The following is a 60948-nucleotide window of genomic DNA, read 5'->3' as shown; positions in this document are numbered from 1 at the left end:
ATAGATGTTGCGTCTTAGCTGTCTAGATATACAAGACGGAGCAGTACGATACGGTGAGCATGGTGTTGCCCATCCAGCAGACACCCCCTCTCCATGCATGTAGTGAACCCAAAAGAACGGCAGGGTCTGATACAGTTAGGCGCAGTCAAACGGAATCCAGCGGAGTCACAGGATTTGCCAGTCATCGTTGAAATCAACCTCTGGTTGCCTTAGAGACTCCAGCTCCAGATTTTTCCCTCTGGTTTTACTCCCAAAGCCTTTCCCCAAGAGTGGATATTGCCGCGAGACAGCTGAGGTTTGAAATCAGACCTTTCCTTCTCCTAGACGAACCGCCAACCACGACTGACGAACCCCATCTGCCCGAAGAGACTGATTTTAGGCCGCCTGTACCCCTTCTCCTGTCAGTGGAAACGGTTCCGCCAGACTTAGTAGCTGAACCACACGTGAAGGTCGGAGATGAACTTGGTTGACAGAGTGTTTTTCAGACGCACATCATTGGGAGCATTTAATAGGCAGTGGGAGCTTGATCTCATTATCACCCCCGTTATACCAAACTTTTGTGTATAATTATACAGAAGGAAAGAATAAATTATAGATAAATAAAACAACATTTTACAACAAAAACGCAATTAGAACAGAAAAAGTCAATTTACGTATGTGTAAAGAGTTCAAAGTGGACAAGTTGTTTTCAGTACATACAAGTCCCAACTGGAGAGTGTGCGATACTTGATCCGCTATTAGGGAATGAGACGTGACAGGTACAGAAGTTTGTGTAAGGGAACACTTTGCATCTAGTGATCATAGCGCCATTAGTTTCAAAGTAAATATGCAAAAAGAGATAGGCCTGTTTCGCGGAGAAAGGCCAAATTTGATGGTAACAGAAAGGATCTGACAAGTGTGGATTGGGACAGGCTGTCTTCTGGCAAAAGTGTACTTGGTAAGCGGAAGGCCTTCAAAAGAGAGATTTTGGGGAGTGCAAAGCTTGTATGTGCCTGTCAGAATAAAAGGAAAAGATAACAGGTTTAGGGAACATTAGTTATCAAGAGATATTGAAGCCCGGTTTAAGAAAAAAATTGAGTTGCATTGTAAGTATAGGCAGGTAAGAACAAATCAGGTGCTTGCGGAGGGAAAGCAAGAGAACACTTAAGAAAGAAATCAGGAGGGCTAAAAGAAGGCATGAGGCTGCCCTAGCAAACAAGGTGGAAAAGAATCCTAAGGGACTTTACAGATATGCTAAGAGCAAAAGGATTCTAAGGGACAAGAATTGATCCTCTGGAAGATCAGATTGGTAATCCGTGCGTGGAGCCAATAGAGATGGGGAAGGAGTAAGGCAAAACTTCATGAGCTCTATGCAGATTACAGAGGAGGAGGTGCTGTCTTGCGACAAATTAGTGGATGAATCCCCCCCCCCCCCCCAGACCACGTGGGAGGCAAGTGCAGAAATTGCGGGGGCCTTAGCAGAGATATTTAAAACCTCCTTAGTGAAAAATAATATGCCGGACCATTGGAAGATTGCGAATGCTTTTCAGCTGTTTGAGACAGGGTCTAAAAATAAACCAGGAAATTACAGGCCGTGAGCCTGACACCAGTAGCGGGGAAGTCATTGAAAAGCATTCTAAGGGACCGGGTGTTGTCTACATAGACTTTAGCAAGGCATTTGACAAGGTCCCGCATTGGAGGCTGGTCCAGAAGATTCAGTCGTCTGCATTCATGATGTGGTAGTAAATTGGATTAGATATTTGCTTTATGAAAGAAGCCAGAGAATGTAGTATATGGCTGCCTTTCTGAATGGAAGCCTGTGACTAGTGGAGTGCCGCAGGGATTTGCTGCTGGTTCCGTTTCTTTTTGCCATCTATATCAATGATCTGGATGGTAATGTGGTTAGCTGGATCCGCAAGTTTTGCGCAGATTTGATAGCACACAAAATGATGAGGGGTATAGATGGGGTAAATGCAAGCAGGGTTTTTTTTCACTGAGGTTGAGTGGGACTACAGCCAGAAGTCATGAGTTAAGAATGAAAGGTAAAAAGTTTAAGGGGAACATGAGGGGAAACAATTTCAGTCAGAGGGTCATGAGAGTGTGGAACGTGCTGCCAGCGTACGTGGTGCATGCGAGCATGGGTAAGGGTATAGAGCTCTATGGTCCCTGTGTAGGTCGATGGAAATAAGCAGCTTAAATTGAAACACAGAAAAATAGAAAACCTTCAGTACAATACAGGCCCTTCGGCCCACAATCCTGTGCCGAATATGTACTTAACTTTAGAAATTACCTCGGGTTACCCACAGAACTCTATTTTTCTAAGCTGCATGTACCTATCCAGGAGCCTCTTAAAAGACCCTATTGTCTCCGCCTCCACCACCATCGCTGGCAACCCATTCCACTCTCTGCGTAAAATACTTAGCCCTGACATCTCCTTGCTACATATTTCCAAGCACCTTAAAACTGTGCCCTCTCGTGTTACCCATTTCAGTCCTGGGAAAAAGCCTCTGACTATCCACACGATCAATGCCTCTCATCACCTTATACACCTCTGTCAGGTCACCTCTCATCCTCTGACGCTCCAAGGAGAAAAGGCCAAGTTCACTCAATCTGATAAGGCATATTCCCCAATCCAGACAACATCCTTGTAAATCTCCTCTGCACCCTTTTGATAGTTTCCACATCCTTCCTGCAGTGAGGTGACCAGAAATGAGCACAGTACTCCAAGTGGGGTCTGACCAGGGTCCTATATAGCTGTAACATTACCTCCCGGCTCTTGAACTCAGTCCCACGGTTGATGAAGGCCAAGAAGTCAACCTGCGCAGCAGCTTTGAGTGTCCTATGGATTGCTCGGCACGGACTAGATGGGTCGAATGGCCTGTTTCCGTGCAATACTTTTCTATAACACTACGACTCTAAAGAAAGTGGCGGGTGCCTGGAAAGCGCGGCCAGGAGTGGTGATGGAGACGTACAAAACAGAGGTGTTAAAAATGCTGCTAGATAGTACGCGGGTGCGCAAAGAATGCAGGAATGTGTAAATTTAAGATACTAGGTGCCATTAGTTTAGTTCCACTGACACTGGGTCCTCTTCCTGTACTGTAGTGCTCCATGATCGATGTTGCCTGTTATTATATAGCATCTGTCCAAGAAATCACATCCGTGATCATCAGTCTAAGGGACACGCTGACAAACCCTAATGTTACAACTGCCACGTCCTCTTGAAATAGTCTCTTAGATGCTCCGCAACCAACTTCGGGTTCCAACTTGTTACAGAGATACGACATCTCTTTATAGAAAATACCTCACACATTGGTACGTCATCAATTTGCCAATAAATTAGCCGCTCTTGAGATGTTAAACACTACACGCACCCGAGATCAATGATACTTAAATTCCGCCGAACTACAGGGAAAGTTATCACAGACCAGATTACGGGGAAATGTATTACATGATGGAATATAAATCATTGATGAGCAAATTCATCATTGAGATGGATTCATGTAAAATTTATTTAACTCTTTTCTGAAGTGAATTATCGATGTCCTGATTTGTCTCCTTTTTCCTCCCCTGTCGCTCTTTCCGCCATGTCCGGGGATGGAACCCGTTTATAGCATTTCCAACATTGTCTCAGCGAACTTCCTTTCAGTGAAACTCCTTCTGCCCCAGCTTCACATTTTATGAATTCTCCCTACAAGTGAGAAGAATGCTTCCATTTTTGGGGGTGGGGGTTAAATATCCGGAGAAGTAAATTCACATCATTGGTCAATTGAGAAAATCTGCGATGCTTCCTGAGCCCCCCCCCCCCCCCCATTAGAGTACGTAGAGACCCCACCTGCACTCAATAATAGGGAGATTTATGGTCGGTTGAATCGGTCGGAGATCGTCGGTCAGGAGGAGACTGGGTCACGGGATGACTGTATCTCATGTTGCAAAATTACATGGAAGGCTTTTCATTACTGTGTAACGATCACCGCTATCCCTGCGTAATAGTGTCTCGGGGGGGGGGGGCTGAACTGCTCCCTCCAGTTCCGTCCTGCCCCACGGCTGAGCCCGTTCCAGCCTTTGTCGCAGATGTGTGTTAATTCCCATCGGCGATCTCCATGCCCCACCCCTCTCCATCCCCCGTGACACAGCCTCCGGCCGCCCTCCTCCCTCCTCTTACAGGCGCTCAGTCACTCCACCCCCCGCCCCCCCAACGCCCACCCCACACCGCCTCCTGTTAAGCGGCTTCCGCGCGCCGCCAGTGCTTCCAATCCAATTAACGATTGAGAGACGCAGAGCAATGGAGAGTGTTAGAGGAAGATAGATAAAAGCAGGCAGAGAAAAACACAAGAGGTCAGGGGAGAGCGATAGAGACAGAAGTACAACGTGCTCCACATACCAACCGCTTTCTGTGCTTTGTGAGGGAAGATTGAGCAAGCTGGGACTTTTTCCTGTGCAGCTACGAAGGATTCGGGTCTACTTGAAAGAGGCGTATAAGGTTATACAAGACATTGATAGAGTGGGCATTCAGCACTTTTTTTTCCCCAAGGGCGGCAATGACCAAAATCAGAAAACATCAGTTTAAGATTGGATTGGAGGACAGTTTAGCAGAAATGTCCGAGGAAGTTGTTTTATTACACGGTATTTTAGGTGCTTGGGTCACACTGCTGGTGATGGTGGCAGAGGCAGGTACATTAGGGACATTTAAGATCGGCACATGCATGTAAGAAAAAAAATCTGAGGGTTTTTGGTTGCATAGGAGGGAAAGGTCAGATAGATCATGAAGTAGGTTTGTATAAGTCAGTGCATCTTCCAGGGTTGAAAGACCCGCACTGTTCAAAGTTCAAAGTTGAAAGTAAATTTATTACCATGGTGAGTATATGGTCACCATATACAACCCCGAGATTCATTTTCTTGCGAGCAGACTCAATAAATCATTAATAGAATAAAACGATGATGGAATGAATGGAAGGTCACTCCAAACTGGGTGTTCAACCAGCATGCAAACAACAACAAACTGGGCAAATAGAGACAGAGGAGATGTCAGGGGTATATTTTTTACACAGAGTGTTAAGTGCATGGAATGGGCTGCCGGCAACGGTGGTGGAGGCAGAAACAATAGGGTCTTTTAAGAGACTCCTGGATGAATACATGGAGCTTAGAAAAATAGAGGGCTATGGGTAAGCTTTGGTAATTCTAAGGTAAGGACATGTTCAGCACAGCTTTGTGGGCCAAAGGGCCTGTAATGTGCTGTAGGTTTTCTGTTTTTATGTCATGCCAAATCTTCACAAACTCCAGAGGAAGTAGAGGCGCTGCATGGTTTCTTTGTAATTGCACTCACATGCTGGGCCCAGGACAGGTCTTCCAAAATAATAACACCGAGGAATTTGAAATTGCTGACTTTTTCCACCTCTAATTCTCTGATGAAGTGTGATTCATGGACCGCTGTTTTCCTCCTCTTGAAGTTAATAACAGCCCCTTGGTCTTGTTCACATTGATAAGAGGTTGTTGTTATGGCACCACTCAGCAAGATTTTCAATCTTCCTCCTAAATGCTGTTTTGTCACCACCTTTGATTCAGCATACAACAGCTGTAGTCAGCAAACTTGAATATAGATAAGCCACAGTCAGTAGTGTGAAGTGAGTAGAGCAGAGGGCTAAGCACACACCCTTGTGATGCGCCTGTGTTGTTTGATGTTTTAAAATAAATATAATCCCTAGGTCCCTTTTAAAACTCTTTCCTCTCACGTTATTCCCTCTTGTTGTCAATACCCCCCTATCATGGGAAATTAACTGACCATCTACTCCCTCTATGCCTCTCAAAATCTTGCTCCCACAGAGAGGGAAGAGTAGAGAGAGAGAGAGAGAGAAAGAAAATTGTGGCGTTGGAAAGAGTGCAGAGATGAATCCCCGGGATGCTGCCTGGAGTTGGAGAACTTTGGTCACAGAGTCAGACTTAGTCAGCCCAGACTGTTTACCCTGGAATGAAGGAAGCTGAGAGCTGTCCCAACAATGTGTAAGAATATGAGAGACATTGAGAGAGTGGATGGTCAGTCAATTTCCCATTATAGGTGTTTCAGCAACAAGAGGGAATAAGATGAGAGTACATGGTTTTAAAGGGGACTTGAGGGCTATATTTCTTTTAGAACATAAATCAGCACAGGTGCTTAAACACTGTTTTACACATGCTTGTGTGGCTAAGTGCAACTCCATTGCCATATTCAAGTTGCTGATGTAGGCCAAATCAAAGGTGGTAACAAATCAGCATATAGCAGGGAGATAAAATATCTGGCTGAGTGGTGCCATAACAACCTCTTACTCAATGTCAGGAAGACCAAGGAGCTGATTATTGTCATCAGGAGGAGGAAACGATAGGTCTATGGGCCAGTGTTCATCAGAGGATCAAAGGTGGAGAGGGCCAGCAACTTTAAACTTCTGTGATATTATTTCAGAGAACCCATCAGGACCCAGCACGCAATAAGAAAGTGCATGTAGTATTCCCAAGTGCAGCCTAGCATTGTATGAAGATAGCAATGTACCCAACTCTTCTATTCTATGCTTCTACATAGGACGGTAACAATGCCATACACCTTCTTCACGGGTCTTTCAAAACACACGTTCCCACTTTCATGGGACTATGGAGTTGTACCTCTAGATTAGTCAGAATCAGTTTTATCACCAGTGAATGTGTTGTGATATTTCTTTCATAGCAGCCGTGCAGTTCAATGCATAAAACTGGTGATAAAGTTAAACAGATAGACTATCAATAGCAGGGTGTTGCCTTATGAGAATAGGTTGAGTGAATTTGGCCCTTTTGCCTTGGAGCAACAGAGAATGAGCGGTGTATAAGATGATGAGGGACATTGATCGTGTGGATAGCCAGAGGCTTTTTCCTGGGACTTGAGGTGCATGAGTGGCGGGTGCATGGAATGAACTGCCAGCGAAGGTGGTGAAGGCGGATACAATAGTCTTTTAAGAGACTTTTAGATAGGTACATGGAGCATGGAGCTCAGAATAAAAAAGCGATAGGGAAATTCTAGGCAGTTTCTCACAACTTTTGTGGGCCAATGGGCCTGTAGAAGTGTTGTAGATTCCTGTGTTTCTATGAATGGCGAATAAACTCTTCTTGGGCTTTGAGTCAGGTACAGGTATCGATTATAACCAATGCCCCGATTACAAACTCCAGCTTCATCAGGGATGACACCTGACATGTCAAGTCCAGTGGTATTTATAACCCCATAGTCCGTCTCTCCTGATTGGTTAGTCCTCCTCCAATAAAGTTTCCATTCTCTCACCTTGTTTACAAACAAATTCCAGTTCCTACTTTGAGTGAGAGCTTCTTTGTTAAAATTCTTTTCCTCTAGTTTTATTTCAATGGCTTCCTTTTCTAGAGTCTCAAAAACCATAAGCGTGGCACAGTAATTTTGTGCTGAAGTCAATCCTATGGCCATTGCAAATGTTACGTTCTGCTGCAGCTGATTTCTCCAGGTAACCCAAATGGATACACCTCCTGTGATCCATGATGCAGGTTTCTACTGTGCTGATATTCGCTGGTCCTCATTCACAGGGAATCCTGTAATGAGCCTTCCTGAGTCCCAAGTCATCTTTGACCCACGTAAGCTGTGATTTGAGATTCCTTACGGGTTTATGGAAGGTTAATCAGACATTTTTTCAGGATCCTGGCGATCCTTCCAGAAGGATATACAAAAGACAGGCATTAGCAACAGGTTCCTCCTTGTTGTTTGGTGACCTAGTTTTTTCATCGACCCTTTTAAGGGCTCGATTGATTTCCTTCAGCTTGTAGCCATTCTATAGGAACATCGTGTGTAGTTATCTTATTTCGACCGGGATACTCTCCAGGTCTGAATTCGTTTTCACACTATTAATCAAAGTAGAAAGAACTGCTCTATGTTGGGGGCATGATGGTGGCTGTCATTGTTGAGGTACAAGTCTGTGTGAGTGGGTTTCCGATAGACACTGTATCCGAGGCTACCGTCTGCTTTTCGTCATATAAGAATGTCCAGGTATGGGAAGTTTCTTGTACTTTGATTAACCATGCAAAAACTATTTCTGATCCGGAGTGCCTCCCCGAGGAAATACTACAATTACGCATGATGTAGATCACCTGGACCTCAGGTTGGCCGTATTACAGGATTCCCTGTGAACGCGGGGCAGCATATATCTGCCAAACGGGACGCATGGTGGAAACCCGCACCAAGGAGCACAAGAGGTGTATCTGTTTGGGTTACCCGGAGAATTTGGTGATAGGAAAATATTGCATTCACAGGGAGAATCAGAGCTGAAAGGCCTGTCTCCATGCCATGTGACATCCTGTGGGATCTTGTGCTTAGTAATTAAAGGTGCAACAACAAACATTGCATTGGAAGAACTCAACAGGTCGAGCAGCATCTGCAGGAAGAAACCATCACAGTTTCCAGGCGAAACCCTGTATCACAAGCTCCTCGGAGTTCCACCAATGCATCATTTTCAGCTTCGGATCTGAGCTTCTGCTGTCTCTGGTGAGCGCCTTCAAGGCCTTTCTCACTCTCTGTGCTGGCGTGGCTGGCTGCACTGCACAAGAGGACGGTTCAGGGCCGTGGATGGAAGTCAGGACCCAGAGGCTCTTTGTGTGGGTGCATGCCAGTGGCCTGACTCGCTCCAACCAACAGGAGGCCACAAGCTGGTGGAGGAGAGAGACATGGCAAAGACTAAACAGGTTTAGTCACACGTTTATTCAAACCTTGGTATATACACAGTGTCATTCACTAAGTAGGAAGGAGGGATAGTGCCACAGGGGAGGGCAGGAGGGAGGGAAATGGGGAGCAAGAGGGCAAGGTGAGGGGGGACAGAATGAGAGACAGGAAAGAGGAGGTAGATGGGAGGGAGGGGAAGAAAGTCCATAAGTGAGGGTAAAAAAAGAGGTGCAGGTAGAGGGCATCAGAGGTGAGGGAGGGAAAGGAACAGATTTTAGGGAGCATAGGCTAGAGAATGGAAGGGTTCAGAGGAAAGAGGGAGAAGTAGTCAGAGGGAGGGAAGAAACAGGGAATAAGATAGTGGGGAGGGAAGGAAGCAGACAGAGAAGAGGGAACAGAGGAGGTAGGGAGGGTATTTTGGAATGAAGGAACAGAAGAGGGGATGTCACAGAAGGACTAAACCTCCCACCCTTCAAGATGATCCCACTCCCTCCTTCTCAGCTTACTTCCTATGTTCCTGATATTCCCAGCCACCCAGCTCCTCCTCTTCCGCCTCTCCCTCCCCCCTCCTCAGCCACTGGCTCCAGGTTTCCTGAACCCTTCAAGACGATCCCACCCTCTCATTCCCAGCGTACTTCCTATGTTCCTGATATTCCCAGACCCCGGAAATTTGGAGTGGGAGTGATGGGATGTGGGAGGCTTTAGACATTCCCCACCCCCAAGCCCAGAGTCAGCTGTGCATTTCCCAGCCACCCAGCTCCTCCTACCCTCCCCTGCCACTGGCTCCACATCTCCTGAACAGTGCTGCATTCTCCTGGCATCCAGCTCCTGCTGCTCCCCCTCAACTGCCAGCTCCAGGATGTCCAGATAATGCTGCTGACTCTGAGAGGCCACGACTCAGCGGTGCATTCTTCGGGCACCTGGCTCCTCCGCTTCCTCCTGCTCCTCAGCCATTGGCTCTGGGCCGCCTGGACCATCCGGCGCTCTCCGGGCACCTGGCTCTGACACTTTCTCGTCCCCCTTCCCAGCTGTCCGATCTGAGAAGCCTGAAGCAGGCTCTAACTGGCGGGAGGCAGGTGCAGTGCGGAAGAGGACCGGCGTGAGGCTTAGCTTCGGGTTGGTCTCCTGTAGACTGCTGATCCAGCGGGTTAGCAAAGCTGGGTCACCTGATCCAGCCTGGCACAGCGCGAACACTGGGCCCTCCTCAACTATTGGGAGGCAGAGGCAAGATGGGATAAGGTGGGGGGGGGGGGAATAGAGGGGATTGGGGTGGGGTTGGAGAGAGGGAGAGAGACAGTGAGTGGATGCATCGCCACAGAATTCCCAGCCCCAACCATTCACAGCCCATTCAGCCAACCACTACCCCAGCAGAAAGGCATCACACTCCACTTTCCCCTCAGCACCCCCAGCAACAAAACTCCCATGTATTCCCTTGGAGGCAGGCAGAGGCTTGAGTGGCTATTTGGTCTTCATTTTGAAGGACAGATGGGCAAAAAAGGAAAGGGGAGGTGACGGGGTGCGAGAACAGAGGGAGGGGAGAGATGAAGCCCAGAAACACCGGAGGGGGCTGGTTTGCCCTGTTGCCCCATGAAGGATTACCTTCCTCAACCTCCAGCTCATCATCCTCGCCAAGATCCCGCTCCAGCTCTAGGTCCAACTCCATGGGGTAGAACAGGTTTCGTTCAAGATCCAATGGCTTGGTCACCTGGTGGGGAAGGGAGTTACAGTGTCACATTGAGTAAATGATTCAGAGAATACCTGTATTTAACTTCCTCCTGCATCAGAACATGTGCCTGCAGTTACTTCCCAATGCGTCAATACCTCTGAACCAGTAGACCTCTCCCAATGCATCAGAACCCCTGGACCTGCACTTCTCTCCCAATGCATCGTATCTCTGGACCTGTAGATTCCTCTCTCTGCATCAGTACCTCTGTACCTGTTGTTTGCTCCCTCTGTGTCAAGCAGCAGAGGTGAAAACCTCAACTTTGTTAAAAGTTTAAGGAGGTGTGGTTTGTCACAAAACAGTGCAATAACCTTCTGCACATGTCGCGTTCAAAATGCCCTGACTGGTTGTATCACAGTTTAGTGCAGCAAATCAAACTCCAGTACATTGTCTGCACCATGTTTGTGTCAAGCTGGTTCCATATTTAAACTGATCCCTTCTCCCTATGCGTGATCGTAAACCTCCATTTCCTGCACATTCATGGGCCTCTTAAACACCTCTATTAGACGATAAGACATGGGAGCAGAGTTCAGCCATTCGGCCCATTTAGTCTTACCTGCCATTCCATCATGACAGATTTATTTTCCCTCTCAAACCCATTCACCTGCCTTCTCCCCATAACCTTTGATGCCCTGACTAATCAGGAACCTATCAACCTCCGCTTTAAATGTACTCAATGACCGCCTCCAAAGCCCTCTGTGGCAATGGATTTCACAGATTCACCACCCTCTAACTAAAGAAATTCCTCCTCTCTGTACTAAATGAATGTCCTCTCAAGATGAATGTTACGAGGGGAGATTGATAAGTCCATGGCCTGAGGTAGAAGGAGTCAATTTTAGAAAACCTAGCACATTTATTTTTCAACATAGTCCCCTCCTACATTTACACACTTAGTCCAGCGGTCATGGAGCATACGGATCTTGGACCTCCAGAAAGTGTCCACAGCAAGGGTGATTGATAAGTTTGTGGCCTACGTTAGAAGGAGATGAGTTATACAGCTCTCGTTACATGCACATGCAGGTCAACTCTTTGAGTGATCATGCAGAAAATTTGAAGTTAATAACTCATCTCCTTCTATCTTGGGTCACAAACTTATCAATCATCCCTTACACCTTCTTACTTACTGCCATTACACAACTGGCATTCAGGAGAGCAATGAAGGTCCTTCATCTCAGAACATAATAACACTGGATGGCAGAGCAGGCTCAACGGGTCAGATGGCCTACTCCAGCTCCTACTTCTTATAAGATCATTGTTGATCTGGCTATGGACTCATCACCTACCTGCCTTTTCCCCATAACCCTTAATTTCCCAACTATGCAAAACCTCTGGTGGCATTCAGGGCTTCCTTCATCATATCAGTCGCTTCCTTTCGGTTTTCACTATAGTCAACTGCACAAGTCTCAGGTGGAGACACAGGAATACTGTCACACTCGGATGAAGACACAGACATTGCTTTTTCCGTAACAACTTTGTTTTGCCATTTAGGGTTATCGGCCCTGAGCTGAACCCCAAACCTGGAGAACTGGTGGACCACTTAGTCTGTTCTCTACCCTTTGACTAGTTTGGTGACCCTACCAAGAGCCAAAGTATAAATCCCTGACTACAGCCAACATAGCTCTCTGTTCATTGAGGCATGCAAGGCTCCAAACCCAACGACAAAGTTGTGGTCCTCTTGGAAGTATGCCTTCCTAACCACCCTATCAACTTACACAACAATGTTGAGGGATCTGTAAATGTAGAACCAAGATCCCTCTTTTCCTTCACAGTGCAAAGATTGAGCAATCTAGAGCTTTACTTCTCTGGAGCGAAGAAGGATGAGAGGTGACTTGACAGAGATGTACAAGATGAAACGAGCCATAGACAGAATGGGCTACCATAGACTTTTCCCAGCATGAAAATGGCTAATACAAGAGGAGATCATTTTAAGATAAACAAGGGAATGTCAGAGGTATGTCAAAGAAACAAGGAAACAGGCATTGTCAGCCTTGGCTGGTGGTTCAATGATTTGCATTCTGAGTCATACAGCATGGAAGCAGGCCATCGGTCCCACTCTGTCCACACCAGTCCTAAAGCACCCTTTCATATTAAACACAATGCACATCTAACATTTATCACTGCTACCCTAAAGAAACCAGGGTAATCAAAAACCCCACTGACCCCAGACGTTCTCTCTTCTCCCCTCTTCCATCAGGTAGAAGCCTGAAAGCACGTCCTACCAGACTCAGGGACGGATTCTATCCCTAGGGTTAGAAATGAGTCTAACCCTAGGCGGAGTTTTATTATGCTGCAACGTAGCTACCTGACTCTATAACTCAGTTCCTTGACTCCTAAAGGCAGGCCTGACTTTAAGCCCACTTTTACCACCCTGTAGATTTGTGCAATCACTTTGAAGGTTACAGGACTCTTGCTCTCACCTCGTCATGACACTTCTACCTTATAGTTTACCTGCACTGCACTTTCCCTCTAACACTTCTCGTCCTCCTTCTCTCCAGAGAGACCTTGTGCAGGTTTCCCTGAAGTTTCATTTTCAGGTTGACCATTGGTGATAAGGATGTTAGCGTTCATTTCAAGACAGCTCAACTATAAAAGCAAAGATCCTGCTTAGGTGTCAGGTCTGTCAGTGGGAGAGTATTTTGGAGATAGTGATCACAATTCTGTCCCCTTTACCATTGCATTGGAGAGGGATAGGAACAGACAAGTTAGGAAAGCATTATTTGGAGTAAGGGGAAATACGAAGCTATCAAACAGGAACTGGGAAGCATAAATTGGGAACAAATGTTCTCAGGCAAATGTACAGCAGAAATGTGGCAAGTATTCAGGGGATATTTGCATAGCGTTCTGCATAGGCACGTTCCAATGAGACAGGGAAAGGATGGTAGGGTACAGGAAACATGGTGTACAAAGGCTGTTGAAAACCTAGTCAAGAAAAAAAGCTTGAGCATATGGACATTAAGAAGATGTGATGGTGCTTTTGGAAAGCATCAAGTTTGATAAGTCTCTGGGACAGGATGAGATGTACCCCAGGCTACTGTGGGAGTCGAGGAAGGAGATTGCTGAGCCTCTGGCAATGATCTTTGCATCATCAATGAGGACGAGAGGGGTTCCAGAGGATTGGAGGGTTGCGGATGTTGTTTCCTTATTCAAGAAAGGGAGTAGAGATAGCCCAGGAAATTATTGGCCAGTGGATCTTACTTCAGTGGTTGGTAAGTTGATGGAAAAGATCCTGAGAGGCAGGATTTAAGAACATTTCAAGAGACATAATATGATTAGGAATAGTCAGCATGGCTTTGTCTAAAGCAGGTCATGCCTTATAAGCCTGACTGAATTTTTTGAGGATGTGACTAAACACATTGATGAAGGCAGAGCAGTGTAGTGTATATGGATTTCAGCAAGGTATTTGATAAGGTAATGCAATGCTTATTGAGAAAGTAAGGAGGCACAGGATCCAAGGGACTGTTACTCTGTTGATCCAGAACTGGCTTGCACACAGAAGGCAAAGAGTGGTTGTAGACAGGTCATATTCTGTATGGAGGTCAGTGACCAGTGGTGTGCCTCACGTATCTGTTCTGGGACCCCTTCACCTCATGATTTTTATAAATGACCTGGATGAGGAAGTGGAGGGATGGGTTAGTAAATTTGCTGATAACACAAAGTTTGGGGGTATTGTAGATAGTGTAGATAGACAGAATGTACAGCAGGACATCAATCAGATGCAAAACTGGGCTGAGAAGTGGCAGATGGAGTTCAACCCAGAAAAATGTGAAGTGGTTCATTTTGGTAGGTCAAATGTGATAGCAGAACGTAGTATTAATGGTAAGACTCTTGGCAGTGTGGAGGATCAGAGGGATCTTGGGGTCTGAGTCCATAGGACACTCAAAGCTGCTGTGAAGGTTGACTGTGTGGTTAAGAAGGCATGCGGTGTATTTGCCTTCATCAACCGTGGGATTGAGTTCAAGAGCTGAGAGCTATATAGGACCCGGTCAGACCCCACATGGAATACTGTGCTCAGTTCTGGTCACTTCACTACAGGAAGGATGTGGAAAGGGTGCAGAGAAGATTTCCAAGGATGCTGCCTGGATTGGCGAGTTTGCCTTATGAGTGAACTTGGCCTTTTCTCCTTGGAGTGACGTAGGATGAGAGGTGACCTGATAGAGGTGTATAAGGTGATGAGAGGTATTCATCATGTGGATAGTCAGAGGCTTTTTCCCAGGGCTGAAATGGCTAACATGAGAGGAAACAGTTTTAAGGTGTTCGTAAGTCGGTGCAGAGGAGATGTCAGGAGTAAGCTTTTTTTATGCAGAAAGTGATGAGTGCATGGAATGGTCTGCTGGCAACAGTGGTGGAGGCAGATATGATAGGGTCTTTTAAGAGGGTCCTGGATAGGTACATGGAGCTTAGAAATATAAAAGGCAATGTGTAACCCGAGGTAATTTCTAAAGTAAGTACGCTTGCACAGCATTGTGGGCTGAAGGTGCTGTAGGTTTTCTATGGTTCTATGTCTCTATATAAAGATGTAACTCTATTTTGAAACTTTATAAAACACTGGTGAGGCCTCACTTGGAGCAGTTCTGTGCCCCTTAGAAAGGATGTGCTGAAACTGGAAAGGGTTCAAAGGAGGTTTATGAAGATAATTCCAGGGTGGAACAACTTGTCATTTGAAAAGCGTTTGATGACTCTGGGCCTGTATTCACTAACATTCAGAAGACTAAGGGGTGACCTAATTGAAACTTATCAAGTGGTGAAGGCTCTTGAGAGAGTTGATGTGAAGAGGATAATTCCTGTGACGATAAGAGTCTAGGACAAGGGGGTACAGCCTCAGAATAGAGGGGCCTTCCTTTGGAATTGAGATGAGGAGGAATTTCTTTAGCCAGGGATTGGTGAATGTGGAATTCTTTGCCAAAGGCAGCTGCATATTTAAGGGCAGAGGTTGATAGATTCTTAATTGGTTACCCTGAAGGGACAAAGGCAGGAGATTTGAGGCTGGGATGGAAATGGATCAGCCAAGATGAAATGTCAGAGTAGATTTGATGGGCCAAATGGCCTAATTCTACTCCGATATCTTATGGTAAGCAGTAGAAGATAGAAGGTGGTAGGTGAAGGAAGCGGGTGAAGCCAGAATAAAAAGGTGGGGTGGAGGCGAAGGAGTACAAGCTGGAACGCGATAGGTGAGATGGAAGGTCATGGAGGGATAAAGGGAGAAGACGGGAGATTGGGGCTGAGACATAAAAAGGATCAGCCATGATGAAATGGTGGAGCAGACTCGATGGGCCAAATGGCCTAATTCTGCTCCTATATCTTATGGTTTAATTTGACAACAATGAGTCTAACCTAAGCAGTTTTATAATGCTACAATGTAGCTACCTGACTCTACAACTCAAAGCCTTGACTAATAAAGGCAAGCATGCCCATAAGCCCACTTTTACCACCCTGTGGGCTTGTACAGTCACTTTCAGGGAACCACAGACTCAGACTACAAGATCCCCGTGTATCTCGTCAAAGGCCGCTCACCCTCTCCCCCTGGCGCGACCCGCTCCTTTTTGAGTTAGGCCTCCCCACAGATCGCGCAAGGATCATGTTGTTCCCTCCTCCCACCTGCTACAACTCTCACCTTGAGCTCAGGGGGCAGGGGGTCAGAGCGCAGCAAGTAGTAGTGGAGGCAGGTGCGGCGGAGCCAGAGGGGGAAGGGTCCCTCTACAAAGACGGGCCGGTGGGGGTCATGCTGTGCCAGGAGTTCCCGCTGCTCCGGACTCTGGAGACCTGCGACAGAGAGTGGCAGGAGAGGCAGTGAGCGGTGGAAATAATTTGTGCCTGGTTTGATTATTTCTCAATTATTTGTTCATTAATAATAATTATTCTTACATTTAAAATTATATATATTTGTTTCATTTTATTCAATACTATAAAATGTATTCAATACAGTGGATTTCAGTTAATTGGCCATCAGTTAATCCAGGCAGCCACTTATTTGGATCAACTCAAAGAACAAAAACTGATCGAAAAGATGGCGGGGACCCCCTTCGTTTATTTGGGACGCCATGTTGCTTAATTGGGGCAAGAGATGGTTGGCAAACCAGCATCAGTCACGTGTACTTGCGTGGCCACCAGACAGTACACCGTCCTGAGAGCAAACAGTTTTTAAAATAGCATCAGTTGTGTGTATTTGTTTTCAAGTAGTGATTTTTGTCATTAGCAAAATACACAAAATGCTGGGGGAACTCAGGAGGTCAGACAGCATCTATGGAAATAAATAAACAGTTGATGTTTCAGGTCAAGACCCTGGGTCCTCTGCCCTGAAGAAGGGTCTCAGCACAAAATGCCGAATGTTTGTTCATTTCCATGGATGCTTTGTTTATGTTGCTTTGGATTTCCAACATCTGCACAATCTCTTGTGTTTATGATTTTTGTCACGGATAGCTGGTGAGAAATAAGCAGTAAGACAGTTCTGAACAGTTTTGCTCACTACAGTTTCAAGCATTCAGGCTTGGAGATGGTGAAATGGCTAAGCGTGAAAATGAAACAATTCTACAACTTTGGCAAGTGAGGAACAAACAAATTTTAAGGTATTGACAATCAACTTGAATGTTATAATGAAAACGATGATTGGGAGGATGCAATCATCAAAAGCATTGTATCAAAGCAGCCCATTGTCTACACTTGGTGTCTGCGCTGATTTTGTTCATTCATAGTCAATCAAAAGAACACGGCAGCTTACAGCATTCCTCTGTCAATAAATATTAGGAACCAGCACACAGTTTTATTTTAGTGTAGTAGTATTGGTAACATTCTAATTTGTTATATATTTCATTTAAATACATAATTCTTTATTCAGCCAAACAGTAGTTTGCCTTTTTCATACCTTTTTAATTGCTTCCACGAAACATTGGCAAACTGGAGCCGCCACTTAATTGGGCAGAAAATACTGGTCCTGATGTGTCCCAATTAACTGGAATCTACTGTATTTTGTTAATTATATTTTTATAACATTGTTATAACAGTATTTATAATAGTAAATAGAAGAATATGGTGTTGAATAGAATTGTACAAAGAATTTTGATTTTAAATTATTTACATTTAATTTATTAATTATGGTAACTTAATATATTTGCAACTTAATCTAACATGTAGACAATTTCTACTTAGAATTATTATCTACAGTTAACATATATTCCAATATAAAATATTATTTAGTTTTATGAAATATATAATATACACCTCCACACCATCTGCCACAAGCAGGACCTTCCAGTGGCCAAACATTGTAATTCTGATTCCCATTCCGACATGTCAGTCCATGGCCTCCTCTTGTGCCAATTATATTTGGTAACATAGTTTTTATATTTAATATTTGTATGGAATCACAAACTATGATAAATGATACATGTTTACTATAAACAAGAGAAAGCCTGCAGGTGCTGGAAATCCAAAGCAGCACACAGAAAGTGCAGGAGAAACTCAGCAGGGCAGGCAGCATCTATGGAAATGAGTAGAGAGTCGACGTTTCAGGCCGAGACCCTTCTTCAGCACTGAGAAGGAAGGGGGAAGATGCCAGAATAAAATGGTGGAGGGAGGCGAAGGAGGCTAGCTGGAAGGTGACAGGTGAAGCCAGTTGGGTGGTAAAAGTCAAGGGCTGGAGAAGAAAGAATCTGATAGGAGAGGAGAGAGTACTACAGGAGAAAGGGAAGGAGAAGGGTCACACAGGGGGTAGTAGTAGGCAGGTGAGAAGAAGTAAAAGGTCAGAATACAGGAAGGGGAGGGTAGGGGGAATTTGTTTACCGGAAGGAGAAATCAATTTTCATGCCATCAGCTTGGAGAGCACCCCAGATAGAATATAAAGTACTGCTTCTCCACCCTGAGGCTGGCCTAGTCTTGGCATAAGAGGAGGCCATGGATCAACATGTCGGAACAGGAATGGGAATTGAAATGACTGGCCACCAGGAATTCCTGCTTGTGGCAGGAGATTGGGTTGTCTTGGATTCCCTTTATATTTATGCCTTCCTGCTTATTTTGTTTTTTTATGCAGCATCAGATCCAGAGTAACAATTGTTTCATTCGCCTTTACAGTGCACTGATCAATAATAAGGAATATTAAATCTCTTGAACTGCAGCGTTCAAAAGACACTTGGACAGGTACATGATGAGGGGATCAGTGGGATATGGGCCAAACTGGGGTAAATGGGACCAGGTTATAAAGACACGTCTGTTGGCACGGATGAGTTGGGGCGAAGGGCCATTTCTGTGCTAGAGTCGGGCACACATGTGCACAAACAGACAGACAAATATGTGCTCAAACACAAGCCTGTGCACACATCCATTCCTCCAGCGAAGCAAGACCTCCCCACCCAAAATATTCCCCGCACATCCGAGATACCACTCACCCACGAGGTGTGGGACGCAGACTGTCCGTCCATCTGGTCCTTCCTCTTCCTGGGGATGCTACAGAGTGAGAGAGAGAGAGAAAGTGAGAGCATGAGGGGAAGGAGGGAAGGAGAGACGGGGGGGGGAAGGGAGATGGGAGGCAAGGAGGGGGCAGGGAAGGGGGTCGACAAGGGAGATGGGGGTTGGGGGAGACAGGGGAAGGCAGATAGAGATGAAGAGTATAGGTTGACAGGAAGGGAGAGACAGAGTGTCAGTGAGGGGAGACGGGGGGAGAGGGGAAGACAGGGAAGGAGAGAGAGAGGCAGGTGGGGGGAGACAGAGGGAGGCAGAGAGAGAGTGGGGGGAGACAGAGGGAGGGAGGGACAGAGAGAGAAAGAGACATGAGGAGGGGAGAGGGTGAGAGAAAGGGAGAGAGGGAGGTAGAGTGAGGGGAGAGTGTGAAGGGGGGAGAGAGGCAGATATGGAGAGGGTGAGAGGGAGATGGGTAGGGTGAGAGGGAGGGAGGGAGATAGAGTGAGGGGAGAGTGGGAAGTGGAAGGAAGAGAGGCCCAAAGGGTGGGACAGCAAACTTGAAATCAGTGATGGGCCTATTGCTGGAGGGGTTTGTTGGAACAGGATCTACCAACAGTTGGTCAGACAGGATGTGATCTGGGACACAGCATACCCAGGAGTGCACATCACTAACAGCTTGCCCTGGTCCAACCACGCTGGCATCACTGCCGAGAGAAAACTCACCAACACCTCTACTTCCTCAGGAGGCTAAACAAATATGACATGTCCCCATCGACCAACTATTTTTAAATCGACGCACTACAGAAAGCATCCTAACTGGATGCATCATGGCTTGGTACAGCAGTTGCTCTGCCTGTGACTGCAAAAAAACAGAGATTTGAAGATACAGCTCAGCACAGCATGGAAATAAGCCTCCCCTCCATGGCCTCTATCCACAATTCCCACTGCCTCGGTAAAGCAGTAAAATCAAAGACACCCACTCTCACAGGACATTCTTTCTTCTCCCCCTCCTATCAGGCATAAGATACAAAAGTCTGAAAGCATGTCCCACCAGGCTCAGGGACAGCCTGTAACCTGTTGTGATAAGACTATTGAACGGTTCCCTGGTATGATAAGAGCCTTGACCTCAGAATTTACCTCGTTTTGACCTTGCACCATATTGTTTACTTGCACTGCACTTTGTCCATAGCTGTTACACTTTATTCTGCATCTTGTAGTTGTTTTTCCTTGATCTACCTCAATACACCGTGCAATGATCGGATCTGTATGGACGGTGTGCACGACAAGCTTTGCACTGTACTTGTACATATGGCAATAATAAACCAATTCCTGTCAGTGTAGCTTTGTGTCTGGGAAATCATGTCTGACACTCTTGGAAGTAATTGAGGTGGATGAGAGTAGCACAAGTGCGAACAATGAAACTGAGTATGACGTTCTCCTAAGGGGTTGTCTATTGGTGCTTCTTCAGGTGATTGAAGACGATGATCTGAGATCCATATATCCAGCATGTTCAGGATTCCCTTAAATGGGGAATACATGTGCGTGACTTTATTTAACATGGGGTGAGGCTGGTGCACGAGCTCAGTGGCACGGAATGCAAGACGACTGGGTCCCTGCACTGCCGCAGCCTCCTTCCGCCTTCACTGTAGTTGTGATGTGACATCATCTTCCACCAGCTCCACCAATGGGGTCTTGATCTTTGCCTGGAACCTGCCCCTTTAACTCGTTGCCATCATGGGTGACCCTAACAGGAGCTAAGCACCAGATCACTAAACTCCAGGCAAGGTCGCTCTCAGGAGCTCCCAAGCCTTTCCACCACAACAGGTGACGATCCTCAGAGAACAACCAGGAGGGTAGACGAAAGGAGGGTAGTAGATGTCATCTACCTGGACTTTGGCAACGCATTCGAGACAAAGTCTGATATTAATAGTCTGGATAATGAGAGTAAGTTGATTTTTGTATAGAATCAGAATCAGAGGTCCTTTTTACTGACATGGGTCGACAATTTTTTGTTTTGTGGCAGCAGTGCAATGCACTGCACTGCATATAAAGGTATAGATTGCAATAAAATAAATAGTGCAAAAGAAGAATAACAAAGTCGTGTTCATGGACCATTCAGAAATCTGATGACAGAGAGGAAGAAGCTGTTCGTAAAACTTTCAGTGGGTGTCTTCAGGCTCCTGTACCTCCTCCATGCTGAGAAGGCTTGACCCGGGTAATAAGGGTCCGAAATGAAAGATGCTGCTTTTTTGAGATATCACCTTTTAAGATGTAGTGTTGAGAAGAGAGCATGTTTTGAATAGTGAGAGTCCTTAATGATGGCACCACCTTCTTGAGGCAACCGCCTTATACATGCAAAGACTGTAATTGGAAATGCAGAGTATGTACTCAATATGTACATATGTACATATATCGATATGTACACAAATCAACAATTCACAACTGAGTTTCATACTGGTTCAGTAACAAAGAGTTGTTCTTGTACACAAGTAAATAAATGAGAAATGAGAGCAAGTCTTCAGAGTCCTGTTAACCAGGGAAAACAGCAGAGTACAGGCTGTCCTTGAGCTTGATGGGAAGTACTTTCAAGCTGTTGTATCTTCTGTTGACGTGCACTGTTTTTGATAGAGGCAGCAAGAAACAGAAAAAGGCAGAAAGAGAGACGGAAAGAGACCTCTGACAGATGGTGACAGAGAGAGAGAATGAGAAACATGGAAACACAGAGAGAGAAACATGGTGAGAGAATGACAGAAAGAGAGAGAAGAAGGAAAGAAAGAGGGAGAGATGGAGTAAAAGACGGGGTGAGAGATGGGGAAAGACAGTGGGGGGTGTAGGGAGGTGAGGACGGAGGGGGGCATAAGGAGGAGGAAAGGCAGAGGGGTGGCATGCTGAGATAGGGTGCAGCATGCACAAACAGACAGACAGACATACTTTATTGATCCCGAGGGAAATTGGGTTTCATTACAGTCGCATCAACCAAGAATAGTGTAGAAATATAGCAATATAAAACCATAAATAATTAACTAAGTAAATTATGCCAAGTGGAAATAAGTCCAGGACCAGCCTATTGGTTCAGGTGTCTGACACTGCGAGGGAGCGTCATAGGAACTTTACAACTTTACAACTTTGATGGCCACAGGCAGGAATGACCTCCTATGACACTCAGTGTAGCATCTCGGTGGAATGAGTCTCTGCTGAACGTACTCCTGTGCCTAACCAGTACATTATGGAGTGGATGGGAGACATTGTCCAAGATGGCGTGCAACTTGGACAGCATCCTCTTTTCTGACACCACCATCAGAGAGTCCAGTTCCACCCCCACAACATCACTGGCCTTACAAATGAGTACGAGAGAGAGGAAGACAAAGATACACACACAACAATATGCAGAGTACATGTAGAAGAGGAGTCAAGCGGACGGGATTCTGCAGAAGATCAGGTGGGCTCGGACTAAATGTGTGGGAGGATCTGCTCCTGTGCCATAGTGCTCAACGTCTGCCCCCTTACCTGGTAGACGGTGACCTCACTATCGAGATCAGGGGCGATGCGGAGAAGGGCGAGGCGGGCCAGTTCAACAGGGTCTTGCGGCAAGGGTTCAGCCACAGGGAAGGGATTGGCATGTCGGAAGCGAGGGAACCAGTACAGCATCCGCTGATACTTGCGCATCGGATGGCTCTTGTGGCCAAAGATCTGCACCAGCAGCACCTTGGTGTTCACATCCGGCAGGACCCCTGTGGGGACGGGGAGGAGAAGAGGGATGGGATGGGAGGAAGGAAGTGTGTGTGGAGAGTGGGAAAGGGAGAGGAAGGTCCAAACGACCAGGGGAAGGTGGTCGGGAAGGGAGGGTTGAAGAGGAGTGGATGGGACAACAGGGAAGGGGTGGGATAGATGGGGAAGGGTGGATGAGACAGGGAGTGGAGGGGGTAGGCAGGCAGAAGAGGAGGTGAAGTGAGGCGGAGGGGAAGAGGTGGAGAGGAGGTGGTGAGGGAGGAGAAGAATGATAGTGGATTTAGACACAAAAGTACAACAGGCTCCGTTGACTGCGTTTCATTCTGTTGGGACGCCTGAGTCCGTATGAGCCTGAACATTCAGTGGCAGAGTGGGCTCACTTGGGAAAGAGAGGGATTGATTCCAATGGGACCTCTGTCTATCGGAGAGGGATGCAATCTCTCTCTCCCCCTCTCTATCTCAGGGAGGGTGGCATCTGTTTGTCCCAGTGGGACGTCTTGCCCTCAGGAAGAGTAGAACAGTCTCTACCCTCCCATGGGGGGGGGGGGGGGGAAATACTCCCAGTGGGACTTCTCATTCTCTGGGACAGTGGGACTGATCATAGTGTAAACTCTCCCTTTTGACAGAGGCTACATCGTTCCCGATGGGATCTTTATCCCTCTCACAGAGTCCGGGGCTGTTTCCACTGGAACGTTCCTCCCTCAGGGGGTGTTGGTACCTGTCCCAGTAGAAACATCCCCCACTTCCAGTGACGAGTGGGATCATGTCAGTGGGACGCTGCTCCCTCAAGGATGGTGGTGTGTCCACAAGGATCTCCCGTCTCTCTAGGATGGTGGAACCCAGATTCCCCAAACCCCCCCCCCGCCCCACAAGAAGGTGGGATCATTCCTCGTGGGACCTCTGACACTCAGGGAGTGTGGGAGTGTCTCCACTGGGACTTCCGTCTGTCCCTCGGGACTTTCCATCGGGATGCCTCCCTCTTAGGGATTGCGGGACCATTTCTGATAGGACCTCTCCTCATGCTGTAGGGTGGGATCACTCTCAGTGGAACCTCGATAACTCCCATGAGCGGTCGGATCTGTCCTCATGGGAACCTCTCCCTCAGGACAGATCTGGGAGGGTGAGATCGATCCTATTTTAGATGTTCCTCTCCTAGCTGGATGGTGGCACTGCTCCTACTGGGGCTTCTCGCCCTCCAGAGATGGTGGGGCCATTTCCATTGGGATCGCTCCCCATCTCGAGGAAGGCAGGATGATTTCTGATGGAACCTTTCCCTTTGGGAGGGTGGGACTGATCTCACTGTGACCTCCTGTGGTGGATGGTCAGATCTCTCCTTGTGGAACCTCCCTCCTTCAAGGCAGGTGGGATCATTTCCATCTGGTAATCCCTCCCTAACGGGAAAGTGTAACGGTTTCCTATGGGACATCTCCACCAGGCGGAGGGTAGGGATAGATCACTCTCTCAGCCACAAGCTCCACCCTCTACCCTCCTTCACTATCTCCCAGCCCCGACGCCACACCACCCCCTCACCCCAGACCTCTCCGCACGCCCCTCTGAACCTCACCTGAACCCTGTCCCTTGCCTCAACCCTTTCTCAACCGTCCACCCCTCCTCTAACGCCAACCACTTCCCCCTCCAACCCCTTATCTTGCCTCCTCACTTCCCCACCTCCCTGCCATCCCCTTCCCCTCACACTCCACACTCCCGGCCGCCACTTCCCCAAACCTTCCACCGTGTCCCTCTTCACCACATCTCTATCCCATCCATCCCCCGCCTCGTCCTCAGAACCATACCCCTACCCCCACACCAACATTTCCCTGTTTCCTTGCCTCCCGGGCTGTTTACCATAATTCTCCATCTGCTCCAGCACTTGCACGGCGCACTCCTGCTGCCGCGGGAAGTGGTTGAACATACGCTGGATGAAGTTGCGCGGGACAAACACCTCCTTGGGGAAAACGTCAAGGAGCCGGTTGTAGACGGTCAGCTCCCGCTCCACTCTGAACTCGGGCATCCGGCGCAGGGCGGCGTAGATGAACTCCACGTGGCCGCGCCGGCGGGCCTCCTGTCGGCAGTATGTGGACAGCACCCTCTCGAAGGTGGCCTGGTCCCACTGGGCCGAGGAGGCCTCCCGGGAGAAGACGTCGTCGGCAGCTGAGAGCGGGGCAGGGCGCTCCTCCGTTCGAGCTGCCCCACCCACATCAGGGAGTGGCGCTGAGGGCTCTTTCTCCAGGCGGGGGCCAGAGTGGAAGCTTGGTCGGAGCCCTGGAGAATCCTGCGGGGGTGTGGGAGATTGAGAGAGAGCAGGAGGGGATTGTTAGTGAACCGGTGTAGGAACACTCAATGTTTGCATCTTTCCACATCACCCCAACAGACACAGGGCGAGGCTCCCTCCACACCATCCCATCACACACTCCCAGGGTCAGACACAGAGTGAAGCTCCCTCCACACCGTCCCATCACACACTCCTGGGGTCAGACACAGAGTGATGCTCCCTCCACACCATCCTATCACACACTCCCGGGATCAGACACAGTGAATCTCCCTCTACACCATCCCATCACACACTCCCACGGTGAGAGACAAAGCGAGACTCCTTCCACACCATCCCATACACCCTCCCAGCATCAGACACAAAGTGAGGCTCCCTCCACACCATCCCATCACACACTCCCTGTGCCAGACAGAAGCCATGCTGTATCCTGACGTCTGTCGCCGTCCGCTCTCGTATATGTGTGTGCACACATGCCCCTCTACCTGACTATGCATTACCTGAGACAGAGAGTGTCTGTGAGAGGGAGAGAGAGACAAACAGACCACGTGTGAGAGAGGAGAGGTGATGAGGTGGGGGAGGTGGGGAGAACATAGGGAGGGAGAGGGTGAGAGGGTGGGGAACCTGAAGTCCCATACCACCAGGCTCAGGAACAGCAGCCCTTCAACCATTCTGCTCTTGAACAAATCACTACCTCAGTACAGCAACACTGTGATCACTTGGCTTTCTTTTTGTTCTAATTAAGTTCTTCCTTCCAAAAGCTGAAAACTATTTTTGTTGTGAATCTTCTGCTCTGGGCCTGTGATGCTGCTGCAAGTAAGTTTTTCACTGCTCCTGTGCAGACATGGACTTGTCTCTCCTACACCCTATTGGGTGAGTCCCTGTCATCCACTATGGGTCCCTAAGCTGTCAGGGACAAGGCATCCACAAGAGTTGGGCGCTGAGAATCCAGGAAGGATCTCTCACGCAGAGGAGGGAGGAGAGGGGAAGAACTTTGCGGGGGAGGGATTGTGACACGGGAGAGGATGCTAAGAGGAAGATTAGAGTCATAGAGATCTACAGCACAGAAGGCCCTTCAGCCCATCTGGCCCATACCAACCCGGTTTTCTGCCCAGACCATATTCCCCCTCCCACAAGATATCCCCTCTCACCACTCACACTAATTACCTCCAAACATCTCCCATCCATGACCCTTCCCAAATTTCTCACATGTTGCAAGTGGAGCCCACTTCTGCTGGCAGCTCATTCCATACTTACACCATCCACTGAGTGAAGAAGTTTCTAAACACTTTTCACTGGAGTTTGGATGAATGAAGTGGGGGGGGGGGGGAAACTATCTCATTGAAACCTATCAAAATGTTGAAAGGCCTTGATAGAGTGGACATGGAGAGAATGTTTCTCTATAGTGGAGGAGTCTAGGACCAGAGGGCACAGCCTCAGTATAGAGGGACGTCCATTTAGAATAGAGATGAGGAGGAATTTCTTCAAACAGATGGTGGTGAATCTTTGGAATACATTACCACAGACAGCTGTGGAGGCCAGCTCAATTGAGTATATTCATAGCAGAGGTCTAATTAGTCTTGATTAGTGAGGATGTCAAAGGTTACAGGAGAATAGGGTTTCCCCTCATCAACCTATAACCTCCTACGGTTCCCCTCCTCCTTCCCTTTCTCCCATGGTCCACTCTCCTCCCATATCAGATTCCTTCTTCTCCAGCCTTTTCCACCTATCGCCTCCCAGTTCTTGCATCAATCCCCTCCCCCACCCACCTGGCTTCACCTATCACCTTCTAGCTTGTAATCCTCCACCTCCTCCCAACTTCCTGCTCTGGCTTCTTCCCCCTTCCTTTCCAGTCCTGATGAACAGTCTCAACCAGTTATTGAGTTCCTGAGTTCCTCCAGCATCTTGTGTGAGTGACTTTTTGGCTCCTGTAATGAAAGCCCGTTTGACGAAAGCAGGTATGCCTTCTTTACAAACCTCGAAAGTGGTTGCAAACATACAAGACCCAATGGGAGAAAAAAAAAGTACAAAGATTCCCCTCGATCGCACGAAGGGAGCACCTCTGGTTCAAGGTGGGATGAACAGTGAGGAGATGAAATGTCCACTAACAAAAGTCCATTTATGTTGCAGCTTTATAAAACTCTAGTTAGCCAACATCTGGAGTACTGCATACAGTTCTGGTTGCCCCATTACAGAAAGGATGCCGAGGCTTTGAACAGGGTGCAGAAGAGGCTCATCAGCCCTGAATTAAAAGACGTGCTGTAAGGAAAGATCGGACAAACTTGGGCTGTTTTCTCTGAAGCAGTGGAGGCTAAGGAGAGATCTCATAGAGGCAAAATAGAGTGGACAGCTGGTAACTTTCTGTCCCGGAGTGGCAATCTCCATTACCAGGGGGAATGACTTATGGTGAAAGGGGGTCATTTCAAAGGAAATGCGAGAGGCAAGTTTTTCTTAAAACACAGAGAGAGTAGAGTGTCTGGAATGTGCTGCCTGCGCTGGTAGTATTAGAGACTTTTAAGACATGTTTAAATAGGCACATGAATGTGAGGAAAATGGAAGGATGTGGACATTGTGTAGGCAAAGGGAATTAGATTAGTTGGCCAGGTTATGACTAATATATTTGGTTCAGTACGACATGTTGGACGGAGGGCCAGCTCCTGTGCCATAGTGTTCTGTGTTCTTAACTCACCTGCAGTGAAGTGGCTCTCCAAGCTGCAGAGACCGGCAGTCTACAGAGAGGAGCGGGCCAGGGGGTAAAGACGTGGCTCCGGAGTGCCCGGAAACACCTGGCACAGCTCATCCCGAGGGCAGCGTGAGCCTCTGCACAGACAGAGAGTCCAAGGTCAACAGCAGGGGGGAGGCGGTGGAGAGAAGGAACCTCAGATGGTCAAGGCCGAGGGTCTTTCCAGTCAACAAGAGGAAATAGCCGAACGTGTGGATCCACCTGCAAAATTGTACATTAATTTAGATCATCGACCTTCAAAATTCAAAAGATCCACAGATGGACAACGTGAAAGAGAAATCAGCTCAGTAAATAAACTGACTGATTACCCAGAGCGATTTGAATAACATTATCATCTCTCAGTTACTATTCTCTCTCCTTAGTCTACAGACCTGTCCCACTCAGAGATCTGTATAGGGCCCATGAAGTCATTGAGCGAATTGGAACTGAGGACAATTATATGTGCTCTGTCTGAGTGGGTCAGGTCTGTGGGACCAAGCAGAGGGAACAGAGACTGAGGCACAATTATAAATGATATCTCTGAGTGGTTCAGGTCTGTGGGACTAAGATGAGGGAACAGGGACAATTGTAGCTGATATAATACCATTAGTTTCCTCACCTATAGACACTTTGTTCATCTCCTGAGTAAATAGAGATGTGACCCTGAGGTTCGACCAGCACAAGTTTGTCTAGGGGAAGACAGCCTCTGGCCCAGCCAAAATGAGAAATCTCGTTTGTGTGGATGCTGCATGATGTGTTGCCCGGTTGCAAATCCGAACCGCAAAATATCAGACAGTACACCATATGCAATTAAACGATTGAACTTTATAAATCCTCATCTGAAAGAGGGCCCATTTTAATGCAGCAGTCTAACATGCACGTCGGAGCTCACAGATTCGTCCATTCATCCCATGACAACCTCCTCCGAGTGTCGCTGACCTTCGCACCCTCGCTCCTAGTGCACTCCATCCAGTGGTCTAACAACCCTCTCTATTTGCGTCTTCCCTCAACTCTCACCAAAAAAAGACGACAAAATCCCTGCGCCCAGACCCACAAGAAAGAACAACATGCCCCTCATTGGCTAGCACACATTCCAAAGCCTCCGTTATCTCTAGTCATAACCCAAACATTGCTGCTTCAGAGCAACATTACATTAGCAGTGAAACCTTACAGAGGCCATTACATCAGCAGTGAAACCTTACAGCATGTTACACAGACACAGACAAAAAAAAATTAAGATCAACCCCATCGCTTTTGGCTCCACACATGAATTACCATTCTGATCTTCCAAAGGACTACAGCCACAAAGTTGGTCCTCTGGTTCTCAGAATCCCTTACGATTCTCCTTCACCTTGTCTACAACATCATGCATTCTTTCAGTTCGCCTGATTTATTTTTTAAGTGCTCTCTTGCATTTTTATACTCCATAAGCACCTCATTTGGTCCTACCTTCCCTATACCTACTGTGCACCTCTCTTTTTTTTTAAAACAGGGCCCCAATATCTCTAAAAACCAAGGTTCCCTACAGCTGTTATCTTTACCTTTTATTCTGGCAGGTACATTCAAGCTCTGTACTCTCAAAATTCCATTTCTGAAAGCCTCTCACTTACTGTACACCTTTGCCAGAAAACAGCCAGTCCCAATCCACACTTGCCAGATCCTTTTTGATGCCAACAAAATTGGCCTTTCTCAACCCGACAACCAGGCCTTTCTTTCTGTGTCTTTACTTTGAAACTAATGGTATTATAATTAGTTACAATTGTCCCTACTCCCTCACCTTAGTCTCACAGACCTGTCCCACTCAGGTATCTTACATAATTGTCCCTCAGTCTCTATTCCCTCTCCTTGGTCCCACAGACCTGACCCACACTGACATATCACATATAATTGTCCCTCAGTCCCTATTCCTTCTCCATGGTTACAGACCACAATTCCCTCTAAACTGCATGGGTGCACAGTAACAAGCGCAATAACTGAAATGCTCCCATGCACCAAGCCTTTGTTGCCGCACAGCTGGAGTTTTCTTTTATAATAAAGTGCCCCACAGTTTTCAGGATGCGTGAAAATTCCCTGCTCAGAGCAATGGCTGGTCCGCGCAGCTGTAAAAAAAATATCAGAGGGAACATTGTTACAGACACCTGTCCTACTGACAGATATACAGACCCCTCTCCCTAGTTACCTCAAAGTGCACTGCAGATGCTGTGGTCAAATCAAGACATACAAAACAGCTGGATGAACTCAGCAAGTCGGGCAGCATCCGTTGAAAGAAGCAGTCAACGTCTCAACCCGGAACATTGACTGCTGCCCGACCTGCTGAGTTCATCCAGCTTTTTTGTATCCCTAGTTACCTGTTGCACTAACAGAAAATATATATAACATTTGATGTTTAATGCCCTCAGCGCTGACCACAGTTGTGGGCTCATTTTCAGGGTACCCTGCGGTTCATGGTCCATCTGTTTCTGGTTACTGTTTTTTTTTTGCTTTCTGCGCAATTGGATCGAGGCTCTTTGGCACGGAACTGGCTCTGCAGCCATTGACAAGACTCAGTGGCTGTTGCTCCTGGACCATTCCAAAGACTCTGCAGTTTGATGATTACACGATTCTGATTGCGTGATTTGTGGGGTTTTTTCATGTTTTCTTTAAATGGGTTCCATGATGTTTCTTTGTTTTGTGGCTGCCTGCGAGAGGCCAAATCTCAGGGTTGTATACTGTATGCATACTTCAATAATAAATGTACTTTAAAACTAATTATTCCTCTCCCCGATCACACACCTGTCCCTCTGACAGACACCATTTATAAACGTCCCACAGTCCCTATTCTCTCTCTCGCTGGCAAAATAGACCTGTCCCGATAAAAGTTATTATGTGTAATTGCCAGTTATAAAGCCCTTTTCTTGGTTACATAGACCAGTCCCATTTACAGATAGTATATATAATTTTCCCTCAGTCTCTAATCTTGCTCCCTGGTTACACAAACCTTTCCTGCTGACAGAGAAGTCAAAGTTCGAAGTACATTTATTATGTAAGTATATGCTCATTATACAATCTTGAGATTTGTCTCCTTACAGGCAGCCACAAGTCAAGAAATCCAAAAGAACCCATTAAAAAACCTGACAGACACCCAATGTGGAGGGAGGGAGAGAGAGAGAAAGCACAAATCGTGCAATCAGTAAAAGGAACCGGCTGCATCCAAAACAAAAGTGAGTCCATAGACAGGAAGCCCAAAGCAGGCCCTCAGCCTCAGCCTCGGTTCATCACACAGCAGAGCAAAACGTTACAGAGCTTGCAGACACGAAGACGGAGCAGGCCCACAGCAGCAGCCTTAGTGCAGGGAAGAGCAGAGATAATATATACTTGTTTCTAGGTACCTACTGCTTACACACAAACCTTTCCACTAACAGATATCATATATCTCATATATATATATATATAACTGAGGTCCCTCAGTTAGTCCCTTCTCCACAGTTGCACATGCCAGTCCTATTAACAGATAATATACATATTTATCCCCCAGTCCCTATTCTCTCCCCCTAACTATACAGATCTGTCCCACTAGATAGATAGATAGATAAATACTTTATTCATCCCCATGGGGAAATTCAACTTTTTTTCCAATGTCCCATACACTTGTTGTAGCAAAACTAATTACATACAATACTTAACTCAGTAAAAACATATGATATGCATCTAAATCACCGTCTCAGAAAGCATTAATAATAGCTTTTAAAAAGTTCTTAAGTCCTGGCGGTAGAATTGTAAAGCCTAATGGCATTGGGGAGTATTGACCTCTTCATCCTGTCTGAGGAGCATTGCATCGATAGTAACCTGTCACTGAAACTGCTTCTCTGTCTCTGGATGGTGCTATGTAGAGGATGTTCAGAGTTATCCATAATTGACCGTAGCCTACTCAGCGCCCTTTGCTCAGCTACCGATGTTAAACTCTCCAGTACTTTGCCCACGACAGAGCCCGCCTTCCTTACCAGCTTATTAAGACGTGAGGCGTCCCTCTTCTTAATGCTTCCTCCCCAACACGCCACCACAAAGAAGAGGGCGCTCTCCACAACTGACCTATAGAACATCTTCAGCATCTCACTACAGACATTGAATGACGCCAACCTTCTTAGGAAGTACATTCGACTCTGTGCCTTCCTGCACAAGGCATCTGTGTTGGCAGTCCAGTCAACTAGCAGTCACTAGCAGGTATTATTTATATAATTATTCCCCAGTTCCTATTCCATCTCCATGTTTACGTAGAGCTGTCCCACTGATAGATATTACACATAACTTTACAGTACTGGTGACCCGGGTTCATTTCCCACCGCTGCCTCTAAAGAGTTTGAATGCTCTCCCTGTGACCACGTTGGTGCTTTGGTTTCCTCCTACAGCCCAAAGACGTACTAGATGGTAGGTTAATTGGCCATTGTTCATTACCCTGTGCTTAAACTAGGATTAAATGAAGGGATTACTGGGCAGCGAGACTTGAAGGGCTCAATAAATGAATTAATAAATAAACCACCATATCTTGTTCAGTCCCCAATTCCCTCTCCCTAGTTATACAATCCTGACCCACTCACAGATGTTACACAAAATTGTCCCCCAACACATTTTTACAGATAGACCGTTAAGTCATTTTGACTGGCTGCATCACCACATAACAGGACCGAAAGAAGCTGCAGAAAGTTGTAGACTCAGCCTGCTCTATCACGGGCACAACCCTTTCCGTCAAAAGGTGGACATATTCAAAAAGGTGGTGCCTCAGGAATACATTAAGATCCCTCAGCATCCGGGACATTGCCCCCCCCCCCCCCCATTACGCCCATCAGGGAGGAGGTATAGGACCTGGAAGAACCACAATTCAACGTTTCCCCTCTGCCATCAGATTAGTCCATGAACCCGTACATTACCTCAGTATTCACTTTTTCCGCTATTTATTTCTATTGTAACACAATTTTATGTCCTCCACTATACTACTACTACATAACAATTTTCATCAAGTATGTCAGTGATATAAACCTGACAATCTCTATTCCCTCGCCCTGGTTACACAGACGTGACAGATATGGTATATAATTGCTCCTCAGTTACTATTCCCTCTCCCTGGTTAAACAGCCTATCCCGCTGACATAAATTAGACATAACCCTCCCACTTCCCCACAAAGTCTGCCGCTTTTGCGGGAATTTTTACCTTCGAGGTCATTTCCTCCCTCGTTCAGTGTAGCACCATCATTAGTCCACCACCGTCTCTATTCCGCCACGCCGCCGCGCATTGATTGTGATGGGTCCGTCAGCTTCTGGGACTCCCCATTCTCGGAGCATTATGTCTCTTATTATTAGTTCCGAAGACTGATAGTTTCTTGTCTGCAAAGGCAGGCTGTCTCTCTTTCTGTCTCTTTCCCCTCAATCCCCTCCCATGTTTGTCTTTCCAGCAGTCTCTTCTTTTCTATAAAGCCAGATTATATTTTTTCTTCTTCTTCTTCTGACTTTTTATGGCGGTTGGCAATCCAACTTTAATGTGCATTACTGCCAACAACTGGACTGGAGTGTGGTGTAGCGAATCGGTGGGGGTGGGAGGGAGCCCTTTCTCCTTTCAGTTGAACCATAAACTACCTCAAGTCGTTCCCACAGATTGTAGTTAATGAAACACAATACTGTGAATTAAACTAAAGTCACTCCAGTAAATTAAAGTTTTTAATGAAAATTATCAACCCCCAAAGATTGTAATGAAGACCGCATTTGATTTATGTCAGCCTTACTTGCTTCACACGATAACACTATTTGTTCATCTATTATATAATGATAAAACATACATAACCCAGAATGACGTTTTCCAACAAGTTACAAGGAATAATTACCCAATTCTAAATCGCGTCTAAATGATTCTTACAACACACACAAAATGCTGGTGGAACACAGCAGGCCAGGCAGCATCTATAAGGAGAAGCACTGTCGACGTTTCGAGGCCGAGACCCTTCGTCAGGACTAACGAAGGGTCTCGGCCCGAAACGTCGACAGTGCTTCTCCTTATAGATGCTGCCTGGCCTGCTGGGTTCCACCAGCATTTTGTGTGTGTTGTTTGAATTTCCAGCATCTGCAGATTTCTTCGTGTTTGCTCTTTAAATGATTCTTTCTCTTTTTGTTTTACCTGCTTCTCCCGTAAACCCAACAGTTTTATGTATTCTATAAAGGTGTCTGCACATTATACCACGTCTTGCCATAACCCCCTAATTCTCAACCCTACCAATCCCTTAGCTTCTGATTTGCTTAGTGGCAGGTCAATATCCACTGTTGAACTTTTAACAGCTTTCTTAGCTAAATAATCAATCCATTTATTCCCCTCTACACCTACCTCTATGTGCAGGGATCCTTAGGAAGCCAGCGTATACACCAACATTTTTATATCAAATAATGTTTGATGAGCTTCCAACAGTAAAATCTGAGCAGTGTTAAGACTCAGATTATACTTATATTCCTGTTTTCATTTTAAGTCAAGGAGACTCACGGTTCACAGTCACGGGTACAGGCCCTTCGGCCAACTGGTCCATGCCAGCCGCAACATCTTCCCTGTTAGTTCCATTTGTCTGCGTTTAGCTGTAGCCCTCCATGCTCTTTCCCCTGCATATAGCTGCCCAAGTGCATCTTAAATGTTCTAATTGAACATGCCTGGCCAACTTCCACTGGCAGTTCATTCTAGGTATAAACTTCCCTGTCTTCCCCCCCACCCCTTTACCTTGTATCTATACCCTCTGGTTCTAGGCTCCCCAACCCTGAAAAAAGAAGACCGTCCACCTCACGGGCCTCGTTTTTTTTAATATGAAAATCTAAGTGTGTCAGCGAGCGCTCGGTAAAAACGCTCCTTACACCTGGGTATTTACGCACACATACCCTTGTCATTTTGCTGTCGTTGCACTGAGTGTGCGCAATTCAATGTCTTCACCCCCACCACCCGTATGTTCTACTAATGGGTCATAAAGAGTTTAGCTGTATGGTGCTTTCCCCGCCATAAACGGCGGAATATTCCACCTCTTTAGTAATGGGGATGTGGAAACGTGTATCTATTGTTTATATACTATGAGATAGCTACTTCTGTTTATTTTGTAATATGATCGTAATTACATTGTGGAGCCCATCATATTCTGATCCATGTGTAATCTTACGTTAACTTTCTGTGTAATTAAAGATGTTATATCGTGGTGCCGAGAAAAACGGGGCGAATGGCTCTTTGTAGAAGAGAAAGAGAAAGAAATTGACAAATAGTATGGAGCTACTTCTTTTGTTTTCTGGTAGATCTCTTTTTGTAAATACTGGCAATTTTCTTTTCGCTGTTGTTTGTAAGTTTGGATATTGACGCACTTATACACCCTTGAACGATAGTGCTAAGCCACTCCAGCCAGTTTCTTCGTAATACTATGTCATCACCAGTTATTCTCCTGCCCTCCAGGAAATACTGATCCAGCGTGGCCAACCGCTCCAGTCTGACCCCTCGTCATCGTCCAGGCAGCACATTCGTAACTCTCTTCAACACCCTCTCCAGCTTGGACGATTCGTTTAATTACTAGTTTAGTTAGTTCGGCGCAACACGAGGGTCAAAGGTACTGTTCTATGATATACCAAGTGTGGTCTCAGCATTTCTTGCTGCCCCATCCGATGAACGACTCCTTCACCGTTCCTGCGCCGTACTGATGTATGATATATGTCGTACCGTGAGTTGTGTGCTCGAGAAATAGAAGCTTGCTCGACCTGGCAACCAGATTCAATTGAGACGTGGGAACTCTCAAGAGAACATCTGCAGATGCTGAAAGTCAAAGAAACACACACAAAACGCTGGAGGAACTCAGCAGGCCAGGCAGCATCTATGTAAAAGAGTAAACAGACCCAAGGGTCTCAGTTCGAAACGTCGACTGTTTACACTGTTTCATAGATGTTGCCTGACCTGCTGAGTTCCTCCATCATTTTCTGTGTGAGAACTCACTTACCGTGACGACCACAGGGTGGCGCAGCGGGCAAAGCGGTAGTTTCGAGGCTCTGATGACGCGGTTCAATTCCAAACCCCCCCCCCCCCCCCACCCTTCCCCTCTGGTGCGCATGTGAGTGAGAAGTTTGCACATTCAGCTTCAGGTTCAGATTTACTTTAACGTGGTTAAATTTATTTCACGGCAGTCGTAAAGTGCTAATAATAATAATAATAATAATAATAAAGTACAAAGTACAATAAGAATTTATTAAATCAATCGTGCGGAAGAGAAAAAAAAAGCGAAGGGCGGTAATGTACGTTGTCCATTCTGAAATTTGATGGCGGAGGGGAAGAAGCGTTGAGTGTGTGTCTTCATGTTTCTGTAACTCCTCCTTGATTGTAGCAATGAGGAGAGGGCATGTCCTGGGCGATGGAGGTCCTTAGGTGTACGTGATGCTGGGAAGCCTAGCGCTCGTGATGGAGATGACTGAGTTTACAGTCTTCTGGAGCTATTTCCGATCCTGTCCTTCCATACCAGACAGTCAGAATGTACATTTGTAGAAATTTGCAAGACTTTGGTGGCATACCAAACATCTTCAAACTCCTGATGAAGGAGCCATCATTGTAATTGCATATGTTGGCCCCAGATTAGATCGTCAGAACCCCGTAATCACGTGAGACCACCCTCCAACGACCAGCGGGGTAAACATGAGTTAATCAGCAGTTGTCTATCGCCAATGCGTGAGGGGTATTTCACGGTAATGTCGGTTCAGCAAAATGAGATTAAGTATACATGAGAGGTCTTCGTGAGGCAGATGTGTGTATGAGACAGAAAGAACTTGGTGGGCTGAAGAACCTCTCTCCCTCTAACGATGGTGGGTCCTCTTGAGAGTGCACTTATGAATTTTGTCTGGAGTTCTTGTCGCCCCGGGGGGATGCCATTAAACTGGAGAGCGCGTAGAAGATTAATGAAAGTGTTCAGAGATGCACTTCTGCACACTGTTGTTGTAATACGTGGTTATTTGAGTTCCTGTCAGCTTGAAACATCCTCTCATTAACTCTGGCCTCTGACCGCTCTCATTAACAAAGCATTTTCGCCCACAAACCAACCACTCACAGGATTTTTTTTCCGAGCCATTAGCTAGATTGTTGTACATCCTAACTATAATGAGGCAACCAGAACTGAATTGCTTCTCCATTCTTAACCCTTCGGGTGGTGGGGTGGAGATATGTTTCTACCAAAGGAGCAGTAAGGCGCTTCTTCTCTCCGCTAGCCTGTGGGTCACTCTTGAGCAAGGTATTGCACCTGCTTACCCCAATGATCAGAGTCACATGAACCCATGGAAGCAGGTGGTGGATGGTCGTATGGGCAGCTGGTGTATATCACAAGGCCTATTTAATGGACGACAAATGCCAAGCATGTAATCTCTGAAGCGTATTGATAGCGGCTAGGGTCAGTCGTCTTGTAAAGACACTACCCAAATGTTGGCATTGACAAACCACTTGTCAAAAAATTAACCAAGAACAATCAGGGTCATGAAAAGGCCATGATCACCCAAGTCTTACGACAGGGCACATAACGAACAAATTACTTACTGTTGAGTATGTTAGATCGTCAAGTAAAATGAAACTTTTTAACGGCATCTTCGTACATCGAGTCATACAGCAGAAACATACCCTTCGGCCCAAATCACCTATGCTGATTGTGTTGCCCTGCGAGGTAGTCACATCTGCCTGTGTTTGGCCCATAGCCCTCTAAACTTATTGAGATCATAAACACAAGAGATTCTTCAGATGCCAGAAATGCAGAGCAACATTACACAAAATGCTGGAAGAACTCAGCAGGTCAGGCAGTGTCTAAGGAAACAAATAAACAGTCAACATTTTGGACCGAGATCATTCTTATGGACTGGGAAGGAAGGGGAAAGACGCCAGAATAAAATGGTGGAGGGAAAGGAAAGAGGACTAGCTAGAAGTTGATAGGTGAAGCCAGGTGACCAGGAAAGGTTAGGGGCTGAAGAAGAAGTAATTCAATAGAAGAGGAGAGTGGACCATGAGAGAAGGGGGACTGGGTAAGGTGATGGGCAGGTGAGGTAAGAGGCCAAAGTGGGGAATAGAAGAGAGGAGGGCAAGGGGAAAAAATTACATGAAGGAGAAATCAATGTCCATATCATCCGGTTGAAGGCTACCTAGCCCTGAGGTGTTGCTGCTCCGCCCTGAGAATAAAGAGAGCATTGTGGAGAAAGAGGCCATGGACCAAAATGTCAGAACAGGGATGGAGATGGGAATTAAAATGGATGGCCATCGGGAAATGCAGCTTTTGGCAGATGTGCTCGACAAAGCTGTCCCCCAATTTACATTGGGTTTCACCAATGTGACTTATCTAGATGACTTTAAAATGTTGCTAATGTGCTTGCTGCACTGCTTCCAGCAGCTCATTCCAAAAATACACCATCCTTTGTGTGTAAAAGCTGCCCCTGGATTCCCTTCTAAATCTCTCAATTCAGATCTTACATCTCTGCCCTCTTTTCACATCCCCCTCCCCGGGAAAAAATGCCATGTGTTTTCCCCCTAATGCCTCTCAATCCTATGTACCTCATTCAGGTCATCCCCTTGATCCCCTACGTTCCAGGGAATAAAGCCCCAGACTACTCTCCTGGCATCTAGTACAGTCAACGTTCTAGTAAATCCTTTCTACCCTCTTTCTGGTTTAATGCACTCAAAATGCCGGAGAAACTCAACAGGTCAGCCAGCATTAAGAATGTGGGGGAAGAATGGAAGGTTTTGCAGGTCGAGTCAATAGTGAGGAAGGCAAATAAAAAATCAGCATTCATTTCAAGAGGGCTAGAATATAAAAGCGAGGATGTAATATTGAGGCTTTATAAAGCACTGGTGAGTCCTCACTTGGAGGCTTGTGAAAAGTTTTGAGTTTCTAATCTAAGAAAGGATGTGCTGACGTTGGAGAAGGTTCAAAGGAGGTTCACGAAAAATGATTTCAAGATTGAAATAAAGGAACATTTGATGGCTCGGGGCCTCAGCTCACAGGAATTCAGCAGAATGAGAGGGGATCTCATTGATATCTATTGAATATTGAAAGGCCTCGATAGAGTGGATGGGGAGAGTATGTTTCCTATGCTGGGAGAATCAAAGACCAGAGAACACAGCCTCATAATAGAGGGGTGTTCTTTAGGCAGGGAGTGGCAAACCTGTGAAATTCATTGCCACAGGTGGCTGTGGAGGCTAAGTCATTGAGTATACATTTAAAGCAGTTGATAGACTCTTGATTAGTAAGGGCATGAAGGGATATGGGGAGAAGGCAGGAGAATGGGGCTGAAAGGGAAATGGATCAGTCACGATGAAATGATGGAGCAGACTTGATGGGCCAAATGGGCTAATTCTATTCTTATATCTTACGATCTTATGACTCAGTACAAGATAGAAGGTGGTAGGTGAGATCTGGAAAGGAAGGGGAAGCAGCTAGAGTAAGGTGTGGGGGAAGAGGGAGGCAAAGGAGTACAAGCCGGAAGGTTGTAGGGAAGATCAGGTGAGGAGAAAGGTGGGAGGGTGGGGGGACTGGGTGATGAACTGAGAAACTGGGAGGTGATAGGTGGAAAAGGCAAAGGGCTGAAGAAGAGGTGTGTTCTAGTTTAATAACAGAGTGACCACAATCTTCAGGGGTGCCCTCACCAACATCTTACATAACTGCAACATCCTCACAACTTCCCGGCTTGTCTATTTAGCACTGTGACTGATGAAGGAGGTGTGACCATACTAAACCAAGAAGATGGTAACCGGAATGAGCTGTTGGAGGGCTAACAGCACTTAAGAAGCATCTGGACAGGTACTTTAACAGTAACACGGGTGGCACCAATATAGTGGCTAGCAGAACGCTTCACAGTACCAGCAACCAGGGTTCAATTCCCACTGCTGCCTGGAAGGAGTTTGTAAGTTCTTCCCCTGAGCACACGAGTTTCATCCGGGTGCCATGGTTTCCTCCCAGTTAGCTGATTACCTGGTTATTGTAAATTGTCCTGTGATTGGGCGGGGGTAAAGTCAGGGGATTGCTGGGCAGCACAGCTCAAAGGACCAGAAGGCCCTGTTCTGCACTGTACCTCAATAAATAAAACAAGTAACAGTCCATACTTCGCAGCACCATGGCCCCCTCCCCCACTACTATCAGGACAATTTTTTGTCTATTTGCGTCCTTTCTTGTAAAAAAAAAGTTGCTCAATTATATAATTTTCTTTTATCTTGTGTTATCTGCTGTGATGTGCCTCTGATGCTAGATCCAGTTTGTCATTACACCTGCATACACATGGCCTTGTTCATCAGACAATAAAATTTACTTTGACCTTGCCCATGGTGCCATCCACAATGCTCCCAGTTGACCATACTAGGCCTGTTTACTTCTGTGTTTTTCTGAACATCTGTCCAAGTATCTGTAGTACTTGTATTCCACCACCGATCCCAGCCTTTCTTGTCTCTCCTTATAACTCCAGCTGCCAGAGCAGGCAACGTCCTGATGAATTACATCCTGCCACCTAACATCCTTCACATTGGGTGGAAACCCCCAAGGTTGGATATGGCATACATAATTTGTTGATAAATTTACTTTGAACTTTGAAGGGTGTGTAAACAGGCATTTAAACAGTCAGGGAATGGGGGGGATAGAGATTCTAGACAGGCAGACTGGTGTGTACCCCAGAGAGGGGCATCTGCAGATCCCGTCTTCTAATTGTGCTCTTTCTTGTAATAGTAATGTCTAATTATGTTTCATTGATGCTTTCCTTCTGAATACTGATTAAATGACACTATGAGACCATGATGCTGTTTTTCATTGCACCTGTACAGACAGATACTTGGGAATATGACAATAAACTCAACCTTGACAAGTGAAATTAACAGGACCATAAAACATAGGCACAGAATTAGTCCATTCAGCCCATCAAGTCTGCTCCACCATTCCATCATGGCTGATTAAAATCCCTCTCAACCCCATCCTCCTGCTTTCTCCCTGTAACATATGAAACCGTTACTAATCAAGAAACTACAGGTATCAACCTCCACTTTAAGTTCACCCAATGATTTGGCCTCCACACTTGTCTGTGGCAGTGAATTCTACAGATTAACCACACTCCATCCCTCTATTTCGCTGTGCCCTTTGGTCTTAGACTCACCCCCACCCCACCCGCACTTTAGGAAACATACTGTCCATGTCCACTCTTCCCAGGCCTTTCAATATTCAATAGATTTCAATGATATCTTCTACACTCCCATGAATACAGGCCCAGAGCAATCAATCGCTCCTCATACATTAACCCTTTCATTAACCTCCTCTGAACCCTCGCCAATGCCAGCAGATCTTTTTAGATAAGGGGCCCAAAACTGCTCACAATACTCCGTGTGATCTGACCCATGCCTTATAAAGCCTCAGCATTAAATCCTTAGTAACCGTTGGTAATAAACCAATACCCATTCCCTATGGTCTTCCAGAATTAGTTTGAGGGATAGTACGTCAGCAATAATGAAATGGCAGAGTAGACTCAATGGGCCAAACCGCTTAATTCTGCTCCTGTGGCTTATGGTCCCTCACACAGTCAGTGGCCAATTTATTAGGTACACCCGCTCATGAATGCTAATCAATCAATCATGTGGCAGCAATGCAACGCATAAAAGCGTGGGGACTTGGTAATGAGTTGTCCTTCAGCCCCTCGGCCTGATTTGAGTATCTCAGTAACTACTGATCTCCTGGGATTTTCACACACATCAATCTCTAGAGTTTACAGAACATGGTGTAAAAAAACAAAAAAAAACCTAGTGAGCAGCAGTTCCTTGTTAATGAGAGGTCAGAGGAGAATGGCCAGACTGGTTCAAGCTGACAGAAAGGCAACGGTAGCTCAAATAGCTATGCATTAGGTCAGCGGTGTGCAGAAGAGCATCTCTGAACACACATGTCGAACTTGAAGTGGATGGACTACATCAGCAAAAGACCACACTGGCTTTCAAGGTGTACCTAATAATACATGAGTGTAGGTCACATCGAACATCACACAGCTATCGGGCAGGAAAAAGAGCTGTCATCCTTCCTATATTACTGTATGCAGCTGAATCATGGATCACCTACAGTCAGCACCTGATAGCCCTGAAGCAATACCACTAAAGATCCTTACAAAAGATTTTGAGGATCAGCTGGAAGAACAGACCCATCCACACCAGCATACAGGAGGAGGCCAACATGAACAGCATCTCCACCACGATAAATCAACACCAACTCCGATGGATCAGTCATGTCATCTGGATGCCTAACTCATGACTCCCCAAACAAATCCTTTACTCACAGTTGAAGGAAGGTCAGAGAGCCCCTGAAGGGGTCAAATGAAACCCTTCAAAAACATCAAGATCAGCCAGAAGAAATTCAACGTTACACCTAAAATCTGGGAAGAAATTGCCCTCAGTAGATACACCTAGAGGAAGTTTGTTCAAGAGGAAGTTGCGCTGCATGAGGCTGATCTCTGCTGTGCCGCAGAGAACAAGCGGCAGGTCCAAGAGGAAGAGACCAAACAATCAAAAGACCCAACCTACTAACCATAGCCACCAATTATTCTTGCCTGCTCTGCACCAGAATATGTGGATCCCAACCAACTGAGGACCCAGCAATAGACAACCCCTTAAGAGAACATTATTCTCGACTCAAATGATTGCATTATATATAAACACAGGCAAGTGGGTTTTAGTGGCTATGGGTAGGTGGTCGGCATACATAATGTGGGCCGAAGGGCTTATTCCCTCGCTGTTTGACACACTGTTCAGTAGCTAAGGTTATGCCTCTTTGAGACAGCAGTCCGTAACCCGAGCCCTGCTCGCAATATAGAGCACAACAGCATCACAATGAATTTGTAGTGAAATATTATTAATAATAACAATAATAATAATAATAACAATAATAATAATATTAATAATAATTACCAACAGTAGTGAGAATAATGAGTGTTCAACAATTCTGGAAGCTCATTAAATCGTCAAAAGTCTGTAAAATTCCGGAATTCCGGAAGTGAGACCAAGTCCTCACCCTCTCTCCACCTCCCACCCAACCCCACTTGCAACTCGGGAGAGCAGTTGGTGGGGGGGTGCAGAATGGTTCGGGGCCCGGGGAAGGAATAGGGCCGTCCTCTCTCTCAGCCACATATGTAGAGAGTCCAGAGGTGGTGGCAACGGAGAGGCGGGTGGGGAAGATGAAAGGGAGGGAGGGGAGAACCTCCACAGGGGACTGGTCTCTCGTCTGAAATGTCTCATCTTCCAACTCCTTGAAAACGAGACAGCGGCTGACTGCTGTGACAGGAGGGGGGGGTGGGGTGATGGAGCGAAGGTTCACCCTCCCTCTCTCTTTCCTCGCTGGGGAGCTCCCCGCTCCCTCTCCCCCTCCAACCATCAGGGCTGTTCCACCTTCTTCACTGAGATGCGCTTCTTCCGCGCAGCAAGCATCTCGTAGAACGGGTCGATGCTGACAGCTGCCCTGTGGGGTGGGGTGGAAAAGAAAAGGGAAGAGATTAACTGAAGCACGTCAAGGTGCGGGGAGCCTCTGCCGCGGATGCACAGGATCGCAAAGGGCCATCAAGGGCAGCTTCAAGAATCGGTGCATGAAGAAGACAGCATTCATCACTGAGGACCCTCACCACCCAGGACAGAGATTCTTCCTGTATCCCTCAGTTATGATTGCTACCATTGGGGATGAGATACAGGACTCTGAAGACCTCACACTCAACCTTTTACGACATATGATATAGTACCGGAACATAGTCCCACAATGTTGTGCCAAGTTTTTAACCTACATAATCAATCTAACCCTTCTCTCCTACATAGCCCATAACCCTCCATTTCTCTTTCATCCATATGCCTGTTTCAGAATCTCTTAGAAGTCCTTAATGTTTCTACCAGCGCACAAGGCAGGTAGTTTCACGTACCCATCACCCTCTATGTAAAATACTTAACTCTGACATCACCTTATACTTTCCTCCAACTACTTTAAAATTATGCCCCCTTATATTAGCCATTACTGCTCTGGGAAAATGTCTCTGTCTGTCCAGTCGATCTACAAAGGGTGATTGATAAGTTTGTGGCCTAAGGTAGAAGGGAGTCAATTTTAGAAAACCTAGCACATTTATTTTTCAACATAGTTCCCTCCTACGTTTGCACACTTAGTCCAGCAGTTGTGGAGCATACTGATCTTGGGCCTCCGGAAACTGTCCACAGCATGGGTGATTGATAAGTTTGTGGCCTAAGGTAGACGGAGATGAGTTATACAGCTCTCATTACATGCACATGCAGTTCAATTCTGAGTGATTATGCAGAGTTTGAAGTTAGTAACTCTACCTTAGGCCACAAACTTATCAATCACCCCGATGAGTTATTAACTTCAAACTTTCTGTATATCACTCAAAGAGTTGAACTGCATGTGCATGTAACGAGAGCTGTATAACTCATCTCCTTCTACGAACTTATCAATCACCCCTGCTGTAGACACTTTCTGGAGGTCCAAGATCTGTATGCTCTACGACTGCTGGACTAAGTGTGTAAATGTAGGAGGGGACTATGTTGAAAAATAAAGGTTTTCTAAAATCGACTTCTTCTACCTTAGGCCACGAACTTATCAATCACCCCTCGTATGCCTCTTACCATCTCTGTCACCTGTCATCCTCTTCCTCTCCAAGGAGAAAAGCCAAGCTCACTCAACCCATCCTCACAAGACATGCTCTCTGATCCAGGCAGAATCTCTTCAGCACTCTCTCTAAACTTTCCACATTCTTCCCATAACGTGACCAAAACAAACACAATACTCCAAGTGTAGTCTAACCAGGGTTTTATAGAGCTGCAACATTAACTCAATACTCCAACTAATGAAGGCCAACACACTATACATCACTCTATCAACAGTCATAGAAAAGTAGAGCAGAAAAGGCTGCCCTTCTAGACTGTGTTGAACCATTTAAACTGCCTACTCCCATCGACGTACCAGGACCACAGCCCTCCAGACCCATACCATCCACGTACCTATCCAAACTTCTCTGAAACATTGAAATCGAGCTCACTTGCGCTGGCAGCTCATTTCACATTCTCATGTCCCTCTGAGTGAAGAAGCTTCCCCTCATGGTCCCCTTAAACGTTTCACCTTTCATCTTTCACCCACGATGCTCAGTATCTTCAAGAGGCGGTGCCTCAAGAAAGCAGCATTCAATCTTGAGCACCATCATCACATTTTACATCCTCTCTTCTTGCTACTATCAGCAGGGAAGAGATACAGGAGCCTGAAGACACACACTCAATGTTTTAGAAATGGCTTCTTCCCCTCCGCCATCAGATTTCTGAACGGTCCATGAATGTATGATTACTACCCCTCTATTCCTCACTTGTACCATTTGGACACATAACAGCACAGTATGGGCCTTTACCCATGAAGTTGTGTCTCTTTTTTGGCCTACTGAATCATCAATCTAATCCTTCTCTTCTTTACAGCTCATAACCCTCCACAAACAAGAGAAGGTCTGCAGATGCTGGTAATCAAAGTAACACACACAAAAATGCTGGAGCAACTCAGCATCTATGGAAAAGAGTAAACAGTCAACATTTCAGGCCAAGACCCTTAACCACTGATGATCTGGTGTGTCATATAAAAGGGGGTGGAATAAAAGAACTTGTGCAGTCAATTATTTTATGTTTTTTATTTGTAATTAACTTAGATCACTTTGTAGAGATCTGTTCACTGTGACACAATAGAATCTTTTTCTGTTGATCAGTGTCAAAAAAGCCAAATTAAATCCACTGTGATTCAATGCTGTAAAACAAAAAAAAAAAAAAAATTTCCAAGGAGGAGCGAATTTTTTTTATAGGCACTGTATATACAGTGGCATTCAAAAGTTTGGGCACACCTGGTCAAAATTTCTGTTACTGTGAATAGTTAAGTGAGCAGAAGATGAACTAATCTCCAAAAGTCATAAAGTCAAAGATGAAACATTCTATTCTATTCAACATTTTAAGCAAGATTAGTGTATTATTTTTGTTTTGTACAATTTTAGAGTGAAAAAAAGGAAAGGAGCACCATGCAAAAGTTTGGGCACCCCAAAAGATTTGAGATCTCAGATAACTTTTACCAATGTCTCAGACCTTAATTAGCTTGTTAGGGCTATGGCTCGTTCACAGTTGTCATTAGGAAAGGCCAGGTGATGCAAATTTCAAAGCTTTATAAATACCCTGACTCCTCAAACCTTATCCCAACAATCAGCAGCCATGGGCTCCTCTAAGCAGCTGCCTAGCACTCTGAAAATTAAAATAAATGATGCCCACAAAACAGGAGAAGGCTATAAGAAGATAGCAAAGTGTTTACAGGTAGCCGTTTCCTCAGTTCGTAATGTAATTCAGAAATGGCAGTTACCAGGAACGGTGGAGGTCAAGTTGAGGTCTGGAAGACCAAGAAAACTTTCTGAGAGAACTGCCCGTAGGATTGCTAGAAAGGAAAATCAAAACCTCCATTTGACTGCAAAAGACCTTCAGGAAGAATTAGCAGACTCTGAAGTGGTGGTGCACTGTTCTACTGTGCAGCGACACCTGCACAAATATGACCTTCATGGAAGAGTCATCAAAAGAAAACCTTTCCTGTGTCCTCACCACAAAATTCAGAGTCAGAAGTTTGCAAAGGAACATCTAAACAAGCCTGATGCATTTTGGAAACAAGTCCTGTGGACTGATGAAGTTAAAATAGATCTTTTTGGCTGCAATGAGCAAAGGTATGTTTGGAGAAAAAAGGGTGCAGAATTTCATGAAAAGAACACACCAACTGTTAATTAAGCACGGGGGTGAATCGACCATGCTTTGGGCTTGTGTTGTAGACAGTGGCACGGGGAACATTTCATTGGTACAGGGAAGAATGAATTCAATTAAATACCAGCAAATTCTGGAAGCAAACATCACACCGTCTGTAGAAAAGCTGAAGATGAAAAGAGGATGGCTTCTACAACAGGATAATGATCCTAAACACACCTCAAAATCCACAATGGACTACCTCAAGAGGAGCAAGCTGAAGGTTTTGCCATGGCCCTCACAGACCCTCGACCTAAACATCATCAAAAGTCTGTGGATAGACCTCAAAAGAGCAGTGCATGCAAGACGGCCCAAGAATCTCTCAGAACTAGAAGCCTTTTGCAAGGAAGAATGCGCAAAAAATCCCCCAAACAAGAATTGAAAGACTCTTAGCTGTCTGCAGAAAGCGTTTACAAGCTGTGCTACTTGCCAAAGGGGGTGTTACTAAGTACTGACCATGCAGGGTACCCAAACTTTTGCTTCGAGCCTTTTTCCTTTTATGTTATTTTGAAACTGTAAAAGATGTAAATAAAAAAGTAACCTTGCTTACAATATTAAAGAAATGTATCACCTTTAAACTTTATGCTTTTTGGATATGCCTTATGCCTGTGCCTCTCTACTTCCCCTCGCTCCCTCTTTTGCTATCCTCTCTCTCTCTTGTTCAAGCTTAATTGTCATTCAACCACACATGAATACAGTCAAACAAAACAGCATTCCTCCAAAGCCAAGGTGCAAGACACAGTCCCAAAGGGGCACAGCTCTGATAGTTACAACAACAGGAAACAATACAGACCCAAACACCCCAAGTCCCTCAGTGTCATGGTCTGTAGATTGATGGTGCTTAGGATGTTGTCCCAGTTTTCCACTGAGTAAGCACTGCAGAGCAGCACCGATGTGAGGTCCCCTACCGCCCTCCCAGGCCTCATTCCCTCTCTGCCACCGTTCCCAACCCAAGAACTCACTTGATGCACTTGATCCACTCATCTTTCTCCTCGGGAGTTGGGGCGGAGATGCGATACACCATGTGGTTGCCCTCTACCACGCGGCCATCTGCCTCCGTCTTGCAGGCCTTGATTAGCTGGCCTCGGTTATTGGGGATGTACAGCTCAAAGCAGTTCTGCGGGGGGGGCGGGGTGGAAAGAAATGGAGACGGACATGGGAGAGGTGAGAGAAGGGAGTTGGGAAGGTATAAGGGTTAAAGCAGGAGGAGGAGAAGAGGAGAGCGGGGAAAGGAGTGGGGGGGCAGAATGAGGTGGGGAGGGAGGGGGGCAAGAGGGAGAGGGAGAAGGGTTAGAGGGAGGGGGGTAGGAGAAAGAAAGAGGGAAGACAGGGGAGGGCACGAGGAGAGGGGGTTTGAGGGAGTTAGGGAGAGAGAGGGAGAAAGTCAAAGAGAGATTGTCAGTATGTGCGTGAGTATGTGTGTTAGTGTGTGAGGGTACAAGTGAGTGTGTGATTCTGTGAGTCCTCTGTGGTTGACGGGGTTTCCCCATTCAATCACGGCTGATACTTTCTTTTACCCCTCCAAAGAAATTTCTCTGTATTTCTGTTTTAAATGGACTCCACTCTATCCTTGGGCTGCTCCCCCTTGTCCTAGACTCCAGCACCATGGGAAACATTCTTTCTATATCTACTCCATCTAGGCTTTTCAATATGTGAAAGGTTTCAATGAGATCCCCCCTGCATTTGCCTTCCTCACCACTCACTGTACCTGCAAGTTAACCTTCAGGCTGTTCTGTACAAAGACTCCCAAGTCCCTTTGCATCTCAATTTTTTTCATTTTCTTCCCAGTTAGAAAATATTCAGCACATTTATTTCTACTACCAAACTCCATGGCCGTGCATTTTACAACATTGTATTTCATTTGCCATTTTCTTGCCCTTTCTCCAAATCTAACCCCTTCTACAGCCGACCAGTTTCCTCAACACTACCTGTCCCTCCACCAATCTTTGTATCATCTGCAAACTTAGCAACAAAGCCTTCTATTCCATCATCTAAATCATTGGTATACAGCATAAAAAGAAGTGGTTCCAACCCCGACCCCTACAGATCACCACTAGTCACTGGCAGCCAAACAGAAAAGAACCTCTTTATTCCCACTCGCTGCCTCCTACCAATCAGCCAATGCTCTAGCCATGCGAGTAACATTCCTGTAACACCATGGGCTCTGCAGGCTCATGTGTGGCACCTTGTCAAAGGCCTGCTGAAATCCAAATATACAATACCCACTGCATCCCTTGTATTTATCCTGCTTGTAATCTCCTCAAAGAATTCCAACATGTTCATCAAGAATTTTCCTTTAAGGAAACTATGCTGACTTTTTTTTCCAGCATAGTACAGGCCCTTCAGCCCTCCATGTTGTGCCGACCCATATAATTCTTTTAAAAAAAGGTACTAAACCCACACTACCCCATAACCCTCCATTTTTCTTTCATCCATGTATCAGTCCAAGAGGATCTTTTATACCCCTAATGTTTTAGCCTCCACCACCAACCCTGGCAAGTCATTCCAGGCACTCACAACCCTTTCTGTAAAAAACTTACCCCTGATGTCTCCCCTAAACTTCCCTCCCTTAATTTTGTACATATGCCCTCTGGTGTTTGCTAATGGTGCCCTCGGAAATAGATACTGACTATCCACCTTATCTATGCCTCTCATAATCTTGTAGACCTCTATCAAGTCCCCTCTCACTCTTCTACGCTTCAAAGAGAAAAGTCTCAGCAATTCTAACCTTGCTTCATATGACTTGTTCTCCAAACCAGGCAACATCCTGGTAAATCTGAAAGGCAAGCACGAGGAAATCTGCAGATGCTGGAAATTCAAGCAACACACACAAAATGCTGGTCCCACCAGCATTTTGTGGATCCTGCTAAATCTCCTCTGCACCCTCTCCATAGCTTCCACATCCTTCCTATAATGAGGTGACCAGAATTGAACACAATACTCTGTGCAGTCTCACCAGAGATTTGTAGAGTTGCAAAATGACCTCTCTACTCTTGAACTCAATACCCCTGTTAATGAAGCCTAGCATCCCATAGGCCTTCTTAACTACCCTATCAACCTGTGCAGCGACCTTGAGGGATGCAGGATTTGAAACCCAAGGTCTCTTTGCTCATCCACACTCTTAAGTAACTGACCATTAATCCTGTACTCAGTCTTCTGGTTTGTCCTTCCAAAATGCATCACCTCACACTTGATTGAACTCACACCAGATTGAACTCCATCTGCCATTTTTCTGCCCAACTCTGCAGCCTGTCTATATCCTCTTGTAACCTTTGACAACCTACAGCTCCATCCACAACTCCTCCAATCTTCATGTCATCCACAAACTTACTCACCCATCCTTCCGCCTCTACATCCAGGTCATTTATAAAAATCACAAATAGCAGGGGTCCCAGGACAGATCCCTGCGGCACTCCACTAGTCACTGACCTCCAGGCAGAATATTTTCCTTCCACAACTACCCTCTGCTTTCTTCCTTTAAGCCAATTTTTTATCCGAACAGCCAAGGTTCCACTTATCCCATGCCTCATGACTTTCTGAATGAGTCTCTCGTGAGGGACCTTGTCAAATGCTTTGCTAAATTCTATGTAGACCACATCCACTGCCCTACCCTCATCAATTTCTTTTGTTACCTCTTCAAAAAACTCAATCAGGCTCGTGAGGCACAATCTTCCCTTCACAAAGCCATGTTGACTATCCATGAGTAGACTGTACTTCTCCAAATGCTTGAGGATCATATCCTTAAGAATCCTTTCCAATAGTTTGCAGACCACCGACATAAGGCTCACCGGTCTATAGTTCCCAGGTTTCTCCCTATTACCTTTTTTAAACAAGGAAACTACATTTGCCATTCTTCAGTCCTCTGGCACTTCCCCTGCAGCCAAAGAGGATTCAAAGATCATAGCTAATGCTCCTGCAATCTTTTCTCTCAATTCCCACAACAACATGGGGTGTATCATATCCGGCCCTGGGGAGTTATCAATCTTAATGTTTTTAAGAAGATCCAGCACTTCTTCCTTAATCTCCACATTGTCCAGCAGACAGGACCGCTCAACTTCAACCTCATCCTGATCAAGATCCTTTTCACTTGTGAATACTGAAGCAAAGTATTCATTTAGGATATCCTCAACCTCCTCTGCCTCCAGGCACATGTTGCTGTTCCCCTCATTATTGAGTCCCCTATCACTACCACTCCCCTCTTCTCCCTCTTTCCCTTCTGCACCACAGACCCATGCTCAGTGCCAGTAGCCCGGTCTCCACAATATTCCCCTGGGGAGGTCATCCCCCACAACAGTATCCAAAATGGTGTACTTATTATTGAGGGAAATGGTCACAGGCACGCTCTGCTGTAACTGGCTATTCATATTTCCATTTCTCCTGACAGTCACCCAGTTACTTGTCTCCTGCATCTTAGGGGTGACTACTTCCCTGTAGCCGATCGATTATCTCCTCACTCTCCCAAACAAGCTGAAGGTCCAGCTGCTGCTCCAGATCCCTAACACGACCTTCAAGGAGATGCAGCTGGATGCAATTCACACACAGTGTAGTTCCCTGGGAGACACTGGGTCTCCCAGGACTCCAACATCAGGCATGAAGAACACACAACAGCTATTTACTACACTAGGTACAGCAAGGGGGGTGGGGGGGGAGAAACAAAAAAGGGAATCTTAACAGAAACTTACCCAGAGCTAACGCCTCTTCTGAGCCGAAGCCTCCTTTGAGCCAAAGCCTTACACTCCTACACTCACCACTGGCCTGCTCCCAACAGTGACCACACCGCTTGTCCCTTCCGTACTTTTAAACAAGCATTGCCGACCTGTGAGAAACCTCATCGCTGTGGCCTGCCCCTGCCGCTGATTGGGCCACCGGAGTTTGGAGGATGGTGGGAGTGGAAGAGCTCACGTGAATGTGGGATCAGTATAAATGGTTGGCTATGACTCAATGGACCGAAGGAGCCATTCCCTTGCTGATTCATTCTCCCGCAGATCCCACTGCTTCTGAACATGGCATCAGGCGAGTCTGTGCTAAGCTATCAAGCACTGGTCCCATTTCATTCTCCCAACATCCCCATCAACTACCCCCCCCCACCCACCCACATACTGGGGATCCATTTTACAGTGGGCAGTTTCCCCAACCACCTGGGATGTGGGAGGTATATGGAGCACCTGGAAAGGGAAACCCCACACAAACTGTGCAAACTCCACACCGATCGACACTACACTCACACAGACCTTTCAAGCTCTCTCTCCGTAACACACAGCCTCTCAAATGTGCCTCTCTCACACATCCTCACTTGCACACAGCCTCCCCTCCCTAACACCCACACAGACCTCTCCCACACAGTCCCCCCTTTCTCAGTCTCTCACACACACACACGTCTCCCTCCATCTCCTTCACGCACACACCTCCTCCCCTTTCGCGCGCGCACTTCTCCCCCTCCCTCGCACGTGCACTTCCCCTCTCACACACACACACACTCACTCAGACGGGAGACAGTGAAAGGTAACTGTGATAAAGGGTGTGAATAAAGCTGAAAGAAAAACTCAGCCATGATTGAATGAAAGCAGACTCGAGGGGCATGATGGCCGGTCTCTCGCGTACATCTGGCTGGGAGGCCGGATTCAGCAGCACTGCCCTCAGGTTAACGATGATGTTGAAGTGTGCGTCAGACAGCGGAACGGGGGTCAGGGGAGAACACTCACCGGCTTCCTGGGGTCTTCCACCTCACGGATGCTCAGGTTCTCCAATGGTATGATTCCCCTCGGCTCCTTGTCCTGTGTGGCAGCAAAGGAAGAAGGGTTCAGGGCAAGGCCGGAGTGGTGGGGAAACAGAGAGAGTCAAAGTATGGGGAGAGGTGGGGGAACACAGGAAGAGTGAGAACGAGGGAATACAGAGGGTGAGAGCAGGGTAGGGGTGGGGGAAATGGTGAGAGCGAGGGAAGGGTTAGAGAAAGAGAGAGGGATGGGGAGGGAACACAGAGAGATGGGCATAGCAAGGGAAGAGCTGGAGAAACAGAAAGAGTTGGGGTAGGGAGAGTGGAGTAAGGGACAGAGGGGAAGGTGGAGGGGACAAGAGAGCTGCCAAGGGAAGCACAAGTACAAATGGAGGAGTGATGGGGTGGCGGAAGGAGTGAATCCTCGGATATGCCCCTCCCCATCCACAGTCTGTCCCCATCCCTACTCACCGTTGTGTACTCGAAGTAGTAGAGGCAGTTGTCCGTCAGAATGAACCATCGGCGTTTCCACGTCTTCACCCTGCCCCCTGTCCCATTGACACATGAGAGCAGACAGAAGGCAAGGAGTGTGAAGGGGTGTGGAATGGGGGAGGGGGGCAAAGGAAGGAGACAGAGGGAAGGAGGGGGCAGGATGGACAGATAGAAGGGGAAGGGGAGAGGGATGGATGGAAGAATGAGGAGGATGACAGAGGGAGGGAAGGCAAAGGGGAGGGGGGACAGAGAGACAGAAGTAGAATAGGAGGGGGACAGAGGGAGTGGAAGGGGGCATCAGTGGGAGGGAGGGAGGGAAGAGAGGGGGATGGAAGGTAGGCGAGAGGAAGTGGAGAGAAACAGACAATGAGACCACTTCCCATCCCATCCTCGCTCGCGTGCCCTAGTCAATGCCACCTATGCTGCCCCGGAACAGCCCTCCTCCATGAGAAATAGTCGCCCCTCCGCAACTCGATGAGGAAATACAGGAGCCTGGACAATTCAGGAATGGTTTCTACCCTCTGCCATCATGCTTCTGGACATTCCATGAAGCCATGATACCACCTCACTATCTTAAAGCACTGCCTTTTCATGTCTTGCACAGGATCACAAAAGGCCACAGTGATTTGTGCACCCAGCCAGCTCCATCACGGGCTCAACCCTACCCACCATCGAGGGCTTCTTGCTAAGAGCCAATGAGTGGCAGGGTGGCGATATGCCTCTCCCAAAGGAGGTGTAAGGCGCTCCTTCCCTCTGCTAGCTGCAGGTCACCCTTGAGTGAGGTGTAGCACCCACTTAGCCCCCCCACAACCCCCGATCGTTCACGTGGAGCCATGGGAGCAGTTGTTGGATGGTGGTATGAGCAGCCAGTGCAGATCACAATTTCTGGTTATGCGACCACTGATGCCAGGTAGACAATCTCTGAAGAAAATGGATAATGGCTGGGGTCACCTGTCTTGTAAAGACACTACCCTGAAGGCATTGGTAAACCACTTCTGTAGAAAAATTTACCAAGACCAAGCATGGCCATGAGACCACGATGGCCTACGTCATACCACATAATGACAATGGTGGAGCTGTCATGCACCATTAAGGACCCCCACCACCCAGGACATGCCCTCTTCTCATTGACACCATCAGTGAGGAGGTACAGGAGCCCGAAGACACACACTCAGTTTCAGGAACAGTTTCTTCCCCTCCACCATGAGATTTCTGAAAGGACCACGGACCATGAATACTACCTCACTATTAGTCTTGTGAACTATTTACTTTCTGACAGCTTATTCTGATTTGCCTGCACTGTATTGTTGCCACAGAACAACTAATTTCACAACTAATGTCACTGAGAATAAACTTGATTCTGATTAAGGCCATGAGCATGTACCGATTCACTCTTTCCCCCTCTCACACGACCTCTCCCCATGCTGACACAAAACCCCTGAACCTATCCACCTCCCTGGAGCACACAGACAGGACGTTCCCCCTGCCCATTTCTCTCCGTTGTACTCTCCCTCACCCACTCCCTCTCTCACTCCATTTTATTTTCTTTCTGCCCTCTTTATCAAGTCAAGTTTATTGTCATTGCTGGTACAGTACACAGTAAAACAAATCAACGTTCCTCCAGGACCCTGGTGCGACATGAAACAACACAAAACTACACTAGACAATGTGAGACAGCACAAGGCTACACTAGACTACGTAAAACAACATAAAAACTGCACTAGACTACAGACCAGCACAGGACTACATAAAGTGCACAAAACAGTGCAGGGCAGTACAATAATTAATAAACAAGACAATAGGCACAGTAGAGGACAAATTTTAATATAATAAATGATGTAGATGTCAGTCTAGACTGGGTATTGAGGAATCTGATGTCTTGGGGGAAGAAATTGTTGCAGTCTGATCGTGAGAGCCGGAATGCTTCGGTACCATTTGCCAGATGGCAGGAGGGAGAAGAGTTTGTGTGAGGGGTGCATGGGGTCCTTCATAATGCTATTAGCTTTGCGGGTGCAGCGTGTGGTATAAATGTCTGTCATGGCGGGAAGAGAGACCCCAATGATCTTCTCAGCTGACCTCACTATCCGCTGCAGGGTCTTGCGATCTGAGACGGTGCAATTCCCGAGTCATGCAGTGATGCAGCTGCTCAGGATGCTCTCAATACAACCCCTGTAGAATGTGATGAGGATGGGGGAGGGGTGGGAAATGGACTTTTCTCAGCCTTCGCAGAAAGTAGAGATGCTGCTGGGCTTTCTTGGCTATGGAGCTGGTGTTGAGGGACCAGCTGAGATTCTCCGCCAGGTGAACACCAAGAAATTTGTTGCTCTCCCTTCCACTCCACCTCCCAACCTCTCTCCCGCTCCCCCTCTAATTCTATGGCTGCCCCTTCCTCCACCTCTGTCCTTCCTCCCCATCACTCCCTCCTCTCTTTGCCACACTCTTTTCACATTTGGCCTCCTCCCTTCCTCTCACTCTGCTCTCTCACCACTCTCTTCCCTTCCCCTTCTCCCTTCCCCTTCTCCCTCCCCTCATCTCTCCCCCCTCCCTTCCCCTTTCTCTTCCCTTCCCCTTCTTCCTCCCCTTATCCCTCTCCCTCCCTCCGACTCTGCCCCCTCATGCTTTCTAGCCCTCCCTCCCTCTCCCTACCACCCAACCGCTCACTCCTCTGTGTCCACTATTCCATCTCTCATTTCTGCCCCCTCCACTTTGCCCTTCCTCTTGCTCCCATCCCTCCTCCCTGGCTCCTTTATCTGTCCCCTATTGCATCCCCTTTTATTCCCATTTCTGCCCCCTACTCATGTCTTGGCAACCTCCGCTCTCCTCTGTCCCCACCACCCCAGCCCTTTCCTTCGTCAGGATGCTGTTCATCGACTACAGCTCATCATTTAATACCATCATTCCCACAATATGTTTGAGAAGTTGCAGAACCTGGGCCTCTGTACCTCCATCTGCAATTGGATCCTCGACTTCCTAACCGGAAGACCACAGTTTGTGCGGATTGGTGATAACATATCCTCCTCACTGACAATCAACACTGGTGCACCTCAGGAGCCCACTGCTCTACTCTCTGTATACACATGACTGTGTGGCTAGGCATAGCTCAAATACCATTCACAAATTTGCTGACGATACAACCATTGTTGGTAGAATCTCAGGTGCTGAGAGAAGGGCATAAAGGAGTGAGATATGTCAACTAGTGGAATGGTGCCGCAGCAACCAAAAGAGCTGATTGTGAACTTCAGAAAGGGTAAGACAAAGGAACACATACCAATCCTCATAGAGGGATCAGAAGTGGTGAGGGTGAGCAGATTCAAGTTCCTGGGTGTCAAGATCTCTGAGGATCTAACCTGGTCCCAACATATTGATGCAGTCATAAAGAAGGCAAGACAGCGGCTATACTTTATTAGGAGTTTGAAGAGATTTGGCATGTCAACAAATACACTCAAAACCTTCTATAGTTGTACTGTGGAGAGGATTCTGACAGGCTGCAGCACCGTCTGGTATGGAATGACCGAAAAAAGCTGCAGAAGGTTGTAAATTTAGTCAGCTCCATCCTGCGCACTAGCCTACAAAGTACCCAGGACATCTTTAGGGAGCAGTATCTCAGAAAGGCAGTGTCCATTATAAAAGACATCCAGCACTCAGGGCATGCCCTTTTCTCACTGTTACCATTGGGTAGGACGTACAGAAGCCTGAAGACACACACTCAGTGATTCAGGAACAGCTTCTTCCCCTCTGCCATCTGATTCCTAAATAGACATTGAAGCTTTGGACACCACCTCACGTTTTTTTTTTAAAATATACAGTATTTCTGTTTTTGCACATTTTTAAAAAAAATCTATTCAATATATATAATTGATTTACTTGTTTATTTATTGTTTTTTATATTTTATTTTTATTTTTTCCTCACTCTGCTAGATTATATATTGCATTGAACTGCTGCTAAGTTAACACATTTCACGTCACATGCCAGTGATAATAAACCTGATTCTGATTCTCTGCCTGCTCCTCTCTTAGACCTACCCTTCCACATCTACCACCTCTCTCTCTCACCCTCCTTCCTGTCCCACTCTGCCCCATCCTCCCCCCCCCCCCACATAATCCACCTCTTTACCTCTCCCCCTCTTCCTCTTCCGCTCCCACATCAGTCACTATTGACTGCCCAGGGGTAACACCCAAGCACGTGGTGAGCGAGACAGACTGGAGGAGGGCAGTGGGTTGTGGAGATCCTGTGGGTCAGATTAGAGGAGTGTTAGTGGATGTGTACAACATAATTTAGGGCTCAGGAACAGTGTGGGGCAGAGGAAACCACAGGAGCAAGGGAGGGAGCGAGAGAGGGAAGCAAGGAATACAGGATTGAAACTGAGGGAGTAACATGGGAGGGAGACAGGGAGGGGTGACAGGCAATGAAGAGGAAGGGGAGACAGGGAAGAGAGCAAAGGGGAGGGTGTGGAGAGGTGGTGGAGTGGAGGGAAGGTGGTTTGACGGGTGGAGATTTCATGAGAGAGAGGGATGTGGGGTAATGGGAAGGTGAGAGATAGGATTGCAAAAAGGGTGTTGGACAGAAGTGGCAGCGTGTATATCTAATCTACCTCACCAGGAAGTGGGGTAAAAGGTGATCACGAGCAAACCCTCCACTGTTTCCATATCTGCGGATGGGTTCTGTATTGTGCTGCAGGTTTTCAATGTTACTCCCACTGGGAGAGAGGCAGGAAAATCCTGGGTTCAGAACTGGTCCCAGGTAAGTTCGAGAAAGGAAATTCCTCACCCTGAACTTCATTCCCAACTGCCAGCATAGTGGAGGGAGTGGCGTCTTTCCCCTCACCTCCCCTTTGCTACGCCCCCTGAGAAGCAGAATCTGGATTAATATATCTGGCATATGTCATGAAATTTGTTACTTTTTTGCAGTACAGTATAATAAATAATAATAAATATTAAATTAAATAAGCAGCACAAAAGGGGGAGGGATACTGAGGCGGTGTTCATGAGTTAATTTGTCAATTCAGAAACCTGACTGTGGAGGGGAATGAATTTTTCCTGAAACAGCACTCCCTCCCTCCAACCCCCAACACTTAATCCTCTCAGTCCCCGACCAGATCAGACCCACCCCACCAAGCACGCACCCTGGACCCACCCGCACTGCCAAATCTCTGTCTCTCCCCAACTAGGTCATCCTGAGTCACTGAGCTGAGACATACGTACACAGAGACTGGGGAAAGGGAGGGGGGCTGATGGGGTGGAGGAGGGAGATGAAGTGCAGGTAAGAGAGAGTGAGGCTGAGGGGGGGGAAGTGAGGGGAGGTTCGGAGGGTTATACAAGGGAGAGCAGCATGCAGAGGGTGGGGGAGGATGTGATGAGGGAATATGGGGGGTGACGAGGGAGGGGGAGGGAAGAGCGACACAGTTTACGTACCTCCTAGGTTGAGAAGAAGCAGAAAGCAAGCAGAGAGCGAGAGAAGCCGTTCGTCAGCCGAGGGGGAACAGTGCGGAGGTGGGGAACACAGAGGGGGGAGGGAGATGGAGAGGGAGGCCACAGAGGGAGATGGAGGGAGGGGGAAGGAGGGGTGGGAGAGGAGGGGAGTGGAGAGCAGGGGAAGGATAGTGGGGGAAGAGGAGAGGGGAAGAGAGGTGGAAAGATGAAGGAGAGAGAAAGAAGGAAAGGGAAAGGAAAATACAGAAATGGAAGGAGAGAGAGAAATATAAATAGAGAAAGAGAAATAGAGATGGGAAGCAGACATGGAGAGGGAATGAACACATAGGATGGGGAACAGTGGCAGATAATGGGGGAAGGGACAGTGGAGTGGTATAGAGAGGTAGGGATAGAGGCATGGGAGTCAAAAGAAAGAGATGGGGAGATCAAGATGAAGATGGAGATTTTTAGGGATAGAGAGAGACAGTGAGAAACAGACAGACAGAAAGAGAGAGAGAGAGACAGAGAGTCAGCATGAGATATACAATGAGGCGAGGAAAATATATAGAGAGAGCAAAAGGGGGGCAGGAAGTAGAAAGAGGGACAGATACACAGAGAGAGAGAGAGAGAGAGAGAGAGAGAGAGAGAGAAAGAAAAGGTTATTCAAACCCAGGATGGAGGAGGAGAAACCAATAGTTACGAGAGCACACGAAAGGATTGGCAGTAACACAAAGTGGGGTTATCTACTCCTCACGTTCGATCAGTATTGGATGGGGCGGAGAACGAGATGGGGACCCTGTTCCCCGTATCCAGGGTGTTACCCATAACTAAGACGGGAAGAGATCTCCAGTCTGGGCATGCAATGGTTGCCAGTACAGTGGGGTGTTGAGCAGGCTTCTGTCACCTCCCCAGTCACACTGCCCACCTGTCCACCAAGTGGGCGCTCCCTGTAGGGGCGTGTAGTCATCCTGAGCTGTCTCTCTTTCTCTCACTGTCTCACACACACACACACAATCCTTCTGTCTCACACAATCTCTCTCTCTCTGTGCCATGTACACAGACACACACTCTCTCTGCCTTTCACACACACAATCTCTCCCTGCCCCCTCCCTCTCTCTCACACACACACACAATCTCTCCCTGTCTCGCACACACACGGACAATCTCTCCCTGTCTCACTCACAATCTCTCTGTCTCATACACACAATCTTTGTTTCTCTCTCTGTCACACACACACTCACAACCTGTCATGCACACACAAGGACAATCTCTCTGTCTCACAGGCACACAATCTCTCTCTCTCTATCTCACAAACACTCACAACCTGTCACACACACACAATCTCTCTCCATGTTCTCGTTCTCATACACATTCTCTCTCTCTTCCTCCTCCTCCTGCCCTCCCCCCCCCCCCCCCCCTTCGGTTGTCCACCGAAATCTGATGACGACATCCACTCCTTTAACGGTTGAGATCTTTGATGACTATAAAGTCCTATCCTGGACTCTCAAGCTCTATTGCAGGTGGAACATATATATGTGGTAGTTGTGGTGGTAGTGATGGCAACCATGGCTGCATTTCTCCCGGCTCTCTTCTGGTTGTTCTTCCCATCTCCAGAATACAAACCCCGTCCCTACACAGCTGTTGCCAAGTGATACGGTCAGTAGCAACATCCTCCAGATCCTCGGGTCTGATCTTGCACTTCATCTGATCCTCATAGCGCCTCTTTGACCCTCCAGCTGAGCATCAACCATGATGTAGCTGGCCGTGTAACACTCTGCGGGGTAGCTGACATGGGGGCATCCTTATCACGTGACCCAGCCACTGCAGCTGATACTGGGTGATCATGGCCTCAATACTTCTGCAGTTGGTCTTTACAAGTATTTCAGTGTGAGGCACCCGCTCACGCCAGGTAATTCCCAGGATGCACTGAAGGTAGCTTATGTGGAAGCGCTCCAATGACTTGATGTGACAGCTGTAGGTTACCCAAGCTTCATAGCCATAAAGGAGGGTGGTGACACAGACCGCTTGGTATACGGCGACCTTTGTGGAGGGACGAAGGCTCCTGTTCTGAAAGACTCTATGCCGAAGTCGCCCAAAGGCAGCTGATGCCTGATTAATGCGGCTCTAGATGTCATTGTCAATGCTGCTATGGCACTACTGACAGCTTTTCATCACCAACTGTGAAGGCAAGTAGAGTGGATGGGACACTGGTACTCCATTGGCAAACCACTTCCGTCTTTGGTGGTTTTGACAGTCAGCCCCATCCTGCTGTACCGCCACAGCGAGGACAGTCTGAAGATCCTCCGGAGTACGGGCCACAAGAGCACAGTCATCTGCATACTGCAGCTCCAGGACCCGCTCTCTACGGAGTTTGGTGGTTGCGTGGAGCCTCCTGATGTCAAAGAGGTTGCCATCTAATCTGACGTCCAAAGCCACACCGCTGCTGTCTTCAATCTCGTTGTGGAGAAGCTTGGTAACACACAAGAGGAAGATGTTAAAGAGCACAGGCGCTAGCACACACCCCTGCTACACCCCTGTGCATGCAAGGAAGGGCTCAGACTCTTGTCCTCCTATGGTCACCCGAGCAGTCAGTCCATCATGGAACTGGCGGAGGATGTTAACAAATTTATTGGAACAGCCAAACCTGAGGAGGAAATCCCATAAGAGCTCCCTTTGCACAGCGTCAAATGCTTTGGAGAGGTCGACAAAGGCCATAAACAGGTCCTGATGTTGCTCCCGGCACTTTTCCTGAAGCTGATGGACTGTGAAGATCATGTTGATCATGCTCCTGTTCTTCCTAAATCCACGCTGCGATTCAGGCAGCATTGACTCGGTGATGTTGCTGATGAGCCTCTGAAGCATCACCTTAGCCAGGACCTTTCCAGCAACAGGAAGGAGTGATCTGCCCCTACTATTGCCGCAGGTGGCCTTGTCACCCTTTTTCTTATAAATGACAATGATGTTTGCATTTCTCCATTGCTGTGGGATGTTCTCGTCAGTCCAGGCCTTGGTGATGAACTGGTAGAGGGTGCGCATAAACATGTA

The 60948-nt window shown here is 46.9% G+C and overlaps 1 protein-coding gene and 1 pseudogene across 1 annotated transcript; both read right to left on the bottom strand.

The window, feature by feature from the left end:
• Positions 1 to 8677: 8677 nt before the first annotated feature.
• Positions 8678 to 32766, bottom strand: ecsit (ECSIT signaling integrator). The gene is made up of 8 exons (XM_073028214.1): positions 32673 to 32766; positions 27455 to 27709; positions 24342 to 24768; positions 22275 to 22498; positions 18755 to 18812; positions 15988 to 16136; positions 10253 to 10358; positions 8678 to 9861 (listed from the first exon to the last, which is right to left on the bottom strand). Exons 2-8 carry the CDS (start codon positions 27563 to 27565, stop codon positions 9551 to 9553), a joined length of 1386 nt encoding a protein of 461 aa, XP_072884315.1. The 5' UTR covers positions 27566 to 27709; positions 32673 to 32766; the 3' UTR covers positions 8678 to 9550.
• Positions 32767 to 42327: 9561 nt separating this feature from the next.
• The window catches only part of LOC140715816 (cytohesin-2-like), a 23403-nt pseudogene continuing 4782 nt past the window's right edge, over positions 42328 to 60948 (bottom strand).

Source organism: Hemitrygon akajei, chromosome 24 (genome assembly GCF_048418815.1).
Source record: "Hemitrygon akajei chromosome 24, sHemAka1.3, whole genome shotgun sequence".
Lineage (NCBI taxonomy): Eukaryota > Metazoa > Chordata > Chondrichthyes > Myliobatiformes > Dasyatidae > Hemitrygon > Hemitrygon akajei.
This window is presented reverse-complemented; position numbering and strand designations above follow the sequence as displayed.

Coding starts and splice junctions, on each gene's coding strand:
- ecsit (XM_073028214.1), bottom strand. CDS start 27,565: ATGAGCTGTGCCAGGTGTTTCCGGGCACTCCGGAGCCACGTCTTTACC. Junction 18,813..22,274: donor GTGAGGTCACCGTCTACCAG/GTAAGGGGGCAG, acceptor CTCACTCTGTAG/CATCCCCAGGAAGAGGAAGG. Junction 16,137..18,754: donor CTGCGTCCCACACCTCGTGG/GTGAGTGGTATC, acceptor TCTCTGTCGCAG/GTCTCCAGAGTCCGGAGCAG.